Source organism: Pangasianodon hypophthalmus, chromosome 30, assembly GCF_027358585.1.
Source record: "Pangasianodon hypophthalmus isolate fPanHyp1 chromosome 30, fPanHyp1.pri, whole genome shotgun sequence".
Taxonomy (NCBI): domain Eukaryota; kingdom Metazoa; phylum Chordata; class Actinopteri; order Siluriformes; family Pangasiidae; genus Pangasianodon; species Pangasianodon hypophthalmus.
The window spans coordinates 10,280,808-10,345,425 of record NC_069739.1 but is presented as its reverse complement, the minus strand read 5'-3'; the positions used below and the strand labels follow the sequence as shown (position 1 = coordinate 10,345,425).

General features: G+C 37.9%; 2 protein-coding genes across 4 annotated transcripts; both read left to right on the top strand.

The window, feature by feature from the left end:
• Window positions 1-4,411: 4,411 nt before the first annotated feature.
• Window positions 4,412-18,895, top strand: naprt (nicotinate phosphoribosyltransferase). Of its 2 annotated transcripts, none has more exons than XM_026917980.3 (13): window positions 4,412-4,822; window positions 6,462-6,589; window positions 6,676-6,758; window positions 7,209-7,339; window positions 8,990-9,093; window positions 16,807-17,000; window positions 17,111-17,251; window positions 17,328-17,412; window positions 17,495-17,575; window positions 17,660-17,762; window positions 18,108-18,265; window positions 18,459-18,566; window positions 18,639-18,895. In XM_026917980.3, the coding sequence occupies exons 1-13, from the start codon at window positions 4,603-4,605 to the stop codon at window positions 18,696-18,698; spliced, it is 1,596 nt and encodes a 531-aa protein (XP_026773781.3). In that variant the 5' UTR covers window positions 4,412-4,602; the 3' UTR covers window positions 18,699-18,895. The 2 variants fall into 2 exon arrangements, with proteins under 2 accessions (XP_026773781.3, XP_026773780.3); XM_026917979.3 differs by having other exon boundaries at window positions 4,416-4,822; window positions 8,990-9,105.
• Window positions 18,896-31,271: 12,376 nt separating this feature from the next.
• Window positions 31,272-34,658, top strand: hlx1 (H2.0-like homeo box 1 (Drosophila)). Of its 2 annotated transcripts, XM_026917472.3 has the most exons (4): window positions 31,272-31,871; window positions 32,201-32,356; window positions 32,688-32,872; window positions 33,343-34,658. In XM_026917472.3, the coding sequence occupies exons 1-4, from the start codon at window positions 31,436-31,438 to the stop codon at window positions 33,658-33,660; spliced, it is 1,095 nt and encodes a 364-aa protein (XP_026773273.1). In that variant the 5' UTR covers window positions 31,272-31,435; the 3' UTR covers window positions 33,661-34,658. The 2 variants fall into 2 exon arrangements, with proteins under 2 accessions (XP_026773273.1, XP_026773274.1); XM_026917473.3 differs by lacking the exon at window positions 32,201-32,356 and having other exon boundaries at window positions 31,282-31,871.
• The last annotated feature ends 29,960 nt before the right edge of the window (window positions 34,659-64,618 follow it).

Here is a 64,618-nt window from a genome sequence, read left to right as displayed (position 1 = left end):
TAATTTACTATAATGATACTATTTAATGTATGCACAGCACCAGTGAAACAAAGCTTGAAACATGTTTTACACTGTATTTTAGACCTAATGCAATAATGCTCAGAAGATAAAACTTCAAAGTGTGTTTAAGGAAGTGTAATTACATAAACATGCCACAGGCTTTTAGTGACGCCTGCCAAGTGACCTTGCGCTGACATAGGCATACATGCAGAGTGATATCATCAGTGAGCGTCATAGCAGCTGTCGACACGGTCATCCTCTCACTTGTGGATTTTTACCTTAGGTTAAGCCTAAATGCAGTCTAAGCTCTGCTGCTGGGAGCTATCTATTTATGCACTGGAATATTTTTAAAGGTACTCATGTGTTAAAATATCACTTGTAGTTCATACATATGATAGGGGAGAAAGCTAAAGGCAGGTCACTGCAGAATCCTGAGACGACATCCACTACAGGCATGTACACAGTGATATAAACTATTGCAGCTGTTTATTGTGAAACAGGATTAGACAAATAATTAAACTCAGTCTAAGACTGACAACAGCAAGAACAATCAATATTTTCTCATTAATGTAATAATGCAATTATTATTCTGGCAAAATATTTTATTCACAAATATAAATATAATAATTGTAGACCTGTAATGACATTCTCTGAAACTGAAGCGTAACAATATATAGACTATTCAAACATGGAAAACCCAGTTTGAAATAAAACCTTTTATTATGAAATAAAAACAAACTGAAATGTGACAATGTTATCGTGAAATTTAGTATCTCTCTCTCTCTCTCTCTGTGCGTGTGTGCGTGTGTGTGTGTGTGTGTGTGTGTGTGTGTGAGAGAGAGAGAGAGAGAGAGAGAGAGAGAATTCAGAGGCCCCTGTGTACATTTATGAATAATGAAGCAGGGTAAAAAGAAGGGAGATATATGCCAATCACAAAATACACCAAATAGATCATTTACACAGAGTGTAAAGGTAGTTCATACGTGCTGTGTGACTCTGAGCAATATGACCTTTCACCTTCATTAAGGAATCAATAGGAAGCTCATTTCAGACTCTACAGTGCCTTCTAGTGATGAAAACACATAAATTAATATCAAAAGAACAGTATTTGAAACCTGTTATCTCCCTCCCCTATTGCCTCCCTTTTGTACAAGAAATTTGCATAAACAAACAACATTCAAATATTTTTTCCTTACACACACTCTTCTATAACTTTACTATTTCTGTGGAAATTAATGTGCATGGATAATGTCCAGCTCCCACTGTAAGCACAATATCTGAGTGTACTCTGCTGGCTTCTCTCTTATCTTTCTTATCACTGCTCTGAGAGTGCCTTGTGAAATCTTGCATGGCTCACCTGTCCAGGGACGATTAGTTGTGGTTCCATGAACTCTCCCCTGCATATTATTGAACCAATTGTACTGACAATGATTTTTAATGTCCTTGCTAAGGTTCTGTATGTTTTATGTTGTCCTTGAGAACTTTAGGAAGCTCCTTCACTTTCATCGAGATTGTTACTTGTTGCATAAAATCTTCCCAACCAATGGCAACATCCTTTATATATAGACACCTGATGTAATTTGCATGACAACCTTTATTTATTTATTTATTTATTTATTTTTGCAGCATTTATACCTAGAACTTGATTTATTTTTTATTTTAGTGTCTGAATCCTTTTCCCTTTCAATTTAGTTTTTTTAAATATATCTTTTTCTTTTTGCATATGAATATGTAGTTTCTGTTCATATTCATAAGTACAAAGTCAGAAGACATCATGTGTACCAATCTGAAGTGGTTATGTGCTGGAAGTATATTATATAACAAAAACGAAAGTGTCCGAATACTTGTTTCCTCTCACTGTTTAACCATGATGTGTAGGTATATGATTGTAACATTATATTTTAACTAAGCTCTGTTATTAGCTAGGGTTAGTGAATGATAATATTGAACTCTTCTAAAAATAATCAATTCTTCCCTTAGCACTAGCTATGTACCTAAATCTTTTAAACTAGCATTAATCAAACCCCTGATTAAAAAACCTGACCTCAGCCCCTGTCAGCTGTCTAACTATAGGCCAATATCAAACTTCCCCTTTATCTCAAAGATCCTAGAAAAGGTGGAAGCACAGCAGTTATGCTCATACCTACATAGGAATAACATTCATGAAAAATCAGTCAAGATTTAGGACTCATCATAGCACAGAGACAGCGCTGGTTAAAGTGGTAAATGACCAACTACTGGCCTCTGATCAGGGTTGTGTCTCCTTGCTTGTGTTGCTTGACCTTAGTGCAGCTTTTGATACCATTGATCATGCAATTGTCCTTGATAGACTAGAAAATGTTGTTGTCAGCCGTCTCCCGGCTCAGGCTTTTTTGACTGATCATTATCAGTTTGTAGATGTAAATGGTGACTTCTCTACGCATACTAATTTGGTGTTCCCCAAGGCTCTGGATGGTCTTTCTGTTTTATCATGTGCAGCAGTAAAAGTGCAGTGAGATTATTGATTCTAGTCTTTCATTTGAAGCTCAGTATTACTCAATATTACTAGGATAGCGTTCTTTCATCTCAGAAATATTGCTAAGATAAGAAATATAATGTCACTACACGATGCAGAAAAATTTGTTCCTGCTTTTGTTACCTCTAGGTTGGATTATTGTAATGCCTTACTGTCTGGATGTTCCAGTAGACGCATAAACAAGCTCCAGTTAGTCCAGAATGCAGCAGCGAGAGTCCTTACTAGAACCAGAAGATATGACCATATCACCCCTATCTTATCCATACTGCATTGGCTCCCAGTCAAATTTCATATTGATTATAAAATACGACCTGTAAAGCACAGAATGGTATCACGCTGCAATACCTGAGCGAAATTTTGGTCTTTTATGATCCGCCACACCTACTTAGAGTGGGGGTAGAGCTTTCTCTTACAAAGCCTCGCAGTTATGGAACCTTCTGGCTCTCCCTTATATATTGCCGGAGTCCCTGCTTGCACTCTGAATGCAAAGTACATTGTCCTTAACCATTACAGGAGTCTTACCTAACAATCTTTCTCTCTCTGCCAAGCTACACATGCTACTCCTGAGATACCAGTGATCCTGATCCCTTCTGCTCTCCGGACTTGCCTGATCCATCCTGATGCCCTACTTCTGGTTGGAGTTCTCATGGTTGAGATCGCTTGCTGCTGCTGAGGGTGGCCCCACATGGACGGCCTGAAGATCATTGGGATTGCTGGGAATGGTGTCACTTGGGAGCTGTGGAGATGGCTTGGGGATCTCATCTGGGGAGTTGTACTGTGATGGCTTGGGACTACAACTGCTGTGGTGGCTTCGGGGCTGCGGTTGCCACAAGCAGCTTTGTACTCAGGAATCCATCAGTGGACAGTGGATAGGTTTAACAAACCGGACTTCTTGTGAAAACTTAATTTACTGGTTGCACAATTGAACTATTTGTCCATATAGTACACTGTTATAGAAGAGATTTATTTATATTTGCACTATCCGTTGGCACCCAGATGAGAATGGGTTCCCTTTTGAGCCTGGGTCCTCTCAAGGTTTCTTCCTCATACTGTCTCAGGGACTTTTTCCTTGCCACCGTTGCTTTCGGCTTACTCATTAGATAAATTTGCATATTTACAATTTATTTTGGTTTAATTTAATTTGAATCTATTTATTTCTGTAAAGCTGCTTTGTGACAGTGTCCATTGTTAAAAGCGCTACACAAATAAAACTGAACCAAAATTGAATTGAATTGAACCTACATTCATACTTTGGGGTCCAAAATTCTGGGACCACACTGAAAATCTGGGATTTTTTTTTTATTATTTAAAATTGGACATAAACAGAAGGTTTTAGAATTTTGAAATATTTAAAACAAAGAAAATAAATGTCCAATATCTGGAATATTTAATATTCAGGATAGATTCTGCATTATTTCTAGGTCCCTATTTAAATGTAAACAAATCTGTGATATTGACAGTGTTAACTGGTTTGTACAAAAGGTCAGATTTTACTCATGACTAATCTCTTCTACTGAAGCATGTGTTCAGACGACACTCCGACAGATTTGATCTAAAATGGATCATAAGTTTTTTTTTAACAAACTTGTGGAGTCCATGCCGAGTGCACAGTCATTAAAGCAAAACGGGGGACATGCCAAATACTAAGAAACTCTGAAATTCATGTAAATATTCTAAGATTCTACTTTTCACTCAGGCTGTTGCCAGTAATATAATCTGTAATGAAAATTGTTATGTACAATGGAAAAGAATGCAAAATAGAAGCATTTTCACTAGTGCTCTCAGACTTTTGGACCCCACTGTATATGTTCTCGTTCCTTCTCCCAGCATGCACCTCTTTCATGAATATGAAAATATCTCTTTTATGTTATCTTTTGTGTTATCTCTTTACATATACACTAAAGGGAAACGCTTTCCCGCATTGACCGTTGCTGTAGGAATGCAGTTACGACACGTTATGCGTAAATGCAGAATGCGCTGCTTACGCGTAGCGCACAGCGTTCCCTTGCTCGCGTGGAGTACGCTTCCGGCCGTAGGCGTGCAATAAGTTACTGCCCTGAAGTCAGTGAGGACTTCGTCAGGCGAACATGGCGACAGAGCCCTCTGTGTGCCAGAGAGTGCCGCCACTGCTCACGGATTTGTACCAGTTCACTATGGCATATGCCTACTGGCGAGCGGGCAGGCACAATGAACACGCCGTGTTCGAGCTCTTTTTCCGGGACAATCCATTCGACGGCGGGTTCTCACTTTTTGCAGGACTGAGCGACTGTTTGAAGTTTCTGCGCGACTTTCGTTTCACAGATGAAGGTTAGTGGTGTAGACTCAGCTGAGCCAACTCAAAGCCCAGAGTTGTATACATTTAAGTATATCTCCATTCTAACTTATGAATGAACACGTGACCTTTAGTGTCCATCATGAAGTGTCCGAAGTTCACTCCTTGGGTTTGTTAATACCAGAGCACAGCGAGTCAGCGTTCACAAATAACGAACATTGTTGAGGTTATCATTCAACTTTACAATGTTCTCACAAAGAAAGAGGTCAGTCGGGGAACAGCAGGAATGGGGGAGAACATTCCAAAAAAATTCTCGCCAGACAGGGAACCTATGGTGCACACTAGGTGACTGCGGTTAAACCAGCCGCTCTTCCTGAAACCACGGTTAATCTAGCGGCTCGCGCAATTCAGGGGCGCGGCTTTTAGACACTTAGCGGTAGTAACACCGAAAGCGGAAAGCGAGCGCCCGCGAGCTCCTACACAACCAAAGCTACTTAACTTTTATACAAACTCAAATTTAAATAAATAACAAAAACAACACACAACAGGTCACAGTATTTATGAGTATCCAGCGTAAATGTTTTTATATTTGAACCTTTAGTTTTACTTTTAGAAACGTCATTATTATTATTATTATTATTATTATTATTATTATTAAAAGTAGTATTATATAAAATATAATAATACAAAATATATATTAATATAATAATAGAAAATATTATCATTATTATAAATCTAATCATGAATAAAATTTTTAAAAAATATAGATGGATCATTTCACAGAGGAAGTCTCTGACACCAAAAATATTAATTAAATTAAATTAAATTAATTAATTATTAAATATTAATATTTCCTTATGTACTGCTGAAATAAAAACGGACATTTCAAATCTGAACCAGCAGGCTATTTTGATTCATTATAAAAGGGACATTTCAAATTGGTAAATGAAAAAAAACCAACTGATATCAGTACATAAGGAAATATTAATATTTAATAATTAATTAATTTAATTTAATTAATATTTTTGGTGTCAGAGACTTCCTCTGTGAAATGATCCATCTATATTTTTAAAAATTTTATTCATGATTAGATTTATAATAATGATAATATTTTATATTATTATATTAATATATATTTTATATTATTATATTTTATATAATACTACTTTTAATAATAATAATAATAATAATAATAATAATAATAATGACGTTTCTAAAAGTAAAAGTAAAGGCTCAAATATAAAAACATTTACGCTGGATACTCATAAATACTGTGACCTGTTGTGTGTTGTTTTTGTTATTTATTTAAATTTGAGTTTGTATAAAAGTTAAGTAGCTTTGGTTGTGTAGGAGCTCGCGGGCGCTCGCTTTCCGCTTTCGGTGTTACTACCGCTAAGTGTCTAAAAGCCGCGCCCCTGAATTGCGCGAGCGGCCTGATTAACCGCAGTACTAGCTGTTCGGGTTCAGGACTAAGTAATGTCTTATTACCTGTTAGATTCATAGATGTGCAAATAAAATCAATACTCAATTAGCCAATATTTAGTAATTCCAGATTTATGGTTTATACAATAACTAGTTTATTCAGAAGCAGGCCAACGAACTGGCATATTACGTAAATATATTTTTAGCAGAAACTGACCATTACATATGTGTTAAAATTTATGTGTTCTACAGATGTGGAGTACTTGCGCACCGTGCTACCCTCAGACACACACCCTGAATTCTTCACCTACCTAAAAGGGTTAGACTCCTCCACTGTGTCTGTCAGTGCAGTAGCTGAGGGCACTGTCGTTTTTGCCAGGGTACATGCAGAAATCACACCCAATCTGTTTAACTTTCTGGTAAAACAGTGAGAAAGTATGGTGACTTATTATTTGTTATTATGTAGATACCTCTTTTGGAGGTGTCTGGCCCACTAGCTGTCGTTCAGCTGCTGGAAACCAGCCTTCTCTGTCTGGTCAACTATGCCAGGTATTATTATTATTATTATTATTATTGTTGTTGTTGTTGTTGTTGATGATGCCAATAATAGTACCTTGAGTTACTAATAAACTTTTTTTACTGTAATTCTATCTGAAACCCAAAAGTGCTTTACATACGTGATAAGTGATAAAATGGATAGATGCGTACATGTAAGAAAGTAAATTAAGATTTGGAAGTAAAACACATGCAAATAATTTTAGTATTAAACCCTATTAAAATAAATCAATCATTGTTTACAGTTAAAGGCTAATGTAAAAATGAAAGTATTAACATACACTTTTTTAATTTGAATTTATTCATATTATTCACAAATGGCTTTGTTACAGTCAAGTGATAACACAGGCTAGTGTTTAGCATTGTATATGTTTGGCTGTCAGAAAACCAATCTTTGTTGTTCATGTCAATACTCACTCTCTCCACATCTTTGTGTACTCTGAGCCTGGTGTGCACAAATGCTGCACGGTTTCGTCTAGCTGCAGGCCCCAGGCGGCGACTTATAGAAATGGGTCTGAGGAGAGCTCAGGGCCCAGATGGAGGCCTGACTGCTTCTCGCTACACGTATATTGGAGGTATATACACACAGATACATGCACTATAGTACACACATGGCAGATTTTCTTTTTTATGCTAATCGACAGTAGTACTAAGTAATATACTTTAAGATGAATAACTAAATAATGAGCTGTAGCAAGAATAAATTTAGTGAATTTGAAATTAACGACATGCATTCACTGTCTAATATACTCACTGTCCACTTTATTAGGAACACCTGCGCATTCATAGAGTTATCTAATCATAACTGATAACTCCAAGAACAGGAATCTGAAGCTATCGTGGGCACAGGCTCACCCAAACTGGATAGTTGAACATTAAAAAAATCACCTGGTCTTTTTCCAGTCATCAGCTGTCGAGTTTTGGTGAGTCTCTGCCCATGATGGCCTTAAATTCTTGTTCTTGGCTGACAGGAATGGAATTTGATGTGGTCTTTTGCTGTTGTAGCCCATCCACCTCAAGGTTTGAAGTGTTGTGCGTTCTGAGATGCTTTTCTGTTCCATAGTTGTAAAGAGTGTTTTTTTGAGTTACTATAGACTTCCTGCCAGCCCAGACCAGTCTGGTCATTCTCCTCTGATCTCTGTCATCAACAAGGTGTTTCAGCCTGCAGACTCTCTGCACACAGGTTGTTTTTTTTTGGGGGGCACCATTCCCAGATCAGATAAAATTACCCTTTATTGTCTCCCTTAGGAGAAATTCTGTGTAAACTCTGTAGACTGTTGTGTGTGAAAATCCCAGGAGATCAGCAATTTCTGAAACACTCAAACTAACCCAACTGGTACCAACAACCATGCCATGGTTAAGGTCACTGAGATCACATTTTTCCCCCATTCTGATGTTTTATGTGAACATGAACTGAAGCACTTTGCCTGTATCTGTATGAGTTTATGCATTGTGCTGCTGCCACATGATTGGCTGATTGGATAACTGCATAAATGAGCAGGTGTACAGGTGTTCCTGTTACAGTGACCGGTGGTATATTTTGATTTGCCATTCATTAACTGCTATAAAACAATACCTATAAATTCAGGCATCACTATCACTATGTGTCCTGTTACTGTCATCTCCAAAGAGAGAAAGTGCTCTCTACAATGACAAACAAGAAATTGCTAGAACCAGCATTAGCTACATTATTAATAAAGCAAATTAGACTATATGGCCAAAGTATGTGAATACCTGACCATCATGCCACCAGCATCGTGCATGCTTAATATCCCATTCCAAAGTTGGTCCCCCCTCTGCTGCTATAACAGCCTCCTGGGAATCTTCTGGGAAGGCTTTCCACTAGATCTTGGAACATGGCTATGGGAATTTCTGCCCATTCAGCCACAAGAGCATTAGTAAATTCAGGTATTGATGTCTTTCACACCAAACTTGGCAAACCATGTTTTCATGGACATCACTTTGTGCACAGGGGTATTGTCATGCTGGAACAGGTTTGGGCCCATTAGTTCCAGTGAAGGTAAACTGTGTCTTAAAGATACAACATACAAAGACATTATATTCAGTTGTGTGCTTTGAGGCAACAGTCTGGGGAAGAACCATATATGGGTGTGATGGTCAAGTGTTGAGGAAATTTTGGCCATATGGTGTACCATTTCATAAAATCCATTATTGTATGGGATTGAGGGAGCAAATGCACTTTCCATTTTTCTTTCTGACCTTAGGTTTTGACTTAACAACTAATGCTCTGGCTGGGCGTCTCTTTGGAATTCCAGTGGCAGGCACCATTGCACATTCTTACGTCACATCCTTCTCCTCTCTTGAGGAGGTGTGTCCACAGGTGTGTCATAACATGGAAGAACATTAACACGTAAGAGGTTGATTTTGAGACCAAGCCAACAACAACAACTTGTCTAAATTGCTTTAAAGCAGTGGTTCCCAAGCTTTTTCAGTCAAGCCCCCGCTTGCTAATCAAAAAAATAAATAAATAACCACACTGTGCAAAAGCCTTAGGCACCCCCTTTTTTTAATAGAAATTTTGTTATAGATGTGTGACACTTCCTTGTGGAGGAGATGGGAGGCAGGCTTGGGACAACTCAAAAAGTTGCTTTTTATTTTCCTTTTTATTTTCTTTTGCATTTCAGTGACTAGCACCACGCTTTGAGGCTTACACCAACATAAATACACATACAGTGCCTTGCAAAAGTATTCATACCCACTGAACTTTTCCACATTTTGTCACGTTACAACCACAAACAAAAATGTATTTTATTGGGATTTTATGCGATAGACCAACACAAAGTGGCACATAATTGTGAAGTGGAAGGAAAATAATAAATGGTGTCCAAAATTTTTTACAAATAAATATCTGAAAAGTGTGACGTGCATTTGTATTCAGCCCCCTTTACTCTGATACCCCTAACTAAAATCCAGTGGAACCAATTGCCTTCAGAAGTGACCTAATTAGCAAATAGAGTCCACCTGTGTGTGATTTAATCTCAATATAAATATAGCTGTTCTGTGAAGCTCTCAGAGGTTTGTTAGAGAACATTAGTGAACAAACAGCATCATGAAGACCAAGGAACACACCAGACAGGTCAGGGATAAAGTTGTGGAGAAGTTTAAAGCAGGGTTAGGTTATAAAACAATATCCCAAGCCTTGAACATCTCACGGAGCACTGTAAAATCCATCATCTGAAAATGGAAAGTGTATGGCACAACTGCAAACCTACCACGACATGGCCGTCCACCTAAACTGACAGGCCGGGCAAGGAGAGCATTAATCAGAGAAGCAGCCAAGAGGCCCATGGTAACTTTGAAGGAGCTGCAGAGATCCACAGCTCAGGTGGGAGAATCTGTCCACAGGATAACTATTAGTCGTGCACTCCACAAATCTGGCCTTTATGGAAGAGCGGCAAGAAGAAAGCCATTGTTGAAAGAAAGCCATAAGAAGTCCCCTTTGCAGTTTGCGACAAGCCATGTGGGGGGACAGCAAACATGTGGGAGAAGGTGATCTGGTCAGATGAGACCAAAATTGAACTTTTCGGCCTAAACATACAGCCAGAGCTACAATGGAATGGTTTAGATCAAAGCATATTCATATGTTAGAATGGCCCAGTCAAAGTCCAGACCTAAATCCAATTGAGAATCTGTGGCGAGACTTGAAAATTGCTGTTCACAGACGCTCTCCATCCAATCTGACTGAACTTGAGCTATTTTACAAAGAAGAATGGGCAAAAATTTCACTCTTTAGATGTGCAAAGCTGGTAGAGACATGCCCCAAAAGACTTGCAGCTGTAATTGCAGCGAAAGGTGGTTCTACAACCACAGACTGAGGGCATCTTGCAGGATTGTTTTGCTCTGACGGACTGGGATGTGTTTAAAGCTGCAGCCACACTTGTGTTGATAACATCGTGCCCACCATACAAGTCAGGAAGTTCCCCAATCAGAAGCCCTGGATAAACGGTCAGGTACACCACATGCTGCATGCTCGATCTTTTGCATTTACAACAAGCAACGAGACAGAGTTCAAAGCTGCAAAGTACGGACTGAGAAGAGCCATTACAGCGGCTAAAAGACAGTACAAAGAGAAGCTGGACAGTTTCTACTCTACTGCCGATGCCGGAAGGATGTGGCAAGGCCTGCAGCACATCACAGACTACAACACAACCACAAACACTACTATCAGCCCCTCAGACAGCCTGCCGGATGACCTCAACACTTTCTACGCCCGCTTCGAGACCTCCAGCGTCGACACAGAGAGGAGGCACACACACACTCGGACCACCCAATCTCCCCCCCCCCCCCCCGTCTCATCAGCTATGGTACACAAAGCACTGAGGAAGATCAACCCCTACAAGGCAGCAGGGCCAGACAACATTCCTGGGCGGGCCCTCAGAGCTTGTGCTACAGAACTGGCTGATGTACTCACTTCCATCTTTAACCTCTCCCTCAGTCAAAACACCATCCCAACCTGCTTCAAAACCACAACAAAAATCAAAATCAAAACCACAAAATTATGAAGTGTTTTGAGAGAGTGGTGCTGACCCACATTCAGAGCAGCATGCCCGACACTTTGGACCCCCTGCAGTATGCATACCAGACCAACAGGTCCACAAATCAGATGCCATTGCTGCTGCCCTCCATATTTCCCTCTCTCACCTGGAAGATAAGGACAGCTACCAAAATGGATGCAGCTGGAGAGTCAGATTCGCTCTTTTGGCTCAAGGGTAGTTGATGGGAGAGCAGCAACAGTGTCTGGCTGATCTTGACACAAAGATCAACCTCCTGTCAAAAGCCCTTGCTTCCACTGCTGCGCTTCGCATTCCTGCTTCAACAGTCAACAGCGCGGCGATGCTAGCTCTGGACAAGTTTGCCAGCAATGCCTCTCTGTGTAAGGGATTCCTCCTGCAATGTTCGTTATATTTGTCTAGCCAGGAGGGGATATCTGAGTCACAGAAAATCGCATGCTTTGTGAATCTGCTCACTGGCAAAGCACTGAAGTGGGCCATGGCTGTATGGGAGAAAGGAGGCAAACTGACATCGTCCTATGAGAGGTTCACGGAATTGTTCCGTTGGGTGTTCGATCATTCACTAGAGAGCAAGGAGGTCAGCAACTCCTGACACTCAACCAAGGTTCCATTTTCTCAGGAATTTCTGTGCGGTGAACCAGGAAGATTGGGCTCGGTTCCGGCCTTGGACTGAGTATGCCCAGAACTCAGCAACATGGTTAACACCTTTCCAGTGTGTGCTTGATTACCAACAACCCCCCTCCCCCACCACGCTGTTCCCCTGGAATGCAAACCCCGCTGACTCCTGACTCCCCAGCCATAGATGAGTGGTTCAAGCAGAGTGAGCAGGTGTGGGAGAACACACATTAACGCCTAGAAAAAGTGGCACACACCAACAAGGAAAACGCAAACCGTCATCGTCAAGAAACTCTGCTACCATCCTGAAGATTGAGTCTGGTGGGCTACAAAGGATCTCAGAAACCTGCAAGCCCTAAGCCCAAGGTTCCAGTACCAAAGACTGCATACCCCAGGGAGCTGAACCACTTCAGACCTGTTGCCTTAACCTCCCACCTGATGAAGACCATGGAGAGGATCATCCTCTGTCACCTCCGTCCCTTAGTGAGCACAGTGCTCGACCCACTGCAGTTTGCATATTGGCCTGGCATTGGTGTGGACGACGCAGTGATCTACCTGCTGCACCGGGCACTGCTTCACCTGGAGACCACCGGGAGCACTCTGAGAGTCATATTCTTTGACTTCTCCAGTGCTTTCAACACGATACAGCCAGCACTGCTGCGTGGGAAGCTGGAGCAGTCGGGGGTGGATGATCACCTGGCTGCATGGACAATTGACTACCTTATCAACAGACCACAGTATGTAAGGTTGCGTGACTGTGTGTCTGAAGTGGTAGTCTGCAACACCGGTTGTGATGATACAGCCATTGTTGGATGTGTATCTGATGGGAATGAACAGGAATACAGGGACGTCGTCAAGGACTTTGTTGACTGGTGTGAGTGTAACCACTTGCACTTGAACACCAGTAAGACAAAGGAGATGGTGATTGACTTCCGGAGAAGGAGAACACAGCACCACATGCCAGTGACCATCCAGGGCTTGGACATTGAGTTGGTGGATAGGTTCAAGTACCTAGGTGTCCACCTAAACAATAGACTGGACTGGCTGGATAACACTGATGCTTTGTACAAGAAGGGCCAGAGTCGCCTCCACCTGCTGAGGAGACTTGGGTCCTTTGGAGTGTGCAGGACATTATTAAGGACATTTTACAATACTGTGGTGGCCTCCGCAATTCTCTGCGCTGTAGTGTGCTGGGTGGGAGGCAGTACAGAGCGGGACAGGAAGAGACTGAACAAGCTGGTTAGGAGAGCCAGCTCTGTCCTGGGCTGCCCACTGGACTCTGTGGAGGTGGTGGGTGAGTGGAGGATGTTAGCCAAGCTGACATCTATTATGAACAACACCTCTCACCCCCTGTATGGGTCTGTGGAGACCCTGTGTAGCTCTTTCAGCAGCAGACTGCTACACCCCCAGTGTAGGAAGGAGCGCTACCGCAGGTCATTCATACCAGTGGCTGTCAGACTTTACAACACCGCATTACAGTGATGTTCAGATGTGCAATATTTTATAATTTTATATAATTTTATTTCTTACAACACCGCATTACTGTGATGTTCAAATGTGCAATATTTTATAAATTTTATATAATATTATTTCTTTTATTATTCCTAAGGTGTATTTATAGTTTTAACTTTTCTTTCTTCCTTCCTTTTCTTTCTTCCTGCACTTTAACTGTCTGTGAGCTGCTGTGAGAAGTAAATTTCCCCACTGTGGAATCAATAAAGTTTATCTTATCTTATCTTATCTTAGGTACATCGGCCCATATAAAATCACGTAAGCTCGACCTACCATGCCACTGTGGAATAGCACCCTCCTTCCACGTTTCATGCCTGAAGACCGTCACACATGGACCACTGGCCACTGACATGCCCCTTGTTATTCCACCCGCACCACTGGAGATCGAAGGTCAACCTGTGTACCAAGTCAGATCCATAATCAACTCACACCACAGAAAGGGTAAACTGAAGTATCTCGACTATCTCGAGTATATCTTGAATGGCAGGGGTATGGTCCTGAGGAGAGTGCTGGATCCCGTCTCACAACATCCTTGACCCCAGCCTGTGCCAAGAATTCCACACCTGACACCCAGAACACCCAGGGCCTCATCCTAGGGGGAGGACTATGAGGAACAGTGCTCCCGGAGTGAGTCCTTCAGGGTGGGGCTGTTTCAGGTCACCTCCCTCATCCACCAAGAACTCTGTTTCCTAGAACACACCGTGGCCTACAAACATGGCTGCCCCGGACTACACTTCCCAAACACATGAACTCTGTCACGTTCATAATCACCGGACTTCTAATTATGCACACCTGATCACACTTGCACCTATATAAACAGACCATGGACATTCAGTCAGTTGCGAAGTAATGCTCAGTGTGTCACTATTTAATCTTACCAAGCTGATCTTTTTTCTTTCTACCTGGTTTTTGAATTTTTTAAATTGCCCTTTGTGGTTTGCACATTGGATGATTTTTGCCTGTTTTGTGATTACATTTTTGCTTTATGATATTTGGATTTGTCTGCCTTTTTTTTTTCTTCAAAATAAGCTCTCTCTGCAATTGCACCCACTTCCGCCTACCTTACCTGACACTTTACAGAATTTTTTTTACACGTTTTTGCACTTTACAGCAAGACTTTTGCACTATATATATTCTCCTCCGAAAGTATTGGAACACCAAGGCACGTTCTTTTGTTTTTGTTATACACTGAAGACATTGGGGTCTGAGATCAAACGATGAATGAGATGATGGATCAGAATTTCAGTTTTCATTGCCTGATACATCTAGATGTGTGAAACAACTTAAGTCAAGTCAAGTGGAGTTTACTGTCATTTGAACCATATACAGCCAGTTACTACATAGTGAAACGAAACAACGTTTCTCCAGGACCAAGGTGCTACATAAGACAAACACAGAACAACACAGAACTACAAGGGACTACATAAATTTACATAAAATGCACAAGTGCAAACATGTGCAGACAGCACAAGACAGTACAATGACTACTGGGATAGACAATGGGCACAGTAATTCCCAGTGCAGCGCGGACCAGTACACAGTTCTATTAGAAAGTGAATCCAGTGACAATAGTGCAAAAAGTACAATATAAGTTGCTGAAATAGTGTAAACATAAGAAGTAGCAGCCCATGTACAGTATAATAAATATTGTAGCAGCATAATGTAATGTGCAAAAACTTGCAAAAAACATTAGTCTTAAAATAAACAAAACATTTCCTTTGACTATCTATTTCTATGCAACTTTCAAGTGAGCAAAAATATAGAAACACTTTTATATTTGGTTGCATATCCCTTGCTTGCAATAACCTCATCATGATGGCGACCCACTCACATCACCAGACTGTTGCATTCTTCTTTTGTGATGCTTTTCCAGGATTGGAAAACTGATTCTTTCAGTTGTTATTTGTTTTGGGGGATTTCTCTCTTCAGTCTTGTCTTCAGGAGGTGAAATGCTGCTCAACTGGGATAAGGTCTGGTGATTGACTTGGCCAGTCTAAAACCTTCCACTTTTTTTCCCTGATGAAGTCCTTTGTTGTGTTGGCAGTGTGCTTTGGGTCATTGTCTTGCTGTATGATGAAGTTCCTCCTGATTAGATTTGATACATTTTTCTGTAAACTGGCAGACAGACTGTTTCTGTAGACATCTGTATTTATTCCGCTGCTACCATCACGAATTACATCATCAATTAAGATTAGTGAGCCTGTTCCAGAAGCAGCCATGCAAGCCCAAGCTATGACAAAACTTCCACTGTGCTTGACCAATAAGCTTGTATGTTTTGGGTCATGAGCAGATCCTTTCTTTCTCACTTTGGCCTTTCCATCACTTTGATAGAGGTTAATCTTGGTTCCATAACTTTTGTGGCTCATCTCTGTATTTCTTTGCAAATTCCAGTCTGGCCTTCTCATTCTTACTGCTGATGAGTGGTTTGGATCTTGTAGTATAGTCTCTATATTTCTGCTTTTGAAGTCTTCTTCGAATGGTGGATTGTGTTTTTGGGTTTTTCTTCACAGCTCTCACAATGTTTCACCAACTGCTGCTTTCCTTGGCCGACCTGCTCAATGTCTGGTTGTTAGTACACCAGTGGTTTCTTTCTTTTTCAGGACATTCCAAATCGTTGTATTGGCTATGCCCAATGCTTTCGTAATGGCTCTGATTTTCCCGCTTTTCTCAGCTTAAAAATGGCTTGCTTTTCTCCCATAGACAGCTCTCTGTACTTAAGGTTGGTTTATCCCTTTTAACAACAAAGGCAGTCTTTACAGGCGAAACCCAGGGCTCAGACCAAGACTAGACATTTAGAGCTATTAATTGTTTAAACAATCAATCTAACAGGGTGCAACTGGGCAACAAGAAGCACCTGTCCGTCACATGTTCCAATAATTTGTTTAACACATCTAGATGGCACATATCAGGAAATGAAAGCTGAATTTCTGATCTATCTCATGTTCAACATTTTGATCTTGAACCCAAATGTCCTCAGTGTATAATAAAAAGAAAAGAATTGGCCTTGCTCTTCCAGTACTTTCAGAGGAGACTACAATAAAACTACATAGCTTAGAAGGAAAATTTGTACATTTCAAATCAATAAAATAGTTTGGCCATATTTGACACACATTTCAGAGAAGTTTTAGTGGACTGTATCATTTAAAACCAAACTTCACAGGCTTTAACTTGTACTGTTAGAAAGAACAAAGGCTAAAATCATGAATACACATTAACTATTGTGTTGTGTATGTAACTGAAAATATCTAACCACTTAAAACAACAGTTCATATTAATCATCTGTCCCTCAACGCCCCTCCATAACTCACCTAATGCTAAGCAAGGCTAACATTTTATATACCTTTGCAAATATTTAATGTCTTTTATTTTTAATCTCACTGCAGACTCTGGTGCCCTTGAGAGGTGGTGACCCCGTTGAGCTTGTCCCTCTGGTAAAAGACTGGTTAGGACATGTATGTCAGTTACTAGGAGCTAAGCCAGAGCTGGTGCGTGAGGGAGAGCTTGCTGCTTTCCTGTCCTATGCCATCGCTTATCCTTGTAACTTTCTCCCTGTGATTGACAGCTACAGTGTCAGCAGGTAACACAATGTCCTGTTTCTCAAAGTAAAATCAGTTTATTCATTTTTGTGTCATGCAGTGTGTTGGAAAAAAGAATATGAAATTTTGTACGTGTCCTTTTTTATTGCAGTAGTGGCTTGCCCTGTTTCTGTGCTGTTGCCCTGGCGCTTTGTGAGCTGCAATATCAGCCTCTGGGTGTAAGGCTGGATAGTGGAGATCTCTGTAGGCAATCTCTGGAAGTGTGTAATGTTTTCAGACAGTGCAGCAAGCAGTAAGTTTTGTCACTTACAGATATTATAGTTGTTTAAAGACCTCTGATACTCAGTAGTTTATCTGTCTCCCACTAGATTCTCAGTTCCTGCATTTGAGTCACTCATCATTGTTGGTACGAACACTATGTCTGAAAAAAGTCTTTCTGAACTCAACAAGAGAGTAAGAGATTCCTTTATAGTAAAAATATTTCACTATAGCCCAAAATTACATCATAGTAAATGTTTTCCTCCCACTCTGTCAGGATAATAAGATTGATGTAGTGGGAGTTGGAACTCATCTTGTTACATGCACAAGTCAACCCTCACTTGGTTGTGTATATAAGGTAACCACTGAATAGTTCTAGAGAATACTAGTAAATGCATCCAGATACAATCTGAAGAATCATGCATAGATTTTCTCTTATTAGCTGGTAGAGGTTGGAGGTCGGCCTAGGATGAAGCTGAGTGAGGACCCAGAGAAAAGTACACTGCCAGGCAGAAAGGCAGTATACAGACTGCTGGACACTGATGGTAAGGACCCTTTCCAGGCTCCTTGCTACTGCAATCTTTCCCATGTAATTCAATGAACCCAATTTGTGGGCACTTGCACTCCTTTTTGTTTCATCTGTTTATCCCTTAAAATATTTAGTACTTAAAAAGACAGAAATATGATTTTTGATTCAGAAAAAAAGGAAATGTCTAAATGTTTTCACCATTTATTATTATTAAGCAAGTTCATAAAAATGCTTAAAATAGAATGGGGTCTAAGATCTAGTCTTCTACTGTCAACTGAGATGTAGTATTGTTGTTTATGTTCCCTAGTTACTCTCTGACCTTTTCTCTACCCTCTTCACATATTGATTTCACCACTCCCAGGTCATCCTCAAATGGATCTCATATGCCTATCAGAGGAGCCTGCCCCAAAGGTGGGAGAGCCCTTTAATTGTCACCCTTTAGGGCTAGATAAGGCTGTCCAATCAATCACACCTGCCCAGGTGACAAACCTACAATTAGATGTCTTCTCCCATGGAGAGGTAATCTCCAATCCCCATTCCACTATTAGTTCGTTATGAATGTTTTTATTCTGAAGATATTTTATGAATTTCCAGACTTTTTCACTGAATTTGAATACTTTCCAAAATACCCCAACATGTCGTCATGTGTCCGAAATAAAAAATATCTGACAAAAAAGTCTGACCTGAATGTTCTTCAATGATGTATTTCCAGATTATGCTTCCCCTGTGCAGTGCATATGAGAGTCGAGTACATGCACAGACCTCCATTCAGGCCTTGTACCCCCATCACAAAAAACTGGAGGAGCCAGTGTCTTACACAGTGAGTGTTTAATATACCTAAAATTAATACTAAAAGTATTATTTTTAAAATCTGTGTATTTGTCTTTCACAGGTGGCTGTGTCAGAGAGAATTTATTCTCTTATATCTGACATCAGAAGAGGAATCAGCTAACACAGCAATTTCCTGTTCCCAGCTGAGCCACCAAGCTTCATCTTTGGCAGAGACTGTTTTGTATTACACATTTTTGCACAGTTGTACTCTACTACTATCATGATTCTGTGCTTATGTATGTTTTATGAATATGTTGACTATCCTTATATTCTACTAAGGATACCATTATGCTAGTAATAAAAAAAATCTGACCTCTCTTTTTTGCATTTGACTAAACTAGACTACATGAGTTCCTTAGTACAGTATACTATAGGCTGTGCTGGTGAATATTATATCGCTGCAGCATTCTGTATGCAATCAGCCATAACATGAAAACCACTGACAGGTAAAGTGAACAACATTGATTTATCTAGTTACAGTGGCACCTGTCAAGGGGTGGGATATATTAGGCAGCAAGTGAACAGACAGTAATTGAAGTTGGTGTGTTGGAAGCAGGAAAAATGGGCAAGCGTAAGGATCTGAACCCCTTTGACAAGGGCCAAATTGTGATGGCTAGGCAACTGGGTCAGAGCATCTCCAAAATGTCAGGGCTTGTAGGGTGTTCCTGGTATGCAGTGGTTAGTACCCACCAAAAGTGGTCCAAGAAAGAAAAAACGGTGAACTGGCAACAGGTTCATGGATGCCCAAGGCTCACTGATGAATGTGGGGCACAAAAGCTAGCTGATCCAGTTTGATCCAGCAGAAGAGACAATGTTAGGCAGGTGGTTTTACTGTTATGGTTGATCGGTATAGTAATGGCTGGACATCACACTGTATTTCATATGCTTTAAATGTACTGTATAAATTCTGTCTTTGGTTTATATGATTAGTACATTACATTAATCTGAGATTGAAATAGTTTATGTAACAAAAAGATTAAAAACATTTTTAATTACACAGCCACATAGGTTCTAGTCAACATGTAAATTTTGTGCACATGTTCACAAGTAGCTGGCTGTGAACACAATCATCTAAATGTGAATTTACTTAAATACTTGAATCTTTACAGTCATAGGCATTACCGAACACACTACTCTTCTGCAGTCTGAAATTTCCTTCTATGTACTCACATGGACATACACAACAGCGCCATCTCGTGGTCTTTTTGGTACACAGAAACGCTGCTGACCATAAATACATTACATTCCTTACCCTCCCCATAGAATTTCAGCCTCCTGTCTTAAAAAGGTTAATATGACTATGTCAGTGTGTACCAGAGTTTGTTTTTCTTACAACAATGATCAAAACAAGCATGTCTCAGACTTTGTTTTTTTTAATGCACAAAGTCCTTCAAATACCTTGGTCTAGAGACAGTTCTTTGTGAGCATCTTTCAAGTTGCACCCCTTCTGGTAACCCTTTGAGTGTGCCCTGGGCCTGTGTCTCTTACTATTTTTATATAGACTAAGCCCCACTGACATACTGATATTCTCTGATGGTTCAATAGGCAACAAATGTGGTCCTGCAATCTTTGTTTCAATCAGTTTCTTATTCTCTTGTCTAGCCAGGATCTGGTCTACATGTCTACACAGTGTGCTACCATCTTCTGTAACCAGGAATCCATTTTGGTCCCTGACTGAAGTTTCTCCACTGCAAACCTTCTCCCTGTTAACTGTTTGCCATGATGTTCTTTTTGTTTGTGCTACTTCTTTTCCAACTTTTTTGTCGCAGGTCAGGGTGAAGTAGATCTAATTTTGACTGTAATTTCCTTCCTTGTAATAGTTTGGCAGGTGACAACCCAGTTGTTAACTGTGGTGTAATATGGTAACTAAACAGCACTCTAGACACTGTAGTAGACATACTACCTTCTCCAGACTCAATGATTAGAATGTCCATACTGCTTGTTCAAAACATCCCTTTGATGCAGGATGGTATTGGGCTGAAGTGATGTGTACAGTGCCATTCAACTCAGAACTCACAAAACATGTTTGAAGCCATTTCTGGCAGTTCCTGATTGGAAAGGTTTTCCTTAAGCACACCATGGTGATGGACAATGTTGCAGGTGTTATGGGGTAAACATCTATCCATTTTGAATAAGCGTCTATCACAATAAGGAACATTTGACGAGGATCATTTGACATTTGACCAAAAACATCCAGAATAATGTATGTGAAATCTCTGAAATGGCTTACTTGGGTGAAGTGGAGCGGGTGCTGGTGTTTTACGATGTTCTTGCCATGTGGCACAGCCTTTGACTAGAGCTTCTATGTCTGTGTCCAGCTTTGTCTATCAGAAATAACTTTGGGCCAATGCCTGTGTATATTCTGGATGTGCCTATGTTGCAACAATCACATGTTTGCCCTGCTCCCGTCCTGTACACTTAACATATGCCTCACTGTGGCACTGTGACCAACACTTTAAGACATACTGCCTAAAGCTGGACAGTACATGATCTTTACCTGTCCAGCTACTGATCTTCACTGCTGATATCAGGGTGATTAACTCCATCCTGTCCTCTCACTCAGCCTTCATGGAGTTTACAGGCAGTGGAAGCTAACTCATGGCATCTGTGTTGCCATGGTGCTTGTCTGGCTTGTTGCTGATCTCGTACTCCTAGTCACATAACCATTTGAAGCACCGATTTCTGTTTGTTAAAGAGAGAAAGCAATGGCTCATGGTCTGTTCAGTTTTGACTGTACATGTACTTGTGGAAATGCTGTATTCAGAACATGATAGCTAAGCCTTCTTTGTCTAGTTGTGAATAGTTGGGCTCGGCAAGCATCAGTGTTTTTGAGACAAAGCTATTGGCTTCTCTTGCCCATCAGTCATTAGCTGAGACAAAACTGTTCCTATGCCATAAGGCAATGCGTCAGTGGACAAGACCAGGTCTTTCTGTCTAACATAATGCACACGTACATGTGTAGATGTAGATGACACACACACCAGCTTAATAAAGTTGAGGAATGTGTAAAGGACATTAGACACTAGATGCTTATTTACTTCCTTTTACTTAATTCTGACAAAACAGAAGTACTTGTACTAGGACCACATGCAGTAAGAAGTAAGTGATTACATGTGCAGCAGTAAAAGACCTTGGTGTGATTATTGATTCCAGTCTTCATTTGAAGCTCATGTAGATAATATTACTAGAATAGGCTTTCAGAAATATTGCTAAGATAAGAAATATAATGTCACTACACAATGCAGAAAAATTAGTTCATGCTTTTGTTACCTCTAGGTTGGATTATGGTAATGCCTTACTGTCTGGATGTTCCAGTAGGTGCATAAACAAGCTTCACTTAGTCCAGAATGCACTAGAACAGGAAGGTATGACTACATCACCATTATATTATCCACACTGCATTGGCCCCCAATCAAATTTTGCATTGATTATAAAGCCTACTTTGATCAAAGGGTGCAGGCTATTTGGTGGTACATCGAATAGTGAAGGCTACAGCATGGGATAGAGCTTCTCTTACAAAGCCCCCAGTTATGGAACAGCCTTCCAATTAGTGTTCAGGGCTCAGACACAGTCTCAGTGTTTAAATCTAGTCTGAAAACATTTGTTTAGTCAAGCCTTTTGTGAATGGTTTCTTTCTTAGGTAAAAGAGCATTCAGGCCTGCTCTTTTACCTAAGAAAAAAACCATTCACAAAAGAACCCACAGGCGTAGAGTGTTGTGGTAAACTGGGATGTCTGGATGCTGTCTCCCGCCACATCTCACGTGTTCACTCAAGTTTTTTGATGGTGGAGTGGCTAGCCGCTTTATGTCCCAGGGTGCCCTCATGTCTGTTTTACCTTCTGGCTCTCTGTTTTAGTTATGCTGTTATAGCTAGTCTTGCCGGACTCTGCACGCAGAGTACATTGTCCTTAACCATTATGGGACAAAAAACATCTCTTCCCTCTCTCCTTCTCTCTGTCGAGCTACACATGCTAGGCCTGAGATATCAGTGATCCCGACCCCTTCTGCCTGATCCATCCTGATGCCGTACTTCTGGTTGGAGTTCTCATCGGTTGGAGATGCTGCTGGGGGTGGCCCCACAGGGAGATGGCTTTGGACTTCGGTTCATATGGGCAGTTGTACTGTGATGGCTTGGGACTGTGATTGCGGTGAGCAGTTTTGCACTCAGGTCTCCATCAGTGGACAGTGGATAGGTTCAACAAAACAGACTTCATGTGAAAACTGTAATGAATTTCCTGGTTACACAATTGCACTATTTGTCCATGTAGTACACAGTTATAGAAGGGAATTATTTATAATTGCACTATCAGTTGTCACCCAGATGAGAATGGATTCCCTTTTGAGTCTGGTTCAAGGTTTCTTCCTCATATCATCTCAGGGAGTATTTCCTAGCCACCGTCGCCTGTGGCTTGCTCCTTAGGAATAAATTCATACATTTACAATTTATATCCTGAATGTATTTATTTCTGTAAAGCTGCTTTGTGACAATGTCCATTGTTAAAAGCGCTATACAAATAAAATAGAATTGAATTAAATGCTGGATATGCAGACTGATGTCCTCTTATTTGAATTACATTTTAATCAGAGAAATTTGCTAAATTTGGGTGCCTATGTATTTCCTGTAATAACTTTAGTTAACTCCAGACAGAAGCTTTTATGCAGGAGGACTTTTAGAAGGCTATTTGGTGGGTGGGATTGTAGAAGACTGGAGTTCTATTACATGCAACCTAAGATCAGAAATAACGTCTAAACAAGCTATATCATAGCATTTTTTACGGAAGCTCTGTGCTGAAACTAAGCACATTATACTATCAAAAAAACTCAATATGGAGAAAGTTTACTGTAGGAGTTTTAAATAATAACCCTGTAAACTTGGTATGTGACATGGATGTAAGCAAATTGCACTTGGTACTTATTTTATATACCATTATTTTCAAATGATCAAAATATGAAAAAGAATTGAATATGAAACTAAGTGGAAACACTTAATACTCAGTATGAAGAATTTTTACTGCTGGTAACTGCCATTGATGCAGCAGGCCCCAGCACCAGTCACCCTGAAACACAGCCAAACACTACCATCAAACTTGCACGAAGTTATTTTTTTCCAGATTACATACTGAATACTGAATGCATATGAATATGCATTATTTAATGTACATACACCACATAAAGGAAGTGCTTGTCTGGCATGGAGCCAGTTTAAACCAGATTAGTGACATCCAGTGCAGACCAACCCCAGAAGCCCACTCTGGGGAAAAGAGGCCCTCAGTGGGTGGAAGTTTTTGCCAAATAGGGAAGTTAGCGAAGAAAAATGGTAGGTAGCTGTAGAAATAATTCAGTGATGATTGGCATTTATGCTAGCATTCAATTTTAACTTTAACTTAACTTTTAATAGTTCCTTTCACGTATCTATATTTACCAGGTTTAATTGTTTGTTTTTTTAACAGATCTATGTAAAGTTACCAGGAATTCATCTTAGAAAACTACAAGGCAAAGCACCAATTACTGTAATTGTTGTAATAAAGATGTCATTTCTAGTTTAAACTTTCCGTATTTATCAAATAGCAAACTAGGGAAACAAAACCATAAAGAACTGTTTACACACAAGTAATGTTTAATCCAATAAATATTTAGATATTTGGTCAAGTTTATCCTACACATCTACGCCACTGACTCCACCTCTGAGTAACATTCACTGGTTTCTTGGTCCATATCTATTTCAGCAAAAAAATGAGCTCGTGACAGAGCATGTCCGTTTGTCAGCATAGAGAGTTGAGGTGTTTTTTTTTTTACTTGTGTTTTAAAATGTAACAATTTCCTGTTTAGCCTGATATTTTTCACAAGCACACTTTGAAGGCTTGCAGTTTGTCATTTAAGCACAATGTCTCGTGCTGCAGCTGGATGGTTGTTCAAGCCAGTGATGTTGCTTTTTCATATTGGCCGCTAGAGAGCAGCATCGGGTTTCTTTAATGCCAAGGTCACGAGGCAATCTGCAGCTTATGCGGTCATTCTTCATGGTTAGGCTACACCGTGAAAAAAAAAAAATCACTGTTATATAAAAAAGTAAAGAAATGGCAGCAGCGTTGACGGTAAGTTAGCATATATAAAAAAAATATATAAAAACAAATGATGTGACAAAAACATTAAAATAAAAACAGTACACCTTATAGAACATTTCTCAGATTATTGTTTTGTGTGCACATACAAATCATATGCATCTGCAGAAAACTGTGCTGTTGACAACAAGCAAAAATGACATTACATTTATTTTTAATAAAATGATTCACCATTCATTAAAAGCTTATTTTCTGTAGTTGGCTGACAGCTAATCATGTGTTTTCTATGACAAAACTATAATTATGATTTCCTTAAATAATTAATCTACTGCAATCATAACAAACAGGACCCAGAGGAGTTGTGAGAATGAGGTTTATTAGCAAGACAGTCCACAATCCAAAACAGAACAAAGGACAAGTAAAAAAAGAGTAGTATGCAAACAAGGCAAGGATCCAACACTATATAGCAAACACAAGACCAGGCTCAAGATAACAGAGCTTGGAAAAGCAGGCCAACATTATTAATAACATAGCTTTGAACAAAAATAAATTGAGAGGCTACCACACTTTTGTTATCGGTTGCTATCTAGTGAATTTTTAGAGCAAGCCTGTAATCGGCAGTTGACAGTCGACATCTATAGTACAGTCTGGCAACTCTTTTCAGATGGCTTTAGATGTACCTTTGTTCAGCTGAGTTCAAGGTAATATCATTAACCAGGGTTGCCAGTTGTCAGCAAAATTTCCAGCCCAACTACATCTCAAATCCACAGAAAACACTTTAAACTAGTACAAAAAAATCGGGCATTGGAAAAGGAGGACATGTTTCTACTCTTTCTCAGCTTTTGCATGCGGGGAAAGTATTTCACACACTTTAAGTACAGACTTTAATCCCTGCATAATCTACTTCTCCCTTAATAAATCTTTATATGTAGGTAGCTTACAATAGTATCTTGTTCTGTATCATAGACACACTGTCTCACTTACACTGTGTCATTTTGAGGAACAGTATTAGATTTAATTCAGATTATTTGCTATAAAACAAGATTTTGACAGCTGTGGAGTGTTTTTAATACTAGGCCAATTTGGCAACCCTGTCATTAACTGTCCTATCTGCTCCTCCTCCACTGAAAAGCGAGCAGGGGGCAGGAAAAATCCTTCTCCAGTGGACTTCTATTTGCACTTGTTGCTGTTCCCATTTTTGACCACTAGGTGTAACAATAACTCTATGAAAGCTAAGTGGGGCAATGTGCTTGCTGCCCCGCAAATGTGCAAAATCAGCTTATCTGCCAAATAACAACATTCTTTTAAATTGTTGGCTACTCAAAAGAGGTAATTAGATAGACAGACAGACAGACAGACAGAGATAGATAGATAGATAGATAGATAGATAGATAGATAGATAGATAGATAGATAGATAGATAGATTAGTCTATTAATCCCAGAGAGAAATTCACTGATTTTTAAAATGTATGGACTTGTGAATGAGGACCTTTTGAAGACTAATATTTGTAGAACAGCTGATATAAGTAGTGGAGCTCTTCCCCACCTGTCCCTATGAACAAGCTGCTGCTGCACAGGCTCAGAACTTACACAAGTACAGATAATGAGTAAAGCTTCACAATGACACTGAGGAACTGTGTGTTTTATATAGTATGTGAACAGGAAATGAGTAACAAATGAATAAGAGTCTCTAGAATTCTTGTGGCATGGCAGTGAAATGTCCACGACTGAATTGAAGCAAACCAATCATAGTTAGCTATGTGGCACCGAATTCACTCCTGAAAAGCAAGTTTAACACCGTTAATCAGCAAAAGCCAACAGAAAACTATGAAGCTTGTAAATTAAAACAAACTTACAGAAAGATGGAAATTAACACACTGCTGATGATATTCAGTCTATCCGACATTCACCAGAGAACTTATAAATTAATAAAATTGCACTCACTAATTTGTAGAATGGATATAAATGGAAAATCTAATAAAGTTTTTTTTTCCAGTAAAACTTAATCCATCAAAGCATTCAGATTTAAAAGTAAAAAGATGAAGGATTAAAAAACAACAGTATAATATTGTTGGAAATTTACAGCAGTTTCCTGTTGATCAATTAGTTTCCTTAAGAAGGCCTTAATTTTCTACAGCAGAACTACTAGTCTGTCTGAAAATAAATTTTTCACCTCACAAATGTTCACCACATTATATAGGTTCAATAATACAACTACAAACGTGAAGCAAGAAAAATGTCAAGCCAGTGCATCCCAGCCACTCCCAGGAAAAATGAATTGTATTTTAGTTGTAAGAGTTATATTGTATTAATAAATTTTTCACAAAGGTTTTTTTTTTTTTTACTTATTTTTAAAAAATTTTAATTACATTTTACAATTTTACAAATTTATAATTCATTGCTTACAGCAATAGCAACAATAACAAGGCTTACAAAATCTTCAATATTTTCCAAATTCATAACCAATCTTTTCTAAAATTTTGTATGAACATTAAGTAGAAATCACAGTAACAAACCACCACTACACAATAGGTAAGTAACAGTAGCAGCATAACACAGGATTTTAAAAAAATAAACATTATCAATCTCTAAATTACATGATCATTATACCATACTATACTATATAATACTATACTACAAAGAGCTCTGCATAATAAGTAGTAGACCTAAGCACTGGTCGATATTTCACAGTCTTAAGCGTCTTAAGTTTAAAAAATACACAATGTAATGCACAATCCCATCAGTGCATTATTTAACCCTGCTTTTAATTCATGCATCCATGTAGGTGTAGGGTGTAATTTAAACAGCTCCAGCAAAATGTTGTGGTGTCATAGTTTACTATCTTTTTAAATTTGTCTACGTTGCTTACTTCCATTACAACAATTAATAAGGCCTATGCGCCCTAAACCCTAATCCTCCAAAGCTCTAGAGACTCTGGTTTGCCTCAGCAGTGATTGCCTTCGGTAAACAAGTGCACAATCAATCACTGCGCAGTCACAGAAAAGAGCACGGCCTAATCAGGACAGCCAGAGCTCGTTTTTGCGCATGGGCAAAGCCCGCTGGGGTGCACTTGCGGAGAGTGCTTAAGATTTACGCATTAGCGGGATCACTGCCAGGATACACTGGGAGCAGAAACAGTAATGGTTTGTTATCATGACCTTTTCGCGTTTCCATTAGTCCTGGTCTTATTTAGCAGTGAGAGCTGCAGCGTTCACTGAATTTGATTTAGCCATGTGTACATTGACCAAAAGAGAAATTAGCCAGCCTGGGTTCCTTTACACAAATGGCACGACTTCAACCTTTGCCGCCGCTTTTGTGTAAATACAGAGGTTTTAATGGGCAGCATTGAAGCTTCCATTAAAGGAAGCTCTTTTGTTGTTTAACGAGCAGGTCGACTAAGGCGAGTGTGAGTTGGTCCGACTCTCAGATGTCCATCTACTGTTCAGCGAAAGAGAGTGCGCAGTTTACATACACCGCATCACATGGCGCAAGAGATCGTTATAAGTGTTTCCAGTTCGAGCAAATTCTTTTTATACGAAACTGCAACGCACATGAAAAAGACTACATTGATTTATCATTAAAATTGTTGAATTGCACCCATTTCCCTTAGACCATTCCTCTAGAAGATGAAATATCAAAAATCATGTCAATTTACTTGACTCGATATCTTTAGATTTTTTTTTACGACGGGTCAAATCAAGTTCCTGAAAAATTCAATAACAGAATAGTTTTTGAGCGTTTTGCACAGGCTAAGCTATGAGAAGAGTGCTGATTTTTTTTTCATAGCCAGTCCCGCGCCTGAATGAAATTATGAAATATAAAGTAAGAGCAATTGACTCGAAATTACTCTCTTCAAAACCTCAGTGGAGTATTACAAAGTCGATGTCAGAAATCAGAATTGTTAGAAAATAAAGGCAAAATGAAAGGAAGAAGTAAACTGATTCAAACATGAATCGGTTATATGGTAGGCTGTTGACGAACCAGAATTAACAGATGTGATAGAATAAGGACGAACAAACCTAATAATACAAGAGATAGCAGAATGTGGAAAAAAATAAAGATGGATAGCATGACAAGACAAAACCGAAGGAAAGCTACGCACAAGGAACCATTCAGTAAGGAGAAATACCATAACATACTATATCCTACACAAGTTGCATTATGTTTATACTCAACAAAGCACTGTGATTGTGGTATGATAGTCAAGATTAATTTTTTTTGCCCTGCTAAAGTATTCTCGGTCTGTGTTAAACTTTATAGTCTATATTATTATTAGAGGCTATAGCCATCAGCTTACGCAATTATCATAGAAAACATACCAACTTGCATTAGAAGACTAGGTGCACTTTTATGCTTGGAGTAATAAGCGAACTATAACCACTATATTCATATAAAGACAACGAAATTGACATCGATCTTTAGAATTCGTTACAATTTTGCGTGAGATTTGGTTAATCGTTTCAACATTTCATTAGCGTTTTTACGCAAACCCATAGGCTATACTGAGATGGCATCTGTGTTCATGATGTTTTGTATATAGCCGTATTGTGAAAGTGGATCATGATGTCCTTTTGAAAACCTGGCTACAGTTGTCTGGTGCAGAAATATAAATTGCCTGTGCCAGACATATTAACTGACTTTATCATCACTTTCAGCAGAAGCGGGAGTCATGCCACCAATTATTAGTGCGTTTACACGATTCTTCCTGGGAAGAAAACCTTTTCCCCCAAACTAAAAATAGAAAGAAAAGATAATAAATATGTAATTGCCGTGTAAAGAGCAGTGAAATTGATTAAATGAAATTAATAAACAACCGTTTTAAACGTTGTAAATCGCCTACTGTCCAATAGTATAAACATAAGAAACAGAAATACAAACTTAGTATATATGACTTCGGTTCTAGCAGAGGATGTGACAAAAACTCAACAAAGGTCATTCATCCTTGCTGTCCAAAGAATTTAAATTATTTCTAAAAGCGCATGTTTGTTTTCATGTTTGTTTGTTTGTTTGTTTGTTTGTTTGGTTGGTTGGTTGGTTGGTTAAACCTAAAAATTTTTCGACAGAATAACAAGTTTGGCAGTTTAGCCATTATTTCCCAGGGCTCCATGCTTTCTGTAATACGGCAATGTGCTCTGCACGCCTGAATTAACGTGCGTGTTACTGCATACTAACAGCACTTCTTCTACATCCTTTTCCATGGATTGTTTTGACTGTAAGATCCAGGGTAAACATTACATTTCATCTCTAAATTTAAACCGGAAAAGTGTCACTCTAAAGCGTCGTGGTAAGAGCTAGTCAGGGTCATAGACCTTTCCGGAATAATAAATCAGCCGTAATGAACGCCTCAGAAGGAAGATAGAACCAGAGTGACGCATTTGTTACAACAACTCAGGAATAATTGTTAGTCTTATTTTAAATCTGACCTACACGAAACGTATGTTAACCGACATTTATGGTATGAACGAAATACATTAATTTACTTTAATGATAATCGAAATGCACAGTAAAGTCATAATTTCAGTGGATATTTAATATTACTTTGAAACAAAATAGTGCTTTGTGCTTGTAAATGATGTATCTGTAATGGCAGCGATAATAGCTAATAATAATAATAATAATGATAATAATAATAATTATTATTATTATTATTATTATTATTATTATTCCATAGTTCTGTATCTAGCACAGCCATAATAAGAGAGTGATGGGCTGCTCTTGGGTTGTAGCCTACATATGGATGAAGTATCGCTTCTGAAGTTAATTGTGTTTTCGTTTTAGTGGAGAATAGATTTCCTTTGTTTATTATAAGCATAGAGACGGATTTGCGTCACCATGCAACTTGCAGGTTGAGATAAAGTTGCACAAATATTGAAAAAAGGAAGTGCTAACAGTCATTATAAAGTCCCCCCTCCTCGCTCCGGAGGAAATATGGACCTCCGCTGTACCCTAAAATACTGACATTTTCTATTTTGGGATAAATCTAGCAGGAATATCCGCTCATTTAGGCTTGAATCAGAGCCCTTAAAAACAGGATGGCCTGCATCGAGAAACTCCTGTTTCCTAATCTCACTGGGCCAACAAGGAACCGAGTGCTGATTTTTTTCTTTTAGCCAATAATAAAGCATTTTAATTTATTTGATAGTTATGATTATACCATTTTACCCTATTCGTTTAGTTTTAAATTCATCTCAGTATTAGGACAGGTTCATTAATGGTCAGATGACAAGTTTTAAAAAAATAAAAATAATTAATAAATAAATAAATAAATAAATATATAAATATATAAATAAATAAATAAATACTTCGGTTACTTCAGCATTTGAACCATTTTGTTCTGAAATAGATACTATGCCACTGATAATGTACTATGTCATTGATAAAAGGAAACAAGTAACATAAGAAGTAATATAATGCAACAGCAGAGGGTTGTATCACATTAGAAATGTAGCTCTCTGTATAGAATTCGATAGCAATGATGAAATCCGATGGTAATTTCGAGGGCTACGTTTACTGTCTTCAGTAGTTATATTTCTTTCCCAAGGCTTCACTAATGCTTCAAGGGGAAGTGGGAACGTTTTCTGAATCTCCATTGGCTAAGCCCTAGCCAATCAGCAGCTCAGAAGAAACTTCTGCGTAGAACTTCTTGGACCACAGATTGGGCTTTCATACTTGAGAACATTTCTGGCGTGTAGAGAAAGAGATGCACGTCATTAAATAAAGCGCTTATTCCTGTTAGGCTATACTTAATGTCGTGATTCTCTTTCACACACATAAAGATACAGGCGATCTAAAAGAGGAGGATGTATACAGCCGGGCTGAATCCCCTTTACGCGTCAAATTTTAGTCTCTGGTCCGCCTGTTGTTCTGGTGGTTTTGCAATGGACACGGTAAAGAAGCCTTCATTTTGCATTGCTGACATACTGCATTTTGGAGACAATGAAAACGTCGCTGGGTCTTCAGCACTCGTGACCCATATGGGAGCCAGGGCTCAAGTTCATTCCACGGCATCTCCGCTTCGTCCATCTCCGTTAGCGCCGGACGCATCCGTATTCGGTGGGAGAGTGAACGCAGCGTCTGCCTACCACAGGCATGGAATACACTTGACCTCTGTGGCCAGAACAACATTCTTTTCTCAATCAGTACCTCCACTTTCTAGCAAAGATCTCAAGTTCGGCATTGATCGGATATTGTCTACAGAATTCGAACCAAAATCAAAAGAATCGTCATCAATAAGAGGTAAACACCAAGTTACACACTGATTTTGTTTTTCTTGTCAGTATCAAGAAATAATATGATAAGACTATCAAATGCCCAATTTCACATAGGCATATTAATTTAAAATGCGGTGTTAAATAGAGGGGTGTTTACAGTGGCCTGTTCCGGTTGGACTAAATTATAAGGCGTCTTAAAAGTCACCAAAATGCAGGACGTTGGAGAGCTTTTCTTGACCACTTTTGTTGTTTGTAGAATAGTCCAAAAGTGAGTCCCAATAGATTTTTAAAAATTTATACATTTTACCTTGTTTATAAAACAACTACATATATTAATGTGGTTTCTGCATACAGATCACACGTCTGTTGTTAGTTCGAATCGCCATTCAGTCTCCGTGCAGCCGAGCGCAAGTCAGTACTTCGCCTCCATAGAGCCGGGGATGAGCGACGCATCCTCCATTATAAGTTCCTCCAGACAATCAGGGCATCAGTATCAGGACACTTTCCCAGGTAGTGTGGCACTCCCCTGTAAACTCTCAACACAAACGATTATTATTATTATTATTATTATTATTATTATTATTATTATTATTTTATTTTACATTTTTGCTTTGCACTCTTAAAGCAAGAAATATTATCTGGGACCTATGTAGCTGTGGCATAGCCTACACGATGATATTAATCGTCGTGTCCGCCATTGCCATGTAAATAATATAGCCTATTAAAATATATTAAAACTGTTAAAATAATATCGCTCTAAATTACATTATTTTAGCCTATAAATACTTCAGTGCTTGAAAACTGGTGCAAGCAACCATATATGCTGTTTGACTCTATACAGGGCCCTATGCAGTTCTCACCAAAGACACAATGCCACAGACATACAAAAGAAAAAGGTCCTGGTCCAGAGCTGTGTTCTCCAATCTACAGAGGAAGGGTCTTGAGAAACGATTTGAAATTCAGAAGTACGTCACGAAACCAGACAGAAAACAGCTTGCTGCGATGCTGGGCCTTACGGATGCTCAGGTAGGCTGGTGTAAAAAAAAAAAAAAGAAAAAGTGTGTGTGTACGTGTGTGTCCGTGTGTGTGTGTGTGTGTGTGTGTCACAGGAGACACAGGAAGCACACGACGCGCAGATAAAATAAAAATACTGAAAAGCGTTTGCTTCTCTGAGTTGCGAAACGCATATTCATGGGGAAATGAAAGTCAATTATAACGACATTTGTAAATGATGAAAGGTCATAGCAGATAACTGTGTCGTTGTAAAAAGTTAAGTCTTATGATAAATCATTTAAACAGCACATAGTGGGGTATTTACTAAAAAAAAAAAGTCAATGTATTCATTAATAATTATAATAAGAATTTTAGGCAACGAATAACAGCTTTGAGACATGTAACATGGTATATTATTAAATGGCAAATATTTATAATTGGTTTTGGTATTTCATTTTGAAATCCCTTTGGAGCAATTTATTAAACAATTTCCTTATCTTCAGGTCAAAGTGTGGTTTCAGAACCGCCGAATGAAATGGAGACATTCCAAGGAGGCCCAAGCCCAAAAGGACAAAGAGAAGGAACAGTCAGATAAAGCCGAGGCCGAGTCCGAGCAGAAAGCGCGCGACGAGTCCGAGTGCGATACCGAGCAAAGCGATTCCGACTTCGACGAAGAAGCAGAACAGAAAAGAGATACGAACATTTCTGAATCCAGCAAACATAGCGTTATCATCGCCGGGCCTCTTCCTGTAGGCACAGACATCATGTCGTCAACAAACACCGTGACAGAGTCAACAGCATCCTCACAAATTCCGTTTTGAACTTTGTTGGAAAATCACCACTTGTGAATCATAAACACCACTAAGATCCATGTCAGAACCCAAGAAGCGGTTTAAAGGAGAGAACGCAGTTCAGCCAGTAATACGGGCCTGATTAGGTCGTGCCTGAGACACATCGTCGTGAAAAGTAAATATATCCGGTGATGTCACTGACTTGTTCCTATATAAGGGGAAATTTCAATTTTGTGAATTTGATCATTGTGAATATTCATCTGAACCACTTCTTGTTCACCTTATGACCTCTGGGAATTTAACTCAATGGAAATGTTATCTTAAAGTTCATGAATCTGACTGTATTATATTTTGTTAGTAGGTATTTGCACTGAAGATGTAAATAAAAGTTTAGCTTTTTTCTTACTTGATACCTGTTTTGAAGTAGTTGATGTTCATCCAATACCAATACTATTATATAAACTTCAGCATTATTATTATTATTATTATTATTATTATTATTATTATTATCTTTGCCAAACATTTGTTAAAAAATCAATGTCACACAGAATTTTTGCTATGTTGTTAAAGAAAGTAGGATATTCAGTTATACATCATTCAGATGAATCCAGATGAAGGCTGTTTGGTTTTACCTGCAGAAACAGAAGCAAGAGAAACAGGCAATATCACCAAAAGAGCTCTGAGATGCTTTGAAAGAGCTGATTTGCTTATAAAAATGCTTGGCAGTGTACCTTTTAGAGAATTTTTAGAATGCAGTTTTAAAAGGCAAAGGGAGGTCACAGCAAATATGGATTTGATTTTGTTTTTATTTGATATATAGACATTTACATTCTGTTATTCTGAAAGCATCTTTGCTTCACAGATTTTCCTTACGTATGATCTAATATATACATATATAAGGTCATAAGTGCATGATAAGATGAAAAGCGGGTATTGTATTTTTTTGGCCCCGAAGACCCTTTTGCTCTGAGAAATGTTAGTTGGGAAAATTTGGCATCTAACAATAAACAGAGAGTGACGAGCTAAGATTTATAGTTTGTGTACATTTACTGGCTCCAGATATCAGCAACAGAAATGAATCCAGGCTCAGATCTGCAAATGAAAACGGAGACCATAAATGGACTCCAGTTGACTCTGTGACAATCACCAAAGACAGGTCATAATGTTGTAGTGTTGTAGTTGTGTATATAGTTAGATCCATAGCTGTTTAATGTCATTTTCCATAAAACAGTTTGTTTGTGAATTATGACACTGCTACACAGTCACATTAAATTCAGACAACAACAAATTGCAAACAGAGCAAATGAGAACTCTCTCTCTTAATATATATACATATATATATATATATATGTACATACATACATACATATAAAACTGTGTGCGTGTATATATATATATATATATATATATATATATATATATATATATATATATATATATATATATATATATACACACCATACCATAGCTGCAATTTGTTGTTGTTGCTGTTTTATGAAAGTGTGTATATATACTTCCCATAGCAGCAGATTGGGACAGACAGTCTTGATTGTAAAGATAAACAGTATAACTGTTCAATGACTATCATGAATCTCCCTGACCTTGTATAACCTATTTTCCAGAGTTGGCTGTGAAGCAAATTAGTGTCTGTAACAATAAGCATATTTTCAAAGGTAACTGTAAATTTGTAACATTACTCCCCCTTTTTTAATATGATGACATTCTTTCTGGTGTGTGTGTGTATGTGCGTGTGTGCATGCATGTCTGTCTGTCTGTGTATCATGAGTGTAGGTTAGTTTTGAAAGTTAGTAGGGACCCATTACAGAGAGATTATACTGAGTTTATATAAATAATTTTGAAAAACAAAAACCTTCAGCTCTGAAAACAACCTATTCATCAAGTTTAATAAGTGATTTAAATATGAACAGGTAGTACATTTACTCATGGCCACCACATGAATTGAAGTGTGCAACAACACGGACACACACTGTACCAGCTGACCCACAGACATACATATTCTAACAGCTGCCTGAGTAAATGAATCCACACAACTGAATAAAAAATATTCTCACACTTGTACCATGTTTGACTCAATACAATATAATATCAGAAAGGTTCAAGGGAGATTAAGGGAGTTCATTAGAAAATGTGGCAAGTAGGTACATACATAATGAGGAATGGGTGGGATTGGGCATATAATTTCTTCTGGAGTGTGTGGTAGAGGGACTCTAACCTAAGAGACTGAGGCAAAATTATGTTTTGCCCTCAATTAAATGTCCAAATGATGGTAGGAACATTTTAGCCAGTGTGAACATAGGTAGGAACTTACCACCCCTAATCAAATCTAATATATGCTGTGTATAATGCAAGTATCTAATCATAAACAATGAGGTTCATACTAAGTGAACCTTCTAAAACTAAAAACTGCATTATATTACTTAAGATACACTATACACTATGTTTCCACTGAAGACAGAATGAAATTGGCTAACCATGTGTGTAAAACAAAGTAACAACGTCTTGCACATTTGGGCCATGCTTGAGCGTTTTTCCATTCACCTCACTAAATTGCTATGAGCATCTTAGGAATAGCACAAAGGATAAAGAGTGATGGAGAACATCTCTATAAAGGAGAGCTCTGTTGGGGAAACGGTTTCTTTCGTGAATGACTTCACCAAAGATCACCAGAAGCGCACTCTACCATAGGGTCTACTTTTTTCTCCTCCGGAAAGAGGGATGACCTCTTGAGATCACCAGTTTTTCCGCTTAAGGCCACATATTGAATTCCACTTCAGCGTTTACGTTTCCCACCCCCACTCCCTACCTGCCTCCTTTCCATTCAGTGCACTGACACTTTTTACATAAAAAGCCACAACGTATTCTTCTGGCTTAATGCAACAAGTATGCACATAATTATTCTATGACTACCAAAACACATTCATTCAGTCATATATAATGTTAGCGACTTATGTTTTAGCATCCTGTAATTAACACTGAATAATTTTCCAAGGAAAATTTGTTCTAAGGCCATTTTATCAGTGAATGTGGTGTACCATTTCATGCCTTTCTAGCACTCACATAACTGATATAGTCAGCAGGTGAATCTTACATTATCCCTTACAGGACTATGAACTGCAAACATAAAATAACAATACAAAACAAATGCTTAAAATTATATTGCAGATTTTGATGACTGAAGTGCCTTAAAACTTTTTTAACTGCCAGAATAGGAGAAAAGCTATCTGTTTATATTTAATGCCATTTTCCACCATTAAAGTAGCTTTTTGAGTGGCCCTGTAACCCAAGCAGGACAATGTAGGAGCTGAACAGCTTAACAGATTTCCTGTCTAAACTTAAACATTTTGAAAAAGCAGCTGCTTCAAATAAATTACTACACTGTGTGTTTTGCTTCAAAACACATAAGGTCATGTATTAGCTGGTCCTAGAGAGTGTTTCTGCTGGTTTGAAGCATTAGAATGCTTGATAAAACTCCTATTTATATATTTTTTGCTAGATTTTACAACAGTTTTTAATATGCACCAAAACTGCCTGTATGTTGCATGTCCCCGTTTATAGTACAAACACTTGATTAAATTCAAAGTCAATTTTTCAGCAGAGTTGCTATGTTGTTAGCCTGATATAAGGGATGAAGGGAAGGTGTTTGCACACAAATCAGGCTCCTCTAAAAAAATTATTTGCTTCCAAGACAGTTCTTGCTTTTATTTTAATAACCTGCCAAAAATAATTAAATTACACTGACACTGGATCTCAGAAAAAGTTCTCTTTTAATATTTGCATTAAAGAATGGTCTGTATCCTGCTTTAGAGGAATGAAACATTTGATAAAAAAAAAGGTTTCTTCAGTGTCATCCTAAAATACATTTACAAAAGCAGTATTCAGTATAGTATTAGATTTCTTGCTTATACGTTAACTCTTAAAAAAATTAAAGGAAACTGCAATAAGATGTTTCAGGTCTCAAGCTCTCTCATCACTGCATTTGACAAGAGCATGTTTAGAAAGTATATAATTAATCCAGAACCTTTCTACATAAGTGCACCCTGTCCCAAATTTTGTCAACATGTGTTTTAGAGAATTATCAGCAATACTTTTGAAACGAAGTTTAAAAAATAAAATGTGAACCATTAAAAATATTACAAATCTTCTTGTTATCAATTTGATTATTTTGTTTGTATTTTGTATTGATGATGTTTTTAACACTTAGTTATTATAAAGGATAGTTACTGTGGAGTATACTGTAGCTATAATGAAACAAGCCTCTAACTAACTTGATTTACACATGTTCATGTTTGAAAACTGAACTGCACATACAGGAACCAGATTCTGAAAAAGGCAGATTATTGAGTGCTTTTGTAACATAGTTTCCAAGCAACTTAGCTTTGCTTTCCGAAAACCAAGCCCTTGCCAGCTAGTTGGGAGAGAGGCAAAAAAAAGTTAAAAAAAAAAGAGGCTAAGAGGCATCTATGGTTAAATTTAAGGATGTGTTTCTCTTGGACGAATGTCTGTGCAGCCATAAACCAAGGGAGACATTTTCATACTCTACATTTTTCATGGTTTCGCTCCTAGTTTCCTCCCTTCCTTTCTCACTCCACCTTGGATCCAGTTACCTTCTGCTGCACTGCCTGGTAGACCACAGACGATGGGGCATCAGCTTCTTGTGAAACTCCATTTGTGAGACCCCCCACCACATGCTGTGGCCTCCATCTTTGGATGGAGCCTCGTTGTCCTTGGACCACTCTCTGACTCAGTGAACCCAATGAGACTTTACCACCTGGATGCTGACTACTGAAGAATCCTTTCATCGCCCACCCCATTTTAAAGTAAAGCCTTGTGTGCACACTTAACTATCATTACGGTTTGTTATAGATACTAATCTAAAGGCTCCCAAGGCCATTTACCCTCATTTTTATGTGGCAATAAACAGGCCATATTTGACATCCTGGATCTTTTGGAAAACTAGGCAGTGGTTTTTCTGCCAGTTTCGTGGCATATCATCATTTGTGTGAACTGCTCGTAGTTTGTTATTAATTTGAGCTTAGTGAATCTCCATATGAGATTTATCATACGCCCTGTCTGGCTCCATAGCAAATGTATTTGCAGACGTTTACACCAATGATTACAACCACATTTGGACAGCCCACTGTGATGAAAAAACAAAAATGGAGAGCAAAATTACTGCCATCAAAGGTGGAACAAAATTACATTAAGTTTGCTTTCTACATATAATTAACTTGCCTATGACTATGAATTTACTGCTATGTTCAAGTTAACTGCAGTGAACCTGCAGTCAAGCCACAGGGTATCCATGAATTACATCACCTTAGAAATTTTTGTTGTGAATATCAGTCAGACGACTTGACCTCCACAGGTCAACTTCCCATAATCATGGAAGCATCAATCCACATGTCTAGGTGTTTTTGTTTTTTCTTTTTTTAATAAAAAATACTAGAACCCAGGAATATTCTCTGTGTTCTTGTCAGAGCTAAACAGCTATCTGTATCTTCTGTAGACACATGTCTATTGTCATAGAAGAAACCTTACTTCCTTTTGTAACAGTTGAGTTTTTTTCATATCCTCATTTTCACTTTATCATGACCTACAGACAATTTTCATTTAAGAAAGGGGTGAAGGTGGATAAAATAAAACTGCAATACAGTCAAATTCCATAAATGTAAAATTTGAAAATTCAAAAGGAAAGTAATTACTATTCATAACAATGTCATTCTCCACCACCTAACATATAATAAATTACTTCTTATTAAGAATCTGTTTGATATTCAAGCACAAATGACTGCTTCCTGATTATATATGGCATTTGTTTATATTGTCTGGATGACTTCAATTTAAATTAAAGAATAAAACCACATAGCATATCTGATCATATTTAAAGAGCCCTCTGTTTAAAATTCCCAGTAATTGTTTCTAAGCATTGTTGGGACCAGCCTCTAGTTCCATCACCACAGTGTCACATTATCAGAATCTCAGCCATATTGACTGATTCCTGGACTGGTCACTTTCTGTTGCCTGTGTGTGTTGAAAGATGACAAATCTAATACAATTTTTTACTTACTTGAACTTTGCTTAATTTGTTTAATAAGTAACAAATCAATCATAGTGTCAATTCTGTGAGCAGATCTTTAAAGAGTCTGATGATCCAGAATGCAGGACTGATACAACTGAAGCAAATTCATAATATGTGTAAATGGTCTCTAAAAGCAAGCTGAACTGGCCACATTGGTTGTCCGTTACCACAGAAACTGCCATCCACATGCAGAGGAAAAGAAGGTGAGTGATTTTTAGAAAGCAGTTTGGTTTCACATCTCCTCACAAATTCCTCATTTGAGAGAGTGAAACATGATGCATGCAAGGATTAGGCTGTGCTGCTGGCCATTAACATTGTCTGCTTGCTCAAGTTTTTACCAATTCCAGTTCTGTCCCTGTAGTATATTAGGGTATTAATGTTTATTGTACTGAAAAGGTTTGACTTTATTGTATTTACAGACACCCCTAGGCCAGTCTTAGTGCCTCATACCCTATGGGTGTGTGAGGTCAGAGTTCACTTCCTCCAGGGTATGTTTAGGAATCTTTGACTCTGTGCAGCTGCACTGATCATCTGTGTGTAGATGACTATAAAACCTACAAAGCATGGCTCTGGCCAGCTGCTTCTATCTGCTTAAGGGACTATTCATGGGACTATTCCTTCAGCCAGGTAACAAGCTTTATGTAATTTTGTCCATGGCCTTCCACATGCAATGAGGTATACTGCCTGTTTTACTGAACCTTTAAATGCATTTTATATAAATGCATTTATATACATGCATAATGGAAAAAACACTTTGCTGTTGGCATTGTGTGAATTCTTTTCTTTCACTCCCTCTGTGCACTCCTCCTCCACACCCTGTGCCCTCCATTATCTCTTATTGTCTCTGTCCTCTGACATATGTTTGAGCTCTTACTCACTACATTCATCATCTAATCATTACAACCTCAAGGTCTTGACCTATAGCATTCTGACCATGAACTGTCTCTCTCTCTTCTTTGTGCTCTATCTTTACTCAGCTCCCTTCTCACCTTAACTTACAACAGATTCCCTATTTGAGAAATAAAACAATATGACTGCAGGAAACATGGTTAGTGGCTGCACACTGAATTGCTTTGACACTTCAGGTATTTATTTGACCAGGGAAATATTTTAGTGGAATTCCCCCATTCCCACAGACACAGAGAAGCATGTCTGTGGTGTCATATGGGCTGCTTAGGTTGCAGGGATGGTTTACTTCCCTGAACCTTTTCTGACCTCTCACACACACAAACAAACACAAACAGTACTCCTGCTTGTCCCAAATCCAATTAGTTTATCTTGTGTCTGACACACTGATCTACAGAGGCAGCTAGTCTTCACACACCTTTTCATAACAAAGATTTGTAACATTCACATAAGTGTGAAGGTGCTGTTGTGATTGATCATTAGCTTAAACATACAAGCATCTGGTTTTCATCAGACATAAAGACATGCAACAGATTGTTTGAAGTTTGAAGTTTGTATTAAGGCCATTAAAACAAAAATGTATTTTATTAGAAGAACATTTTAGCTATTAAGGAAAAATGACCAGAAATAATTAGGAAGATGAAATTATTTCATTTAAGGTTTTTATGGCTTTCATTGTACTCATGTTCTTACATGCAAGTCTGAAGGCAGTAATGTTGTGTGACAATTCTCTTTGTGTATATGACAGTGATGATCAAGTCCACCAATGATTTACAGGTCACTTGAAATGACAATTCCCTTACATTGGTTGTTCTACCATTACTGCAATATGGAAATTCTTCAGAGTTGTTTCTCTAGCAATAAGGAGAAGAAGCCTGGAGTTTCTTACGTGTCTTACTCCACCGTGATCAGATTAAAAAGTAGGCTTCCTTTAATATTTAAAAACTTGCAAAGTAGTGGATACATTCTGTGGAGCTGTAACCTCAAACAAATTTGTGTTCTTTATTAAAATATGAATAAATTCATTAAAATTACAACACTAATTAATATATAACACTGGTTCAGATTAATTGACAAACTCAAATAATGTAATAATAAAGAAGCAGAAGTTAAAATTCTGCAAAGATACTCAGTAATGTAGTACTTAATTTAATGTAGTGTTGCAATAATTAGAAGTTTGAAAAGTTGTTTTTATAAATAAAAAAATAAACATTGAAAGAGAAATGATATCATGTACCACTAGAATTCTTTTTACTCTTTTTAATTTTAATTTTTAATGATTAAAAATGACTCCTTATTGCCTCGCATAGCTCAGTGGCTTCTGAATTTCTGAATACCAAAAAACTGGCATTTTTTGTAATACATAATTTAACTGATCTTTAACATCACAGATTTATGTGAAGGTGCTATCTCATACAAGTAACTGAGCAATGTATGTCAAAATAATTGCTTTAATGTAGCACCTGAAACTGAAACTGAAGTGAAAAGACAGTGTTCACACATAGACATATATGTGAGCTTCTTTTGGAGGGGGAGTGCTGCTGGGGGGTGGTCAGAGTAGACATGATGGACTTGTCAGCTAAGCCTTTACCTCATAAATCACTAAGGCACGCCATGAGCTACCATGGCCCTGAATTAGACTTGAACCATAAGAGAGATGGACTGCTGGACTGCTGTTGATAGTGACCAGCCAACAGCAAATGTAATGAAATTCTGTGAAACATGGTCACATATTAATGGGGCTGCTTTAACATCTCATTATTAGGCCAGAATAAGTGAACTTCATTATAGCCCATCTTTCAAACCTCCACTGAACAAACATTTTCAGTACATCCAGGTGCTTTAGTACTACTACTAAATTACTACTCCAGAGTTCTTTCAACAAATGCTCTTTCTACTGAGTCTGTAGCTCATAACTAACACAGGCAGTAACTGTGACCTGTTTCCTTGTACTGAGAAACAAAATCAAAAAACAGTTTACTCAAAACTCACTTATTATGGAAGTTTATGAACAGTTGATTGGGAAATCAATAAACATTTATGCTAATACACGTGTCTTCCGTAAACTCTATATGCACTACAGATACAGTAGCTATAGATTAGGTTAAACACTGAAGTAATTCTATATTAGTATTTAATATATTGGTCTAAAAGGTTTATACTTAATTATTAAACTCTTACATTATTTACTATTAAACTATTACATTATTTATTATTTCACTATTATATAACTATCATCATGTTTTGCATCATCTACAATTAATGGGGCCAGGCGGATGTTAGTCCAAAAACAACTGTCATTGAAAGAAAAAGAAAATAAGAAGTCTGTAACATTTGGCTACATTTGCTATTACATTAACAGAAATGTTTTGAATGAAGATTAACATTAAACATTGTACATGGGGGAGGTAGGAAAGGTAGTTTACATTCTCAGCAGAGTAGTCTTGATAACAGGCCAAGAGAAATATGAGCCGTTTAAAATGTGTGCATTAACATAATTTATTGTTCTCCTACTCTGCTCGAGTACTCTTCACAGTTGCCCTTTTTCAGGCCCTGAGACAAATGACAGGTCCCACTTCAAGAACGGATGGGAGTGAAAAATCATTCACAGTTGGTAATCGCTTAAAACAGCACTATATTTACAGACTAATAAGTGCAAAACGTTCCAGGCCATTCCCTCCCTCTGACTGGGATTTGGGATCTTCAAGAAAAAAATCTCAGTGATTTACGTCAACTTGGAAAAGCTTTCATTTGGAATAAGGCATTGGTTGTTGAGGAGGAGGAAAGGAAACAAAGGGAGGTTGAGGTGGGGGATTTATAATTTTTTGTGTATATTTGGAAGTCTCCCACACATTTTTAACCAATTTATGTACAAATGGAGTGACCCTGGAATTAATGAGCTTTTCACTTTAAGTTTCAGCACAGATGAGGTCAAATACATTTTTCTTTAGAACTCCACTCTGCCTCTGTTTCTATTCTCTCTCCCTCTCTGTAGCTCAGAATTCTATGATAACAGACTGAGAAAGAACATGAGAAATGCACCTCATTGACATGTTCTGTCAATCCAGTGGGACATATTTTACTGTGAGCATTCCGAGTGGCTATAAACAGAACTTGATGAATGACTAAGGGATAGACTGAGAAGCCAAGGGTCACTTTCTTTACTCCAAATTGCAGACTGCCTTGTTGATGTTATACACATTTCTCTCTCCAGGGTTTTTTTTTTGTTTCACTTGAGTATTGTAAATCTTATATATTGTATGTGTATATTATCTGAACAGTGGTATGTTACTTAATAAACCCCTTTCTTTAATGGTATACAAAAATCCAAAATTTGACACTGACATACTAATGCAGAAGATATAAAATAATTCTTAAGACAATTATTTTTTAAATTTTAAGACAAATTTGGGATGCCAGTACTGTGCAAATGCCTTAGGCATATTGCCTTCTCATAGCTCCAGGGTCCCTCGTTCAATCCCTAACCCTAAGCTTGGGTTACTGGCTATGAGATTTGTGTTTGTGTGGGTTCCTTCAGGTTCTCGGGTTTCCTCCAAAAACATGCAGATAGGCAGACTGGCTATGCTAAACTGCTCCTAGGGGTGAATGAGCATCCTCTTCCTGGGTAAATTCTCCCACAGGCACCCAGTGTTACCAGGATAAGCTCTGAATCCTCCAGACCCTGACCAAGATAAGGTCGTTACTGAAGATGAACTAATGAATGAATGAATGAATGAATGAATGAAATTTAACATAGACAATTTACCTACCTGCAAGTTGTCTGGAATGTGGAAAGAAAACTGCAAGAAACCCACACAGAGAGAACATGGGTGTTTTCATATAGTTGTCAAATTTATTTGGTACAAATGACACATAATATAAAAGTTGAATCTAACGTTTCATAACGAGGAGCCTCCAATTGTTAGCTTAGCTAGTGCTAAGTTGGCACTGTCTGAGGGTGAATAAAATTTTTGACTGCTATGGTTTACAGTAGTCTTTATTTAAATGAGCATATTAACCATCATGTTTAAACAGATCCGACAGTTCTGCCTTTTGCTACCATGCTGCTTTTTGCGTTGTGACCTTTTTTAATATATATAAATGTTATCCAGGAAAATCACCTTTGTACAACTCAGCCTGGGCAAAGATATTGTGCAATAGTAAGTACACAGCGCATATCAAACTCCTTGCAAGTTTGTTCTTGCAAGGGTACTTGCCAAGAATGTACTTCCCAAGGACACAAGTCCATTCCTCATGTTCTTGATATTGAACTACACCCCATGTGAAATGCCACACAGACAGTAACCTGGGCTCAAGTTCGAACCAGGGACCCTGGAGCTGTGAGGCAACAATGCTACCCACTGCTTTATGGTGCCACTCCAACAAAATACATATATACATAAAACTGTTAAGCAAAAAATAAGGCAATAAATGTTGTAGTAGAGAATCTTTGAAACTGAAATTATTATTCAGTCATGAAGACATTTTGCTACAGATGAGGAACTTCTTCAGGTCTACCTGATGATGGGAAATGTCCACCATTTATTCACATTGTGTGATTAACACATATGTCATCATGAGCCATGATGCAGGTGAGATGTGACTTGAAGTGAAACCACTGGAGTAAACATGTCAGGTTGGCATTGTAGGTAGTGCTGCAGACATTCCCGAATGTTCAGTGATAGTTACAGTCCAGTTTTAATTAAAAGGAGTCCTTTCCAGAATGTGTACATCGTTGTCTTCAAAGGAGTGACCCTTGCCCTTTAGTTGTGGGTGGACAGCTGGATCCTGACCTGACAATGCATTTTATAGCTAGCGTTAGCTATGTTTTTCTTCGCAAGCCCTCCGGTAATGTTAGCAATGAGTTAAAATGTCGATTTAATGATATTGCATTTTAATTCAATTATTTTAACTACTAAAATTAGCCTTACTTAGTTGGCTATAGATAACCTTGGTTTTGGTAAGAAATCAATGCTCACTGCTATAATGAGTCGAAAAACAAACCTGACTAACTAACCAGTTCTATTAGTAAAAAAAAAAAACAGACTAATATTAGCAAGGTGTAGGTGTTAGCTAAACTTACCCTACACCCATATAAATATCACAGATGCATAAATTGCACATAAAATTGTCATACCTAACAAATTGTAAAGCAATATTAAAACACAAAACTATGAACATTTTAACTGGAATAACACCATTGATTTTCTGATAAGTAATTCAAGATAGAGAATCTATTTCCTACCCATTGGAATGACGCTTTTTCCTTTTTATTGTGTGTCATAAAAAAATCTTAATTTGACTTGCATGGAAACAGAACATTTATATGAATTTGGACAAATTCAGTTTCGGGTTTCAGTATTTTTTTTATTATTATTTTATTATCAGTTAAATGCTGCATTGTTTAAGCCAAGCATACACTGAACAATAAGTGATCGTACTACCTATCACTCTGCATGACTCCATCTTTGAACAAGATGACGGTCTGTGAAGAACTGGAGATTTACTGCAAAAGGAGAAAAATTAAGTAGATCTAGTTTTAAAGGATAAAACATTATTTCCCCAATTAGCATCTTATTTTAATTATTTCAGTGTAACTGTCATATATGTATTTTATGGCAACATTATTAATATGGCAAAATTGGTTGATGGTAGATCATGTTTAAATGATTAAATAATAAATTTGTGCCATCTTTGCTACTACTCACATCATATTTAAAGTAAATACCTCTCTCTTGTGTGTCTTTCTTGTTGCATCTTATGGGATCCCATTTCCGATGGAATCTAGTCTCAAACCAAATAGTGCACCTCCTATTCGTATCTGTATTCCTTTACATTAGCTGTTCAATGTGACTAATATATTTCTATTCAGTTACATATCTAGTTAAAATTAAAACTGAATTTTTTGACATAGGCTTATTACTCATACTAGGCATGAACTGCATGATTTTTAATTTAAGACATCAGTCAACATAATTTTTATTTCCATTATAGACATCAACTAACTGGGCTCTTCTACCTGTGCTTGTTGTAATTGGATGGATAATGTTTATTTTATATTAAATCTGTGCCATAGTTAATAATATGTGTGGCACCTTGAACAAAACGTCATATTTTTAAATAAATTTTATGATTTTACATTTATTGCTATTATAAAATGCATGACAAACGAACATTTTGGGGACATTAAAAATTATCCTGTCAAACCATGGCAAACAATCAAAACAAAACAAAACAACAAAAAAAAAAAATAAGCAAAAAGAATATGCAAAATAAAAAAAAACAAAAAAAAACATACTGTAAGGACTAAATAACAAAAAGGAACAAACTAAGAGAGCAAAACAAGAGAGGTGAAATGTGAGATAAAGCAAGAAATCACCAGCAAGACAAACAAAGACTAACATATATGTATATATATTAAGGTAGCCTCAGTGAAACTGGAAGACAATGGTGTGGGTATGGACTGGGGATCCTGGGAGGACGGGGATGTTGTGACACACCATGCTCCTGACAAAAAAAAAGTCACATTTCAGCTTTAACTTTTGCTGCCTTTGCTGACTGTTTTCCATGTCCACCTCCATCACCAAGCTTTATATATACAGTATATTAAGCATGTTTCACTTCAAAATTAATATGTGAGTCAAGGTAACGGTAACTTCTATACTATGGAAAATTATGATATAATGATAGAATTAATCTGCCTGGTCTAATAGGTTAGCAATAGCTGATGCCAAATTATTTGAATTTTATTAATCGATGTTCCAATAATTAGTGGTTTACAATTGGAAGTAAAATAATGACAGCATTTTCCAGTAGGACCTTTAAACTGATACATTTCACCAACAAATAAAAGCTCTATATTCCAACCATTTTATATAATACTGTCGCATTTTACCATCACTGGATCTTTATCTTTTGATGCAATAATACTTGCTGGTTACATATTCAATACTAACTCATATTTTTAGCACTGATATATAAATCAGAGTTTTATCTCTTCCCTGTTTCTTAATTTAGGAAAACTGCTGCAGTGACATTTATTGTATTTTGAACAGATACTGCATTGAAAATAATTCCCCAATTGCTAAAGCTTAGGATGAAGAGAGAGTTAGATTGAAAATCAGTTTACAGACATTTGGTATTGTGTATGCCCTAATCTAGGCAATATTTTATCTTATTTGCATGAGAGCTCTCTGAGCAGTGGTTAAGTTGATATATGGGTTAATCAGTGTGGCAGATGTCCATATAAATCTGGTCCATCTGCCATTACAGACATTACATTCTTCAGCCACTTTTAAAAATAAACTACAAGATGATGTCAGTGGGGTGCTCTGAGATTAAGCAGTTCTGCAAAGTTCTTGGCTGATGTTTCCAAGGGAACACCTTGATGGCTATAATTACTGTCATGTTGGAAGAGCGATGAGAGATACCAGAGGTCCAAATAAAATGTAAAATGGTTTTGATATAATAGATGTGTATCTCTTTGTTTATAAATTCCCCAGCCCATCTGCTGCTCATCTTGAGGGCTGAGTGGGGCTTTACTTGGCTTTGTTTGCTTAAGTATTTCAGTCTGGACCATTGCTGTAGTGTGAAGGGTTGTAATTAGAGGAGTGAACATCACCTACATTTTACTGTTACTGAGATTCACTCCAATGACTAGACAGACTTAACACATGTCAAGCTTATTATGTATGATGTGTCTTTCTGTGTGTAGTTTCTGCTACTCCGGGCCAGCCCGTCCATTAGGCCATAGAGACTTCCACCAGAGCCCCATCATGGCGCGCGGGGGGGGGTGTCCAGTGTCAAACATAGTGTGGCTGTGTGTTAATATTAACATATTAACATATTGTGTTTTAATCATCACATATTCTTGGATGCAAGGATTTAAAAAAAATCTTTATATAACTTACTTTTAGGTGTCTTAATTAATCTCTTTCTTTTCTCTGCTCTGGATGGATACCAAAAAAAAGAGAAGAAGGGAAGTAAATGACAAACAAGCTCAAAGTCAAAGTATATTAACGCTGATGTTGCTTATTATTCAGATGCAGTCTCTTTGGAAGCTTGTTAGCTAGGGAAAGGGTAAACCGTTGGGGGAAATAAAATAAACCTTCAAATTACAAAGGCACTGATAACATTTGTCCTATTTACTACTATAATTAGCTACATTGTTCAAAATCATTTCAAAAAGATTAACATAGCTAGCTAGTGTATTAGTTAAGTTGATGAAATGTATGATATTTTGATAGCTGGCTAAATTAGCTGTTAGTGGTGGTTTGTGTCATAGTTTATAGTCAATTAGTTTTCATTAGCTTACATTAGATAGCTTTTTTTGCTCCTTTTTCAGGAAAAGTGAGACATTTGTAAAAAGACAAGTTAGCTTAGTTAATGTGACAAAAGACAAGAAGTCTTCTGCAGGTTTATCATTGTAAAATTTTATTATATATACATTATGGCAGGTTTTTGTGATGTAAAAAAAAATGAAACTAAGATAAATCATGTTAGAATTACAATGTATAAAAATTAACCTTACATTAACCTGGTTGTATAAGTGTGCAAACCATTTTATAATTGAGTAATCATGTGCAATCTCATGTTCAAAAGTAATTACCATACAGCTGTCATCAATTAAATTATTCTGATTAACCCCAAATAAATATCACCTGTAGAATTTTCTTGACATCTTCTTGGTTTCATCTGACTGCTGAAGCCATGGTCCGCAAAGAGCTTACAAAGCATGCATGGTATCACACTTGTTGAAAGGTATTGATCAGGAGAGGGGTATAAAAGAATTTCTAAAACATTAGATGAACCATGGAACACCTTGAGGGCCATCATCAACAAATAGAGAAAATGGAGCACCACAGTGACATCACCAAGAACTGGACGCCCCTCCAAAATTTATAAAAGGGCAAGAGACAAAAACTTACCAGGGAGGCTGCCAAGAGACCTATGGCAACATTAAAGGAGCTGCAGGAATATCTGACAAGTACTGATTACTCTCTGCATGTGACAACAATCTCTCATATTCTTCACATGTCTGGCCTATGGGGTAGGGTGGCTAGAAGGGAGCCCTTTCTCACAAAAAACATCCAAGCCATACTAAATCACCCCAAACCATGTGGCAAAACATGTTATGGTTTGATGAGACCAATTCCAAAAGGTATAATTTTCCATAATTCCAAAAGTTATGTTTGGTGCAAAAAAAAGCACATCACCAAACGAACACCATACCCACGGTGCAGCATGGTGGTGGCAGCATATGCTTTAGGGCTGCTTTTCTTCAGCCAGAACTGGGGCTTTTATCAAGCTGGAGGGAATCATGAATAGCTACAAATACCAGTCAATTTTAGTGCAAAACATTCAGGTGTCTGCTAGTAAGCTAAAGATGCTAGTAAGAAAAGGAATTTCACCTTTCAGCATGACAATGACCCAAAGCATACATCCAAATCAACAAAGGAATTGCTTAACCAAAAGAAGATCATTTTTGAATGACCGAGCCAGAGCCCAGACCTGAATCCAACTAAAAATCTGAGGGGTGACCTGAAGCTGGCTGTGCACAGGAGATGCCCTTATAATTTGATGGATCTAGAATGTTTTTGCAAGAAAGAGTGGGAAAATATTGCAAAATCAAGATGTGCTATGCTGATACTCTCTTACCCAAAACGACTGAGTGGTGCAATAAAATCAAAGGTGTAAAATCTGTGCCAAATCAAATATGCGGATCACGCACATGATCCGCTGTGGAGCAGCTGAAGGATGACACACACGCATACATATGTATGCAACAGAAATTTACACCAAGATTTTTAATCACTCTTGGTGAAAATATAAATAATTTCACCAAGAGTGATTAAAAAAATTTTGAAAATATAAAAAAGTGATTAAAAAATATATACTAAACATTTCATTGCCATATTTTAATGAAATTTTAGGAGGGAAAGCCGGGATTCCTGTGTAGTCTTAAAATAATCACCTGTGTCTCATAGCCCTAGGCCATTTTAAAGGACTTAATTCAGAATTTTCCTAGCTTCTCCCTTTAGTGTTTCATTTATGTAGTACCACCCAGTATGCTTCATGGAGCATTGTCCAGTAAAAAAAAATGGAAATCTAGTAACACAGCCTGTGTTACACAGCAACATCTGTCCTACATACCTAGAGCCTGTAAAGGAAAAGATACTTATCTGTTAAAGTCTTTTTTTACTCTAATAACAAAAGGAAGTAAGTTGGGTTGTATGTGCTGTTTCACTGTATATTTGTATGTTTGGGGCCCATGGTCTCAGCTAGGGCCTGACAAACCCACAGTCCAGCCCTACTACTATAATTCCTTCATATGATTTATCATCTGTCTTCATACAACAATATATTATTTTTAGCAAACACACTCTAATGCCAACTCCCATTATACAGCTCATTAGGCCGGGCAGCCAGGAAAAGCAGAGTACTTTTTTAATTTGTAGTTGTGAAGGGAAAAATAGGTATAAAAAAAAGAAAAAACTTATCCTTTCTTGACTTTCACAAAACAAAGGTTTTCATTTGGTATGCACGCTACATTAAACAAGGAGCGACACACCCTGATGTTGTAACTGTAGCATGCACTGCTCATTCCGAATCCCTTCACCTGCTGCACTACATACATCAGACAAGACACTTATTCTAATAAAATAAAATTATAATTAAAGTAATATAAAAGTAATGTAAATGTAACAAAGAAGAAAGACAAATAATAAAAAGCTAGTTAAAAAGCTAACGTGAAAAAATGTGTATTTAGCTGTTTTTCAAAATCAGAGATAGATGGAGCCTGATACATTAATGGAACTGTGTTTCAGATCTTTGATACATAAAAACAAAAGGCTGCTTCACCACTCTTTTGAAGTTTCATATGTGTAATATGGAGAAGGCTGGCACTAGATGATCTTAAGGCATGATTTGGAACATGCCGAATCAGATCAGAGATGAATGAAGGTGTTAATCATTAAGCAATTTAATAACTAGAATTAAAATTTTATAGTCAATTCTAAAGGAAGGCGGCCAGGCAGCCAGTGGAGTGATGCTAAAGGTGGTAAAATTTGATCTTGATTTCTAGTAAGTGTTAATATTCTCACTGCTGCATTTTGCACAGGTTGTAGTTTGTTTGTTGTAGTAGATGGAAGTCCTATGAGAACTGCATTAAAGATGAGAAACGAAATTATGGATCAATTTCATGCCATCTTGTAACTGGGGATAGGGTCTCACCTGTGCTATATTCCTTAGATGATAGAATGCAGTTTTAGTAATGTTATTAATGTGTGGTTTATAAGATAAATCAGTTCAAATTTACACCAAGATTTCTACCTTCAGTATTTGCCTGTAGAACCAGATTTCTGTCTGTCCAAGTCTGCTATATCATGCACTGTTAAGTTTAAATGCAAGAGAGGTTCATATTTTATGTAGAGAATTAGTGAAAACAATAGCTGTTGGTGCATTCAAATACAGTTTTTTCTTGTTTTTTGTAATTTTGCTTTTCCTGTCAACCGAAGCGGACATACTGAAAACATGAAATAGAGATTTGAGAAGGCAACATCCAAAATTTTATTTACATTGATACACAATTCTTATAACTTGATAAATCTACAGTGTGGCCATGATAAAACTCAAGATATTCAAAGGAAGAAACCTCTCCCTCAATGGTTTCGCAATTAAAAATTATTTTAAACAACAACAAAAACTACACCAGGCCCCTTCTTACCATCCCATACAATATTTACAAAATCATAATTTGGGGAACAGTTTCAATCCAAGATGCTGAACTAAGCCAGGTTTCAGTCAGTATCATAACAGTTAGTTTCTGTTCACAAATAATATTATTTGTAGTGCTCTTACTTGTAGTAAGGCCATCCGAAGATTTTTTTTTTGCTTTAGTGAGGTGCAGTGAGTGGGGTTAACAATTCAACTTAACAAATTATCTCATTAATAACACTGTAAATGTAGTTGATGACAATGAATATGGGATATGGGATATAATATGCAGTGTTGTTTGAGGGTATAAAAGGGGTTGCACGACTTAATAGTCAACCAGTTAACAAAAAAGTAGTCTTTTCCATAGTTAAAACAAAACCTTTTTCAGGACATCTCTATTTTAGCTTTTATTTGTGCAGCAAAGAATATGTCAAATGCCACTGTACAAACTACACAGCCATACACAGGCAACAAGTTAGATTTCCTGCTTAAATTTTTTTTAGGCTACTCTGTTAATGAAGAAACTAAATAAATCAGCGCAATAAGTGTACAAAATAATAAACCTGTGTATCATCATGATACCGTGTATCAGATTTAAGGCAGTGCCAATTCTTCAAATGCACTTGTGTGAATGAGCTGGCAGCTCATCTGAAATGGTTGCTTCTGAAACTGAGAGAGCACAGAAGCTAAAAATAAAAACCAATTGAAAAACCAGCAAGGTACTTCCTGTGAAATTAAACTCAAAAGTCAATAACATAGTCCCTGTAATAGGATGGTCTGATGCACATCTGAGCCAGTCATGCGCAGGCCTCAGCTAGGGTACTAGAGTTGCGGCTGGCCCTGGCTGCTATTCGGTGTGGCTGCAGCCTGGTTGAAAGGTCCAAGTCGCCAACATCAGTGGCAGTGATGTTTGCTGCAGCTGATGGTGGCTGGCCTGAATTAGTAAAAAGATATTAGCTCCTCTGACCCATTATGAGGCCCTGTGCACATGAAGGTGCACAACTGAGAAAGAACACGGTCCTATTATAAGGCAGACTAAAGCATTTGAAGAGAGACGATGCCTTTGAGGGCTGAGTTGAGTGACTGGATGACTCTGACTCTGCTGTTTCTCTGTCTGGGGCTAGTGCTGGGTGTAGCATGGCATGGGATAACAGGTCCTAGAGTGAACTCTAGAGTAAAGTTATACTGTTGGAGCCTCTCAGGACAACAGTGAATCCTAAGGGGCTTTGTGTTGAACTAGATATTGTGAACAAGACTGTGAGGACCTGGTAGTCTGTCCTCATTGTGAAGGGCTGCCCATACAGTTAATTTGCCACCTTTCATAGGTCAAGACACAACCCAAGACCTTCCACTTTCCCACTCAGTACTTCTACTTGTCTGGGCTAAGGGCTAAGAGGAGAAGGCAACTTAATGGCCTGAAGTGGGGTTTTGAGCTGTTGGATGGCTGTAAAACATGCAGGTACCCATGCCCATTAGACACACAGACCACCTTACTTTTTTTTTTTTTTTGCAAGCACAAAGTTCAAGGGCCATGGTGAAGCATTCACTGGCTCAATGATGCCCATTTCCTACAGCTTCTGAAGTTCTGAAGACACATCATCATGCAGGGCAAGGGGAATCCAGTGTAGGGGCTGCACAACTGGGTGCACACTGGGATCCAACAAGGGTTGGTGATTAAATGCAGTGAGGCAGCCAAGCCCAGGAAAGACAGAGAGCCACTGGTTTTGCTGTTTGAAAATGACTGACCACTGCAATCCAGAAGCCGAAAGCTGTGGTGGGGTTATGTCTTTAAGTGTCTCACTACCATAATGCACTGTGAGTCTGAATGCATCCTCCATGATAATCTTAGAGTTGCCATAGACGCACAGGATGGCTGAGGGTTTCGTTAGCGGACCATGTGGAAAAGCAAACACTGGACCCTCATGTTCAGAACTCACAGAGTGTATCGTTGTGGGTTTCTGTGACAAAGTTGATTGCATGGGATCTGTAAGGTTAGGTGGTGCAGAATGGCAAACTTTGGTGAAATGGTTTTGTTTCCTGCATCACTGAAACTTTTGCCCCAGGCAGCGCAGGTCTGAGCCTAACTGGCACGACATATCAATAATGTCAATAATGTCAATAATGATTATTGACATATCAATAATCAATAATACAGAAGTAACTGTAACTTGCCACATTATTGATATGTCGTACACGTGATGCTATTGGCATTTTATTTTGTTCTGCATTAGCTAACAGCTATCACATCATACTGATGCTTGCTAACAAGGGCTAACTGTGTTGTTTAATGGCCACTAAAATTTTTGTGATGGGGAAATTCACTAAAAGGTATGTTGAGGTCTATTGTGCTGTAAATGACAAAAAGTTTAATTTTCATAGGCTATTGAAAATATTAGGCCTATGTCAACATCAATAGGCCTTTTAGCTTTGCCTCTGACTGTGCCTAGTTACTGTCTATGTATTGATGAATTGATTCAAGGTTTAAGTCATTAAAATTTTGAAAATGACTGACCACTGCAATCCAGAAGCCGAAAGCTGTGGTGGGGTTATGTCTTTAAGTGTCTCACTACCATAATGCACTGTGAGTCTGAATGCATCCTCCATGATAATCTTAGAGTTGCCATAGACGCACAGGATGGCTGAGGGTTTCGTTAGCGGACCATGTGGAAAAGCAAACACTGGACCCTCATGTTCAGGGTTGTGGGTTTCTGTGACAAAGTTGATTGCATGGGATCTGTAAGGTTAGGTGGTGCAGAATGGCAAACTTTGGTGAAATGGTTTTGTTTCCTGCATCACTGAAACTTTTGCCCCAGGCAGCGCAGGTCTGAGCCTTGCTGGCATGTGATGTGGAGCCGCAGTTTCTACATTGTCAACATACAGTTAACTGTAGACGGCCAGTATAATTTACCTTGGACTCATCAGAGTAAAGCACAGGGCTGTGGAACCCATGCCTCTGAAACCACTCTTTCACTATGCCATAGTGCAACTTTATTTAAATTTCATTTAGCTTTACAGGAAAATAAAATCAGGCTTATCCCAGCATATTTGTGTGCAGTTAGTTAAATAATTTCAGACTAATAACTTATATTTAGCCTGCATCTCTTCACCACAGCTCTAACTAGTTCCCCACAGTGACGACTAGTGAATGTGTTAGTCAGATGGTCTATGCAACCCCTATGGTCTAATAGTTTTCCCATAAGCGAATAAAGTAATGCAGATAGATTTTGAGCAAGTACGCTTATCAAATTACCACTGCATTGGCATCAACTAAACAGCTGTTCCTTAATTAAAAAAAAAAGTTGGCTGGTGAGAACTTGTTTATAAGAAATATTAAAATTGCTAAGTTATGAATAACCAAACAAAGTTTGCTAAAAAAGTAAGCTAAAAAAAATAATTATAATTGAATTAATTATGAATTCACTATTTGGTATATGAATAATAATTCCTCTAAGGGGAGGAACCAAGACTTGACTAGAGTTTCTTCCTCATAAATTTTCCTTTCCACTATACTGCTCATTAGGGTTCTAAATGTAAATCTATACCCATATTTCTGTAAAGGTGTATTGTGACAATGTCAGTTGTTAAAAATGCTATATAAATAAAATTTACTTGAATTGAAATTGAAAGTCTTTTATTTCTTACAGTTTCTAGAAAGTCTGTTTTGCCAGATATACATGCAAATACATGTAATATTCCTTTGTCATTCATTCAAGTAATAAGGCCTAAGCAAATTCGATTATGTGATTTGCACCATAGTCAGCAATATGAACACCATTGGGTCCAATAACAAAACCTCCTTTAGACCCCTCACAAGATAACACCTACAACTCCTCCCCCAGACAATTCAATATTCCACTGCCATAATATTCTTACCTATTTTCACTCAAGGCCATTTCTTTTAGTATGTGTTCCATAGAGAATAATTTTCCTATGGAAAGAGTGGGTGCCATTTTACCTAGAGGAAGTGCTACCTTGGGCTTTCTGGACTGTTTGGATCTCACAGCATTCTCTGTGCTCAAAGTTCATTAAATTTAACTTATGACCACATTTTCTGTTGACTATAAAACCACAACTACCGAGATAAACCATTGTAATATGGCAAGAAGTGACAGTCTATGTCCTAGCACAGAGGTAAAACAAATTTTCATAATTTTACTGTGCCAAATGCAAGTTTGTTAACAATGACACTGGCTAGACAAATTGCAATGATACATTGACAGAGGTGGTCCTACACCTTTTTGTTTTAAATTGAGATACATGTTGGCTGGCTGCTATTTTAAAGTATATTTTGATGATATAACACTGCTTCAACTAGTGACTAGTGAAATGCAAAATGCTCAACACTTGTAGACATTCTTAGATCTTTAAATACAAATTTACAGATGAGCAGAAAGTTCAATAAGTACTGTATGTGCTGGACACAATGGGCCTCATTTATCAAATGTATATTAAAGCTGTGTGTAAATGTTTTTTAAGCCAAACCAAACTTTTTTGCTTCTTGCAAACTGTTGCTTTTTTTCCTTTACAAAAATTACAGTAACAGTGATTTTTCATACTCACATGCTTATAACTACCAATCACCCATAAAGTACCAAGCATGTTCATGACACAGCTGATTTACATTTAGTGATGCCTACATGGCAGCATAAAAGGCAAAAAGCTCAGATATAGCTTAAAAGCTCAGAGATAGCTCAAAGTGGTGAATAAACTGAGCCACTGCAGTGCATTGGCTACCACAGACTAATTCTTCCTCCTTTTATTCTTTTCCCAATTGAATGTCTAGCATTATTTATCTTAATTTATGAACTGCTCAATGTTTTGGATTGCTTTCTTTCATGTCATTACAAAGAAACAACCAGGTTTCACAAAACTTTCATTAAATTGTGTGAGCAATTGAAATAAATACGAGCAATTGAAATAAATATTTAAACTTCATCTAATCTGTATATAAAATTGCAGATTTGGAAACTTTCAATCAAGGTTTACATTAGTGAGTCATCTTTCAGGAGCTCAGGAGCTCTCAGCAGATAAGAAATTTCCAGATTTTAATCAATAGCACTTCAGCAATTCAGCTATTTAACTATGCAGCTAAACAAGGTCCAATGAGTTGGAAGCGATGTGCAGCAAAAATGTCAATAAAATTAAATATAATAAATGTTAATATATGTCCAGAGTCATGCCTAAAATACCTAAAAATTCAAAATATTGTCAATTTAATCAAGGCTGACTCTTTGGTTGTTCCTTAATCTTAACATACTATATATCTGAAGACAACAAATTTTGCTCAGTGAAGGAGGAACTGGGCTGGAGAATAGACATGTCCAGCTGAGAAACTCTGGGAAGAACACAGGCTACCTGATAATAATTTAAAAGTGCCAGATGTTTCACCTTAGAAAAATCCTAACTGGCACGACATATCAATAATGTCAATAATGTCAATAATGATTATTGACATATCAATAATCAATAATACAGAAGTAACTGTAACTTGCCACATTATTGATATGTCGTACATGTGATGCTATTGGCATTTTATTTTGTTCTGCATTAGCTAACAGCTATCACATCATACTGATGCTTGCTAACAAGGGCTAACTGTGTTGTTTAATGGCCACTAAAATTTTTGTGATGGGGAAATTCACTAAAAGGTATGTTGAGGTCTATTGTGCTGTAAATGACAAAAAGTTTAATTTTCATAGGCTATTGAAAATATTAGGCCTATGTCAACATCAATAGGCCTTTTAGCTTTGCCTCTGACTGTGCCTAGTTACTGTCTATGTATTGATGAATTGATTCAAGGTTTAAGTCATTAAAACATTTAATTTGTGCCAGTTATATGCTGTGGAAAGCTATAGGATCATTGTGCATGATCAATATAAGATGGTTCATTACAGTTTTCACATGAAGTCTGCTTTGTTGAACTTATCCACTGTTCACTGATGGAGACTTGAGTGCAAAACTGTTCGTGGCAATTGCAGTCCTTAAAGCTATCATAGCATTTGTAGTCCTAAGCCATCATAGCATAACTGTTCATATGACTTATGGTCCAAAGCAATCGTCATGTTTTTTTCTTGACAAATATTAATGTCTGAGGCATGGGAAAAAAAATCCTACATTCTATACTGCCCAGTGCTGGCCAGCTAGAATCTTTAACAACTGTGACTGTTCTCTTTAGAGAGCAATATCTATAAACATTTATTTATTGTAATGACAGACATTTGTGCAGAAGTGGGCCTTAGAGCATGTGACTTCATAAGTCATCTGCACATCAATAAAAATTTAAATTCCAGTTTTCAGGAGTGATGAGAACACTCTCAAAGGGGGCTTCTCTGGGGCTTGGCCCACCATTTTGCCAGTTGGCACTCTTTTTAGAGGTCTGTGTTTTCTGAAATAACAGAGGATCTAAGGCCCATTACTCTATATTTGGAATATTGTAAAGAGGTAAGTGGAAGCCAGTGGAACATTTTGTAAATCTTGAGTCACCCCAAACCACCATGAGGACGATAAATGTGTTGGTCTCTCCAACAGGATATCCCCTTTGCCTCACTTACCATGGTCATAATGAGAATAACAGAGGGGGCATTATTTTTCCTCAGTAGTTCAGGAAGGTGATAAAGGGCTCACAGATCCTTTCACAGGGTGCAGTGGTATATACACATTAATTCACATAGACACAACTACATCTCTTCTTATTAAAGAACATTTTCCCTTTCACTTTACAGTTTAGAGCCAAAAGTACATATCCAAAGGATATATTGGGGACTATGTAAGCTAAAGGATTAGTGCCTTATTAAAAGTGAACCTGGGGAAAGGACAACTGAACATATAGCATTTCATGTATATAGGATAACAAATACTGATCAAAGTGAAAATCTAATCTATAAATTATATTTATATAATGTACCTATGCCAAATTTTACTTTACAACCTAAAAAGCAATATAATTAAATATTTGCAATGCCTCTGTACTTGTTCTTATTTTCTAATTTGAATCATAAATGTATCATATCAAGGGTCATGGGGGAAATGAGACTCCAGTTTGGGTTTTCCAAAATCCAAAATCCCTCATTTACAAGATATGCTATAGCTAAATGGGGTACTGTTTTGTCTCCTATTTATTTATGTTATCTCATTGTATTGATTCTGGTAGCAGTAATGCTTTTAAAATCTGAGGTAAAACACTCATAAATGATAATTTTGCCTACGGGATGTGAGATTATGTTACTTTCTTGGCAGGACTGTTGATGAAATATGTCACTGACCATCTGCTAAAATGATTACCAGACATGACTGAAAGTTCTTAGTGCAGAAAACTGTCAGCTGATTTATAATGCATTTAGTGAACATATCTTGCTTATATGTCTTGTTGCTACAAATATTTAAATATAAAATATTGTTAATATTACTGTGTTTATGTGTATTGGTATAAAGTAAAATATAAGTAATTGCGGCTCTACAATCAACTCCATTAAAGTCATATTATAATCATTTACCCTTTGTTAAGCTGTGACAGGCATTATAGGCTTCTTTTTTATTTTATAGTGCAAGTGCCTCTTTTAAGCATATCTGCATAGTGCAATGACCCACTGAAAAACTTCCCTAGGTGTGGAGACTTGTGTCTAAGAATTATTGTATAAGCAGTTCAAAGGACTTCTTGTCTGGCCTCTTGCTGCATACAAGTATACAAGTAATTATTAATCAGTTATGTTTGCAATGGCCAGGTCAACGCACATTTGTATATTATATAAATATATTCAGCATATGATATCAGTTTGCTTTATGCTGATACGTCTGTAGAAAATAAGTCATTATTTACAAATATTCATCATTTATTTGATAGTAGTATGTATGCATGTAGTAATCAATGTACAAAGTTCTTTAGGCCAAGATAACAAAACAGGAAGGAGTGACAATGTGTCATTTCCAGACTAAGGAAGTTTGTCATCCAAGGTAGTACTAATACAGTTATTTGGAGAACTGATGGAACAATCAATGTGGCTTTGGTCATCAGAATTGTAGTGCATAAGGCCAATTCTTGTAATTTTATAAAGTGCTCCACATTCATATACAGATAGCCATATAGAGGGATCTGATATTTGTAATAGTGTCTGTTTTCAAGAGGAACCCACTCCCCCCTTTTTTTACTTGTGGGTCTGTACCAAATTTAAGGAAGTAACAACTGTTTTTACACAGTGAGAAACTAAGACATCGCCAGCTGCCTAATCTAAAATGAGGGGTTTCAGTTCTTGTTAAGAATACCTTGCAACATCATCGACAGCCCGTTAAATGTGAAGATATAATATCATAGCAGTTGCAAGACTCAAAAACAAACCACAAATGTATTAATGAATTAATAAAATGACACTTGCTTTCATACAGAATGGCCCAGAAAGCAAAATGCTTGATTTTATTTTTATGTTACCAAAATAGACATTCAAAAAATAATTTAGTTTTTTTTTTTTTTTTTTTTTAGTAATTTTATGCCGACTAACATAAAACCAAATAATATGAAACCAACCGTCATAATGGCTAATCGAGTGCAGGCCAATACTCCAAACCCAGGCCATGACTAAATATACTGGTAAAACCTTCAGGCTTTGAAATGTAGAGTAGAACCATATTCACGACAACTGAAAACCCACATTGTCATATATTATTTTTATCTTAGTATAGGTCAATTAACTAGATATTTTTATAATTACTAGATATAAACATTGATGTTTATAATATTTAATATTAGTAGCATTGCTCCAGGGTTCCTGGTTCAATCTTGAACTCTGGTTACTGTCTGTGTGGAGTTGACTGAGTAACAAACAATCTATGTGTAACCCCTGTGTAAAGTAGCCCTTTACTGCTGTGCATCACCGTGTGCACTAGAGAGCATGGAAGATACATGTACAGGCACTATACCACCTTTTTTTTTGCACCACAGTGCGGCTTGTGCCATAATCCAGCTTCGTTGAGAACATTTGATTAAGTGAACTGTTGTTAGAATATAACAGAAACAGTAGAAATCTCTACCACAAGATTTCTGAATCTCTTTTGGTATCAGGTAGTTAGAATATAAAATCTTTGTCACCTTACAAAGTCATGTTCAAAATAGCTTGTAATGTGCTAGCTAAGATCTGTGGTACTAAGCTCTGTATTAAGACTGCATGAGCATAACTAAGTGGCCACCCCTAAGCCACTGCCCGTACAATTACCAACATCACATGAGCTGAAAACAACTTGGTAAATCTCGCTGTTACAGGCTAGTTTAAATAATAACAGAACACGCACTCTCTGGTAAATTTCATCATTGTGCAACGGCTAGGAACAAGCAACTTTAGCTAGCACAGAATTGAACTATTCTCTGGCTCCACTGACCAATAAGCAAACACTGGTCAAACGTAATGCTAGCGTATTTAGATGATGTTGTAATGATGTTATATTGTCACAAATCATGCAAAGAGTTGGTTGCAAATACAGAGCTTTATTAAAATCCACAGAGCAAACAAACCAGAGTGGCAAATCCAAAATCAGAGTCACTAGAAAAACTAGGAGTGAAACTTCTATTTAAAGGAGACAGGCTATTTAAAGAGAATCAGTGATTGTAAACAAGTTTGTGCAGTCAGAATTACTGAGACAGTGACTATGAATATCAGTCATGTGACTAATCATGTGGTGGTGTTTGATAGTCACACTTGCATCTAATAATGATTCAGTAATACATGACATAAGGAATTACTTTCAGTGAATGAGGACATATAAAAAAAAAAATACTTGTTTTCATGATCATTTTTAAAGAACAATCTACCATTAAGCAATCTTGCCATATTAATAAAGTTGCATAAAATACCTTTGTAAAAGTTCTGCTGAAAATGATTAAAATAGGATGTTAATAATAGGAGGAAATTATAACTTGTAAATACTGATGTATTTTTCTTTTCCCCTTACTGCAGTAAACCTCCAGCAGGCTACTTCAGTGGGTCTCACCCCTGTCATGGATACTCCAGAATCAGCGTCAAACCATAACTCCCAGGATACAGCACAGCCTACAAACCATCATACCACCATCACAAACACTCTCAAGTTCACGTTCACCCAATTACTAATTGCACACACCTGGACTCAATAGCCACCACAGCCATGTTCACACACACACACACCTTTGTGAAGTATATGCTCTGTGTTGTTTTTCACCTGTCATTACCAAGCCTTTGATTGTTTTTTGCTATTTTGGTTTTTGGCATTGTTTATGGTTTCTGCGACTTGCTCTTGCCTAGCCTTGTTTATGTTGTTTGTTGATTGCCTGACCTTTGCCTGCATCTTGACCCTGACTTTACATACTCGTTCTTGTTTTGTCAGTAAGTATACAAAGGAGTACACATCAGGCATTGGTGGACTTGGGGTGTAACCAGACCAGCATCCATAAAATCCTGATTCAATGTGGGGCACTGGGAATTGCATGAGTGAAGGTGAGGTGTGTGCCCGGGGATGTTCACGATTATTCGTTGGTGCCAGTCATTATCCAATTATGGGGAAAAAAGCATAGAGAGGAGGTGGCGGTTAGTCCTCCCGTCACCCATCAACTAATTCCAGGGACAAATTGGCCAGGTTTTTTGACCAGACATTAGTGAGGGAAATATTTGTGGATGGGTTATGCAGTAGCGAAGCATAGTGTGGGATGTGCGGAGCACTGGCTGCAGAGGCGTTGCCTGGGCTGTTGATGTCAGGAAGACAAAGAGGGTGGGGAGGGCGCTGGGCATTTGGGGCAGGATAAAACACTGAATCATCTCATGGCCTGTTTCTATTGGCCAGGCATGTTCGCAGGTGGTGTGCGGCATGTCGAGAATGTCGGCTGGTGAATCCGGCAGACACCCCAAAAGTGCTGTTGCACCCACTACCATTAATTGAGGTCCCCTTCAAAAGAATTGGTGTGGGCCTTGTCAGGCCATTAGAAAGGTTGACGCGAAGAATATCACTTTGTGTTACTCCTGGTGGATTACGCAATGTGTAACCCTAACCCTATCCAAAAGCAGTTACTCTGTGCAACATATCAGCATATAGTGTTGCGGAGGTGCTCTTCCATGTTATCTCCCAAGTTGGGATGCCGAAAGAGATCCTGATTGACCAGGGCACGATATTTATGTCATGGACACTACGCAAACTTTAAGAATTATTGGAGATTAAATTGATTCGCACCAGCATTTACCATCCGCGGATGGGCTGGTTGAATAATGTAATCAAAAGCTTAAAAATATGATTCACAACTTCATTCACAATGATGTGCAGAATTGGAATAAGTGGTTTGAATCCTTGTCATTTACAGTAGGAGAGGTCTCACAAGCCTCCACGGGGTTTTCCCCATTTGAATTATTGTATGGGTACAAGCCTCATGGCGTCCTAGATGTCATTAGGGAAAATTGGGAGTAGGGACCTTCTAATAGCAAGAATGAAATTCAGTATGTTCTTGACCTGAGAGCAAAACTCTACACACTGGAACAATTAACACAGGAGAATTTGCTACAGGCGCAAGAACATCAATCCCGGCTGTGTAACGGGGTACTCGGCTACGAGAATTTGCAGAGAGAAGTGTACATTTTGCTACCCACGTCAAGCTCTAAATTACTCTCAAAGTGGCAAGGACCCTTTGAGGTCACATGGTGAGTCGGAGAAGTCGACTATGAGGTCAGGCGAACTGATAGAAGCGATGCATTTCAAATGTTCCACCTCAATCTCCTCAAAACTTGGAGAGAGGCAGTTCCTGTGGCTCTGGCGATGGTGGTTCCTGAGAGTGAGAAGCTGGGACCAGAGGTAAGTCTAAAAGGTGCGGCCCAGTTCACCCTGGTCCTCTAGGGAGACCACCTCTCACCATCCCAGAGAGTACAGGTTGCCAGGTTGCAGGAGGAATATTCTGATGTGTTTTCGCCTCTACCCGGTCGCACAAACCTCATCGAACAACACATTGAGACTCCTCCAGGTTTGGTTGTACGCAACTGCCCATACTGGCTCCCTGAACACAAAAAAAATGTGGTACAGGAGGAACTCAAGGCTATGCTTCACATGGGGGTAATCAAGGAGTCCCACAGTGATTGGAGCAGCCCGGTGGATTTGGTGCCCAAGGCTGATGGGTTGGTCTGTTTTTATGTGGACTTTAGAAAAGTCAATGCAGTGTCTAAATTTGACTCATATCTGATGCCTTGCATTGATGAACTTCTTGATCGGTTAGGTGCAACTCGCTTTTATTCGACACTGGATTTAACTATATTGGTATATAATAAGGTA

What these genes read in the sequence shown, in the direction of transcription:
- hlx1 (XM_026917472.3), top strand. Translation starts at nt 31,436, where the DNA reads ATGTATACAGCCGGGCTGAATCCCCTTTACGCGTCAAATTTTAGTCTC. An exon ending in AGAATCGTCATCAATAAGAG is followed by an intron (nt 31,872 to 32,200) that starts GTAAACACCAAG and finishes TTCTGCATACAG; the next exon opens with ATCACACGTCTGTTGTTAGT. An exon ending in GTATCAGGACACTTTCCCAG is followed by an intron (nt 32,357 to 32,687) that starts GTAGTGTGGCAC and finishes GACTCTATACAG; the next exon opens with GGCCCTATGCAGTTCTCACC.
- naprt (XM_026917979.3), top strand. Translation starts at nt 4,603, where the DNA reads ATGGCGACAGAGCCCTCTGTGTGCCAGAGAGTGCCGCCACTGCTCACG. An exon ending in GCACTGTCGTTTTTGCCAGG is followed by an intron (nt 6,590 to 6,675) that starts GTACATGCAGAA and finishes GTTATTATGTAG; the next exon opens with ATACCTCTTTTGGAGGTGTC. An exon ending in CAGACTGCTGGACACTGATG is followed by an intron (nt 17,763 to 18,107) that starts GTAAGGACCCTT and finishes CACCACTCCCAG; the next exon opens with GTCATCCTCAAATGGATCTC.